General features: G+C 39.4%; 1 protein-coding gene across 1 annotated transcript; it reads right to left on the bottom strand.

Moving 5' to 3' along the window:
• Positions 1-40,027: 40,027 nt before the first annotated feature.
• Positions 40,028-61,707, bottom strand: ICOS (inducible T cell costimulator). Its single transcript, XM_045480899.1, has 5 exons — positions 61,564-61,707; positions 45,431-45,769; positions 44,265-44,371; positions 43,214-43,298; positions 40,028-40,758 (listed from the first exon to the last, which is right to left on the bottom strand). The coding sequence occupies exons 1-5, from the start codon at positions 61,619-61,621 to the stop codon at positions 40,718-40,720; spliced, it is 630 nt and encodes a 209-aa protein (XP_045336855.1). The 5' UTR covers positions 61,622-61,707; the 3' UTR covers positions 40,028-40,717.
• Between the last annotated feature and the right edge of the window lie 10,382 nt (positions 61,708-72,089).

Below are 72,089 nucleotides of genomic sequence, written 5' to 3'. Positions count from 1 at the left end.
TCAACTCCTGTAGTTCCACATTGTGGGGTTTGTCATTGGCAATGCCCTCCTTCTAGGTACCAGCTTCTGTGTTGGCCAAACCCCTTTTGCTTGCAAATGACAGAAATCTAATGCAAACTACCTTTTAAAAAGCAGGTGTGGTGGTGGGGGGAGGCAATTTGTTAGCTCAGATAACATGGGTCAAGGAATCAGATCTGGGAACAGTGAAGTTCTCACATCTCCACCTCTCAGCTCTGCTTCCCTTTGAGAGTTGGTCTCGTTCCCTCCTGGAAGAGGGCCTCCCCCTGTGTGATGGGGACACCAAACCTTGGAAACCCAAACCTACAGTGTTCAGGAGCAGGTATCTCAGCAGAATGAGAATCACCTTTCTCACAGTATCCAGTTATCTGTCCCATGAAAGGTCTCTGGTTGACCCTGACTGGTCATCTACCCAACTCATAAACTCATAACTGTTTCCAGATGAGTTTCCAATAAGATGGAAAGCCTGAGTTACAAACCCTCCCTATGGCTGGCTGTTGGGTGAAAGGACAGGAGTTTGTGACTGGAAGCCTCCTACCACTGCACGGAATGGGGTGGAACAGTCCTCCACCTCTCCCATCACTAGAGTAAGTAGGGAGGGAATATAGGGAAGACAAGAATGACACTGACTCCACTATATTGACTTCCCTGCCTCCCCGGGTCTGAGATCCTAAACTCACACATAAACTGCCTTGATGGAGAACCTGAAGGATCCAAAAAGTATACCAGTTAATTTGGTTAAAAACCACCAAAATAAAAAGTGGCTATGTTATTCACAAAGATATCTAATGCAGATATTTACACTTGCAGCCTGCAGCGAGAGTGACACCTCAGGACACCAGAGCAGGACCTGAGAGTGTCTGGACATACTTCCACCGTGCCTCTTGTGCTTTTCAGAGGTGGCCCTCTCTCTTCATGCCATGTTGGCTAAACACAGGGACTACATGTTGAGCCTTGCACCCCAGCTTGCTTTTGGAGTACCCTCGGAACTATGATGTCTAGGGTCTGATGTTCTGGTTATGTTTGAGGGGCCAAAGTTCAGGAGACTTGGCCAGGTTAGTTTCTGTGGGAAAGACTGCATTGAGCAGAATATCACACTAGAGGCCAGAGGGATAGATTTTATTACAGCAGAAGACACTCAAAGGTTGTAGCAGGGAACATGGCACTGACTACCAGATCCAGAAGGGAGCTGGGAGGTGACAAGAGGTGGATCAGGACAAGTGGTTCAGGACTAAGGATGTGAATGACACTACAGTCTTGAGACTTGCTTTCATGAGATTGTTGAAAACTCCTGGGGAGGTTAGGCTTGAAGCTAAAAGGATCTGGAGGTAAAAGTAGGACAATGGATTATGCATTAAAGCCATTTTCTAAGTGCCCAGTTGTTTTACACTATAAGGTTTATTTTATGCATATTTTATAGATTGTGACCTTCAAATGAAGAAAATGTATCTTGCATAATGGTCTAGGATATTTTTGCCTCAAGGCTATTATATTTCTTATTTTTATATTATTGACTTTCTAAATTTCACAGCTGTAATTGTTTTTAGAACACAGGGAGCTTTATAAAGCACTTAATTCAGTAGTTTTTACACTAATTTGTTGGGGTTTTTTAATCACTCTTTTTTGTCCTCCAAATAAAATCTCACAAGAAATTCCAATCAGTAAGTTGGTGTCATTCGTTCAACAAATATTTATGTTCCTGACACTGGGCTAAATGCTGAAAAAGGGGCAGGAATCAAACTCTGCTCCCAGTGGAGCCTGGAGGCTCTTAGGAGCCCCTCCCAATTTCTCTTCTGAGGCTGTCACCTTCTGTCACAGCCTTGGGGTACCCCTGAGGGTCTGGACATAATTCACAGATCCCTAGCTAGGCTCACTCCCTCACTCAGAATGAGGACACTGAGGTCAGAGGGTAAACCATTCATTTTACATTTTATATCTTAAATACTAGCATCTTATAACTTAAGTATCAAAAAGTTTAATTTCATCTGTTACTTTTGTCTTACTTTAGATCAGAAAGAACATCACCAGTTGCCTACCTTCCCCTTTAAAAACAAAAACAAAACATTTCCTCTTACATCTGCCTTCAGAGTTTTTTGAGTGGAGGAGCACGACTTTTTTTTTCTTATTTGGTACTCACTTTATACTGTCATTTTGCTTTTTAAAGGATATCTTATATAGGAGGATGAGAGTAGAGTTAAGTTGACAGAATTAAAGCAAATAATGGTCCCAGTGGTAAAGCAGAAGGCTTGGTGTGGAAGAGTAGGAGGCGCAGAAATGTGATTATGATAAAATTATCAGGAAAGAAAGCCTCTAAGTGGAAGGTCAAAAGAAGAAAAGGCCACTCACTGAGGATTCTACATGGATAACTGGACTGTCCTCTATGGAAGAACGCTATAAATGAGGGTAAGTTGTATCATAAAGACATTTTCATAGGAGCCCATTTTCTTCATGGACAGTCTCTTGTCTTTGTTACCTTTGTGATCAAAGAACCACAATCACTGGTCAAACTTGAAGAATCCATGACATTGAAATGGAATATGATGTAATTCAAAACACGGTGTCTGAGCACATACCATGTGGCAGGTACCATGACACGCTCTCAGGGCCTAAAGGACTAAGAGTTCTACCCCAGGAGCACTCTATCCAGAGACGGAGAAAGACGCATAAGCAAATAAATAGAACGTTGATTCATTCATTGATCAGTGTGTACTCCGTGCTTACTCTGAGCCAGGCGCTGGGCTGGGCAACTGAAAATTCAGGCCAACAGCAATAGAAACATTTGTTCAACTCTGGGCATGTGTGGTATGCAGGGGAGGCGGACAATCAAATAATCACAGAAGCAGTTGTAGAATTGTGTCTTTTACAGGGCTATGAAGGTGAGGCCCAGGGAGCTCAAGAGCCTGAAATGGCACATGTGATCTAGTAAGAGAACTCAGGGAAGTCTCACTCCAACTGAGATCTGAAAGAAGACCAGAGACTGACTAGGCCAAGTGAAGAGTCTTCCAAGATCCCCACTCTAGGTCAGGGAGCCATGGAAGGGAGCTGGGTGCAAAATTGGTGAGGTGGGTTGGAATCTAGGCAGGAGCTTATAAGCCACACAGAAGGGTTTTAAGAGTAATGGGGAGCCATAAATCCTTTATAAAAGTTCTATGTAAGAAGTGTTATGGGTAGAAAGAGGAAGTAATTAATTCTTCCTGAGAAGTGGGAAAGTCTGAAAATGAAAGACATTTGGGCTGGGCCTTGTCAGATGAGTAGATATTTTTCTAGGTGGTAAACTGGGTAAAGCCACCCCAGATGATGCCAATGGTACAATTGGGAAACATGGGGCAGGACAGGTGACAATCTGGTTGAGTCAGCAAGTGGTTCGGGAGGCTTGGGGGTTGCTGAAGGAAGAGTTAGAAATAATGTCAATAAACCAAACTTGTAAAGTTGAGGCATATAGCAAAAATGTGGAAGAAAGAAGGAGGAATGCATAATGACAGGAAAGACAGAGCCAGCTGGCCCAAAGAAGCATTGAACTGGAGTCCTATTGTTTTCTTTATTCCTGCTAAGAATTGTCTTCTCTCCCCTCTCTAAGAAGCCAGGTAGACACAATTGCCAGTACTATCAGAATTAGGCTGTGGCTCTGGGCCAAGGGGTCCTCAGAATGCCAACTTCCCAGCAAGCTACATTCTCCTTTCTGTACCCCACAGCCATTTTTCAGACCCTTTGCCTTGATCCCAATATTTGGCTGCCCATATTCCTTACCTAGGGTTTTCTTGATCCCATGTCATATGGTCTCTGCCTTTTTACTTTCACTTTTAAGTTTCCCATTCTGTTTTTGTTTGTTTGTTTGTTTGTTTGTTTGTTTTAACTTCCTCTGGCTTGACTTCCCAAGCTCCTTGCCTATCATTTTCTCACTGCCAAATCTGACTTCTTTAGACCGTTGGGGCCTGTGAGTACTTATGGATCCTTTCAATGCCCTCTCCACTACTTCCCCTGCCAATTTCCCAACTTGGTTCATTCTAGTCAATTTTCTCTTTTGCCACAAGGACCCTGCCATCTGCTGCCACGCTAGAACCCACCTAAAATAAAAACCACCTCAGATTCTTATGACTTTCCAGAAATTCCACTGCTACCCCATTCAACTCTGCACTTTGAACAACCCAAGGGAATGTAGCACCTGAAATATTTCGAAAATGAATTGCCACCATACAGCAGTCTCCCCAGCACCCACTTAATGACTAAATCAAACAGAAAGGTGATGCTGGCATATATTTCTCTGCATCAGCTTCATGATTCTCAGAAACTGAGTTAAGTTGAATACTTTCTTTTTAAACTAAAATGGGGCCCTGTTAGGGTTTACTGAAGTAAAGTAAGTAACGTGCTTAGTTCAATGACTAACATACAGCCAATTCTCGTTGAAGGATTGCTACTACTAAATATTTTGGCAGTAAAGATATATACTCACATAACTTTTACTTCATATTTTCATGGAATTAGATTGCACAGCAACTGGCTAGTACACTGAACAAGACATAGAAGACTGGGATCACAGGTCAGCAAACTTTTTTTTTTTCAAGGGCCAGATGGTATCTTAGGCTGTGCAGACAACATGCTTTCTGTCACAACTACTCAATGTTGCCTTTGTAGAGTGAAATCAGCCATAGGAAATAGTAAACAAATGGGTGTGGCTGTGTTCCAATAAAACATGATAAACAAAAGCAGGTGACAGGACAGTGAACCACAGTGTGACCTCTGATGTACATGGTTGTCCGTGATACAATAGACTAAGGAATTAATGAATTTATTAATTACAAATGGCCACTGACAATCTACTAAGCTGGATGCTGGGCATACAGTGGTAAGACAAAGAAATACGGTTTCTGCTCCACAGAGGTAAGTGGAGGAGATGGGCATTAATCAAATTAGCACACATATAAATAAAAGTTACAAATGGATTAGAGCTTTGAAGTAAAGGTATGGTGTTCTTAGACTATTTGACAAAGAGACCTTTGTTGTTTGTTCGTATGTTGGTGGGGATTAGTTAGAAAACTTTCTGTGAGAAAATGTTGCTTGAGCTGAGATCTGAAATATGAGAATAAGCTAACAGGCTGAGGAAGTTTGGGAAGGTTTACCAGGCAGAAGACCCAATGAGTGCAAAGCCCTCTGATGGGAGGAAACCTAGAATATCCAAAGGATCGAGATAAGACTGGGATAGCCAAAGTACATGTGACATAGAAATACATGGTGTAAGACATGACTAGGGAGCTTTGATGAGGATTATGGTCTTTAGTCTGAAAGCAAGGGCAAGCCCACGACCAGCTCTAAAGTGTGATTGAATTTGCATACTGAAAAGAAATATCCCTTCAGCTAAGATATGGAGAATGGAGTGGAGGGAGACATACAACACTGTAATGTGAGAAATTTCCATTTAGGGCTAGGTTATTCTTTTGAAAGAGGGAGCATGGGTGGTTTGATGATTTGCAAGTAAGAATTGCTTTTTTGCATCATGGAAAAGTCATTTGAACTCTTTCTGGTCTGTGGAAAATGAAGAAGAAAAAAATGAGTGTGTGTATTTCATCAAATACTTTTTATCTTAATGTTTCTCTTTCAGCAGCAAAATGCAGATGAATTTGCATAAAAGTTTACTCAAACACAGTTCTGGTGACCTACTGACTCAACTTGTTTTTCAGCTTGAGATATTTTCCACACATGAAACATTTTAGCTCAGATAACAGACAGGTTGTAATAAAACATCTTGTCTGAACAAGATATAATATCATTAGTCAAACGTGTTGGAAGTAAATTGTTTTCAAAGATTAAAAACTGATAATCTAGTTGTTGGTTCAGTTACCCATAAATTGAGCTTAAAAATAATAATTAAAAATAATAACAATAACTTTTTAGGCTCCTTAGATTACCCATCTTCCATCTAATGGTACCAAGAACTTACAAGGTTTAAAATAGTTCTCATCCAGGAAGATTTGCCCCCCAGGGGAAATTTGACAATGTCTGAAGTCATTTTTGGTTGTCACAGATAGGAAGGGGGGGGGGGAGGTTGCTACTGGCATCTAGTGTGGAGGGGCCAGGGATGCTGTTAACATCCTACCATAACACAACAGACTTACCCCCAGCAAAGAATTATCCAAACCACAATGTTAATAGTATTAATGGGGTGTAGAAACCCTGGTCTGGAACAATGTTAACCCACAAATTTCCTTCAGCTCTGTTCCAGGTGATGCTATGAAGTCCTTCTTTCTTTTCTGTGATGGTGGTGATGGTGGTGGTATTTATTTTCTTTTTACTTTTTTTACTTTCTTTTTCTCCCCCCCCCCCACCTTTCTTCTTTCCTTCCTCTCCTTCTCCCCCTTCTTCCTCTTCCTCCTCCTCCTTTGTCTTTGCTGACTCACCTAGTTTCTAAAATCTGAAATGAGATTCTTCAGTTTTTGCAGAAGACTTGAAATATCTCATGGACACAGGTCACTTCCACCCTGGTATATCTTGAAGTCTAAATGATTGACTCATCCAGTGACATCATCTCTCACTAGGACTCGCTCATCTCCCTGCATTCTGTCCCTTCTCCTCCACCAACTAGCCTTTTAAACATGCAGCTTAATCTTGTCAATCTCCTGTTTATACAATATATATATAAACCTTCAATGACTTCCCAAGAGAAATTTTCAATTTTTTAAATGTCATCTTGTGGCACTCCTACTCTTCACTCTGCCATGCTGGATTCTTAGTCTTGAGTATGCTGTGCTCCAGTCTGTTTCACAGACCCTTCCCTCTGTCTGGAATGCTGTTCCCTTTATTTCCTTACCTATCGCCTACTTATTTTCAAGTCGCACCTTAATCATAATTTCTCAAAGAAACATTCCCTGACTCCAAGACTAGGTATGCAGCATCAGAACACTTGAGAATATTTAATTATTTTTTACCTTTGCTTAATGTTAATGTTGGCCTCCACCAGACTATAAAGCAAACCATGAGTGGGTGTTCAAAAAGAACCTTGCATTTTAGCCTGTTCCAAAGACTTTTGATCTTTTTTTTTTTGTAACCACTTGTCATGGAGCTAATGCTCTCTCTAAGAAAATAGTGGACTTGGGCAAAATTTGCAAACAATCCTGGCATCTTAACTGTAGCATCACACAATAAGCCACATTTGTACATTCCAGTACAAAGTCCTTCTGCCTCTAATATTAGCCTGGCTAACTGTACTAGACAACTTTCATAACCCATCTTGTGTTCTTCTGGACCACTTTAGCCATTGTGGCAGCAACCAGTTGGTGTAACCTTACCGTAGTTATTCCTATAACTCTAGCTTTTAGCCCTGGGACCATTGTATCATGGTACACCTGGGGAAACCTGCCTGGACTCATGTATGTGCAGCTTTAAGGTACAAAGGATTTAGCACTCTGTAGGGCAATTCTTGGTTAATGGTTGATATTGCTAGTGTTCTACCAGTCCCACTGTCTTAAGCAGACTATTCTGGAAATACATTCTAAGTCATCTTTAGAAGGTCCTGGCTGGATCAAACTTTAGCTGTTTACGGTGATGGGCCAGCCAATAGTGTATCCCTGAATAGGTTTTCCCTTTCATCCTCTTAATCCATCACTAATGCTCTCTGGGACCACTTCCAAAATAAACTACATGTACGTAAACCCTTGTCTTGTGCTCTCATCCTGTGGGGAGCTCAGTCTAAGACAATTACATTGTATTTTGAGGGAGTCATGTGGGGGAAGCTATTTAATCGCACAGAAAATGAATCCACTTTGCTCCAGAAATTCTGGACCCATCTGTGATATAAACTAAATAATGGTCCCTCAAATCTATCCTAGTCTCCAGAACCTGTGAATATGTTACCTTAACACTACCAAAGGAACTTTGCAGATGTGACTAAAATAAGGATCTTGAACTAGGGAAATTATCTGGGACTATCCAGGTGGCTACTAAATGTAATCACAAGTCCTTCTAAAAGAGAGGCAGGAGAGTCCGAGTTGGAAGAGGTCCTGTGCTGTTGGAAACAGAGATTAGAGTAAGGCACTTTGAAGATGGAGAAAGGCACCACAAGCCAAGGAATACAAGTAGCCACCAGAAATTGGAAAAAGCAAGGAAATGGATTCTCCCCTATAGTCTACAGAAGGAAGTGTGATTTTAGCTGAGTAAAACTGGCTTCAGACTTCTGACTGCCATAAACCTGAGAGAATAAATTTATATTAAGCCACTAACTTTCTGGTATTTTCCTCTTATTACTATAACAAACAGTCTACCTCTTTGACCATGATACAGTTGAACACCTGTTAATAAAAATAATAGTAGCTGCTAATATTTATTAAGCCCAGTGCTTACTGTGAGTCAGGTTCTGTGCTAGCCACTTATTCTCCATTCTTACCTAATTTTTACAACAACCTTAAAAGGTTAGTACCTCTACTATCTATTCATCAGGGTCAATACCATCCTATGGCACTCCAGACCCATCTCCTTCCTTCTCTGCCCTAGGAGGCGGGTCCATACTGACTGCCTCAACTGGCTTCCTTGGTCTCTTGCTTCTAGTTAAGTTTGGCCAGTTGGAGGCAAAAGCAGGAGATATGGAGGGTGGGTGGGCAGTGAGGTCTCCAGCTCTCTTTCTCCAAGGTTATTATAGTTAACTGCATCACTCTCCTAAGATCACCGATCAGGTCAGATAACTTCTGCATACAGCTTGCTTGCAGGGTCTTGCTCCTACTACTTCTAGGAATTTTCCCATTACTTGTTGCATTTCCTGAATCCTGCCCATACTTCCGTGGATAACCTTTGACTAAACATTCCTTAAATCAGTCAGTTCACATGTCCTGATTTCTTCCAGGACCTTGCCCAATATTCTCCATTTTACAGCTAAAGAAACTGAGGTTCAGAGTGGTAAAGTAGTTTATACATTTCATCCAAATATAACACAACCAAAACATCAGATGACTAGCAGAGGGTTCATCTGCTTTTGCTGTGGTAGGGAGCATTGCTGATGTCCTCCCAAGCTTAAAATGAAACAAAATCATTGTTAATGATGGGTCTGTTGATCACATGAACATTTAATCTGTCTGCATTTTTATCAGGCTATCTCCTTTAACTATTGTGTTCTCATTTTGTTGGTGCACCATTGGGTATTTTTTAATATATGTAAATTTTGTGAAAATGATTTTCTATCTTGTTTTGATCATCTTGACACCACATTTTCCTGTTACACAAACATTTTAGAGTGTGGTTTGTCCTCAAAGACCATGCCAACTGAGAGGAAATGTTTCTGTGAGTTTCTGTGAGTTATATGTAGCCATTTTTTGATGAAGTCTGCAATTTTAACAGCTGTGTCCTAAATTAAGAAGAAGATGGGCATTTCTCCAGAGATGAACTAATTCATAAAGAACCCATCTTGCACATAACATAAAACTTTAATAATTCGGCCCTACTGAGGGGCTGGCCAATCTGAAACATGTTGTTTAAAGAAATGCAGTTTGATGGCTTTGAAATACAAACAAGAACTCGAACTAGGTAAATAGAATGTAGCAAAGCACAGTTCTTAGGAAATCTGCTTGAATGAATAGCTAAGAAAGATTTATAATTGGTGTATCAATTATTTCTATGGGAGTGGATGTTTTTATGATGCTTGAGGGTACTTAAAAAGTTTGTTCTCATAAGTAATTTAAACATTCCTCTTGAAATACTGTTTGCACTATTAATTTATTTAGCGAATTAATCACAGAATCATAACATTTTAGAGCTGGAAGAGGCTTCAGAGAAAATCCAGTGCAACTTCCCTTTTGCAAACAGTTTCTTGGATCATTCTTAGCTCCGTGCTTACAGTACAAGGGCCAGACCTCTACACCCAGTCCCAGTCCAGCTCTGACTCCTGAGGCATTGGCCTAAAGCCAAGGTCCAGCATAACCAGCTGTTTCTTGCTTGCAAAGGGAGAACAAAACATGTCGTAACTAAGGTTACACAAACATAGCCTTTGTTCTACTCTGGTCTTTGCTATCCTTTTTGCGAGTCACATACCTTCCCAGTCATTTGCATTATGGAAGGCTGAGAGAAGGATGAACTTCTGTGTCTTGCTTTACTAATCTTCCAATCCCTCTCTAGCCCCCTGGAATCCCATCCTCCAAAATGGCTATTGTCAAGGTCATTAATAACAGAGCTCAAGACTCTGTGACTTGACCATTCTTTGGTAGCATTTGGAATGGTCAATGCCTCCTTTCTTGAAACTCTTTCTTCCTTTAGTTTCTATTATAGTTGCTCCCTCCTGATTCACCCCTACCATTCTGAACTTCCCTTCCTAGTACCTCATGTTGGAGTTTGTTATCACCTTCTCTTCTCGTTCTATAGTTCTTCATGGGAAATCCTACCACTTTCTTGATTATCTCTGGGTTATTTACACTCAGATTTACGTCCCTGGCCCAGATATTTGACCCAAGCTCCTAATTTCCTACTGGACACCTTCTGAATTTCCACAAGTTATCCAAATTCATCATATCCAAAACAGAGCTATTATTCCTCCCAAATGTGTTCCATATTTTGGTTTTCTTCTCTGTGCATAACAGTATTATTCATATAAGTGCCTAAGCCAGAAATATGGAAGTTACTAGATCAGTCCATCAATGTTTCCTGTTCCCAAGATAAAATTCAAACTTCTTAGTGTAACATGTAGGATGGCCGGTGAGATCTGGTCACTACTTGCTGCAGCACCTTCGTCTTTTATAAATCCCCATCAGTCCCCACATCCGCTCTAGATAGACTACCCTTCTCATCACCCTCTGACAAACACTCATAGTCCAAGACTCAGTTCAAGCATTATCTCCTCTATAAAGCTTTTTCTCACCAATTTCTCCACCTCTGGAACACTCAATCATTCCCTGTGCACCCGTCTATGACACTTAGCTATGTGTAGTCCTAAAATAAGTTTCTGACCAAGGCTGTCATACAAAGAAAGTTCCAAGTCACAGAGAAGAAGCAGTAATGTTGAGGAGATTAAAATTGTCTCAAATAGGATACACTAACCAGTTTTAAAACTAGGAGATGTTTCAGAATTTTTCCTTCCCTGATAATTTTTTTTAAGAGAGAGAGTGGGGGGGGAGGAGCAGGGGGAGAGAGAGAGAGAGTGACGGAGAGAATCTTAAACAGGCTCTACATTTAACACAGCCCAATGGGCTCAATCCCATGACCCTGGGATCATGACCTAAGCCAAAATCGAGAGTCAAACTCAACAGACTGAGCCACCCAGGCATAACCTCCTTCCTTGATACTTCTTTGTGCAAGATGCTTTCCTGAAAGTGAAATGGCTCTATGGTTCTGTTTACATAATTTTGTGGGTTGTGTTTTTCCTTTGGCTGCTGAATTCTGGAGACCTTTATCGTTGAGTGCTGCTAATCACTACTCTGTTAGTAGGGAAGCGAAAGGGGAAGAACGTAGATAGGTAAACCCACCCTGAAAGTTTATTTTTCCTCTGTCTGATGTCTTTAATCTTTTAAAGCTAGACACAGAAGAAAAACCAAGCTGGATGACAGGAGAGCCAAGAAATCACAGGTAAAAAAAAAAAAAAATCTGGGGGATTTCACAGAATCCAGAGCTTAGTTGAAAGATGAAGGCTGGTGTGGTAAGATGGGGGAAAACATTTGTCTCTGTTCATTTTAGAGCTAGGATAGAGCTGTTTGTGACTCTTGTGACCATGCTGTCCAGCCAAATATCCATGAATCAATAAAATATCCAAAGATTCTGCAAGTTACACCAGTCTTTGCTTGGTCTCTTTCAAATTCCCTCCAAGAGTTTTGGCAACAATAACAAATAAGTGTTCACATGTCAGTCTCCATACCCTCCCATGTATATATATTTATTTTATATTCTATAATTGAGTGTTTAAATGTCATATGTTTTTATCTAACTTGTCTGAACTCGCATGTAAAAATTTATGAAAGCAGGTCTCTTGCACTTAAAGGTATTTAATTCACGGTTTCTGAGTTAGAAATGTAAATGTAAAATAATTCTGAAATCTAAACTTGAGAAGCAAAAGTCTTAACTACCATGTTTCCCAGATGAGGTCTTTTGTAGCTTTCTTCCACTAAGTGGCAGAATGAGTAATCTATAATAGAATCAACAAAAATTGGTGGCTTTTTTGGGATTTTACTGAGGAAAAAGGAGAAGCCCTGCACATGATTATCTCTGTCTGATTGAGTTGAGAGTTTCTGAATGATTAAGAAACTAGAACTTGACTAAGTCAGAAACCATGTGGTCTATAACAGAACACCTTCTAAAGAAAAACAACATAAATTTCCAGATGAAGCAAACAGATGATTTCTGTAACTTCATAACCAGGACAAGCACTCCATTTGTCTTCTGTTCTGGGTAAAGTCCCCGAATTGCAGCCACACCAGGAAAAGGGGGCAAGTGATTTCTTGGAATCAGAAAAATTCTCTACTGAAACTGAGCCCTCTGATATATTTTAATAATGTCTCCATTTCAGATAGGTGAATGGAGGTGAGTGGAGTGAGTTTTGAATTGCCTGCTTTGCTAGTATAAATGGTTTCCACTTACTATATTTTTCTAAGGAAAAGAACACAATTCTCGCTAGTGGAAAGAGTGCTAGACACTCAATTTTATTGAGTGTGTCATGGGCTAGACACAGAGGTTCTTTTATATACCTTCTCACTTTCAGAAATAGTAACGATAATGATAGAATTCTATTGGCATAGCCACCACTGACTGAGAACTTCCCTGTGTCCATGAATGCTAAGTATTTTACACAGATCACCTCATTCTCAAGGTTTTCAAGTTCATCCATGTTGTAGCTTATGTTAGTACACTATCCCTTTTTGTATTATCTTAAGATAAAACTACTCAAACTTGTGAAAGGTAACTTTTGCATCCATTGAACATCCTCTCCTATTGTAGTCTTATTAGCTCCTCTGTAGATAATGATTTCCACACAATCTCAGCAGCCCCCAAGTGAAGGCAACCAATATTGTATTTTTGAAGAGACATGTAGAATTGTGCATCCCCCGTTGACTTTTTTTTTTTTTTTTTTGAGTTCTCAGGCCAGTTGACTTAGGAATATACCACCCATTTATAAATCAAAGGCAAAAGGACCCAAAGATCCCAGGCTTATCCCAGCTCATATGGGAATATAGAGCAGATGAGGACAAATTAGATTCTTTAAAGTCTGCTAGCCCTTGTATGTTTATTACCAAGCTAATTATCTGTTTTACTGCTCCAGGATTTGGGCTTCCTATGAATTCCCTCTTCTGATTCTTTTGTGCCTATTATCTGATCTTAATAGTACAAAGATATAGGTTCAGTGACCAGAATGGGATTGGACACACCATTTCTACCTAGCATTTGAATTTTCCCATTCCTCCATTAGATAATATAATGAGAGAATCACAGTACTGGAAACAACCTTGGTCATCATCTTCTGTATAAGAGGCTTACCAAAATCATACAGCCCGTTATTGGCAGAGCTGAGGTTAGAGCCCAAGGAGAACAAAATATAACATGGAGGTACTTCAAAAGATCTCCACTCTGTGAATCTCCACTCTGCCCCCTCTTAGCTGAAGGACCTTACAGAAGTTACTTATCCTCCCCAAGCCATTTCCTCACAGATGTGTAAACACTAAATGAGATAACATGTTAAGTACCAAACTTTGTATGTAGTCTATTATTAATAAATGTCAATTGCCATCCTTTCCAGGTCAGGGCTCTTTGGTTTTAGGCTTTGAGAGGTCCTTCCCAGGTAGGTAAGCAAAGTTCACAGTTTTCAATGGCCTCTTCCACTTTCAGGGCAAGGAGACTGTTTGGTCATCTGGCTACCTAGGGCAGTACCCTTTGGTGAGATTGCTAGGAAGTATTCTGGATAGAAAGAAAAATTTATTGTTCCAACTTTATAGTTTTCAAGGGTGAGCATGAACCCAGAATGTAGTCTGAACTCCCTGTTAGGCCCTAAAAACATTATACCATCAAATACAAACCATTAGTCATAACTGACTTTTGTTACTTAGTCGTAGTTTTCCCCCTACAAAATAGTGTCTTGGTTTTAAGGAGAATCCTCACTCCTCCTCAAAATCTAACTGAAAACTTTCCATGCTACCCAAATGTTCTAACTAAACAAACATATAAGTTCTGTCTTGCAGTAATGCTTGTCCCAAACTTCCTCCTTTTTCATGGATTATTGACCCAGTGTATTTTTACATTTTACTACTTTCCCAGATATGGATCTGATTCTGAAACATATTTTTCTCATCTTGTAACTTTCTACTTCTCACTGGCAGGCCTACTATTCTATTCCTAACTCCCCCTAAATCTCTTCAAACCTTTTCTGGAGCCCACCCCAAAACAATGCACCTTCTCAACACTTTTGCTTTGGCCACTTGGGAAAAAAACAGGACATATTCCCTGACAATTACTCAACTTTGGGAGAGCCTACTATGTGTAAAAACGAAACATAATTCTGTCACTATAAGTGACCTAATGCAAACCACTCAACAATCAAAGCTTTGGTTTCCCCATCTGAAGAAGGGAGACAGTAATAGAATTCTTCACACAGGGTGATTTTGGTAATAAGCGATAACGAATATAAAGGGCTTAGTGTAGTGTCTGGCGTATACAATTAACCAACTAATGTTGGCTAGTGTTGTTATCATTAGACAATAGGGAACATAAAGATACGTAAGACCTATTCCCCACCCTCAAGGAGTTTACAAGCAACTTGGGATAACAAGACGTAAAGGTGTGACAACAGCATTAGAGATATCCTAATAAAGTATGCAATGCTACTATTTGTTAGATGAGTGAAGGGCAGAGTAGTGTGGGCTAGAATAAAACCTGGAAAGACTTCAGGTTGATGGAGGAAAAATGATCTGGACCTTGATGGATGAAGTGCATTTAGGTGGGTAGTGAGGGCGGAATAGCATTCTAAGTAGGAGAAGCCCTACTAAGCAATATTCAAAATTAGGAACGTGCAGATGGTTAGAAGACCATGAACGACAACTTAAGTGGAGAATCATGCCAATGTAGGTTGGAGCCAGATTAAGTTAAGCACTGAGTATAACCGTACACTATGGGCATTTGAGGTTTAAGGCACAAAGCTGTGGAAGCTTAATACGGTGGTGGTATATAGGGTGAGTTTGGGAAGGACATACAGCAACAGAAAGTGTACACGTTGCTAAAATCACCTAAGTTTAAAGTGAAGTGCAGAGATGTGGGTGACTGTCTGGAGGTGGGAAGGGAAGCTAGATCTGAAAGACATTTAGAGGAAAAAGCTGTTTTCTGACTTAATGCGCAAGGGAAGAGTAGAGTGGAGGGTGGGACACATGGAGCACTCTAAGGTTTTAATCGCGGGAGGCAGTAAGACTGGGGCATAGTATCATTAATAAAAGATGAAGGTCATTGATTCAGTCATGTGTTCAAAAATACGAATCCCTCACAGTCTACAGCAGACCCTGGGCCAGGTCACTGGGATCCAAAGATGAACACAGCAGTCCCTGCCTTCCAGGAAGTCACAGTCTTGTCAGAAATGGAACCTAGCCTGGGGAAGAAAGATGAATATTTACTCGCAAGCTGATAGATCTGAAAAAACTTAAATGTCATCTAGAGTACTCCTCACCTGAAACAAACTATAAAGAAAACTGAAGTCCAAAGAGAGTAAAATTCACACCTCTAGTTACTGTCAGACCTAGCCCAGAATGTGAGGCCAGAATTCTTTTGGTGTTTTCTTTTTCTTTTTTTTTTTTTGAAGGGGAGGTAATTGGTGAAAGGAAGTGGGAAGGTGGAGGAATAATCTAGCAGGTGACCTTCATGCACATGTGATTCTGAAGGACAGCTGGGCTTCAGCTTGGACTTGAGATGGACCTGTGGAAGTGTCAAACTTTGAATGGAATATTTGGGGGTCAAAGGGGTGGTACATGGGATCCTTTTCGCCAGCTCCACTCTCCCAGAAACTTCCTCATAATAAGTCAGGCTCTGGAGAAAGGTGTTTGCAGACTTGTTGTGAGGCTTCCCCAGTGACTTCCTCTAACTTTCTCACCCTAAGCAGCTGTGAGAGCTAGGGGAGGGTTACAACCATCTGAGGAATAAAGAGCCAGTTTAGATGCACCAGTAGGTGCAGAGTTTATCTGGAAAAGAGTAATGCAAATAGATGGCTGAGCCCAGAGGAATGAGAGATCTTAGCAGATTTGCCCCTATCACTCAGATGAGCCAGGACTAGGAATCTTTAACCCTCAGCCCAGAGTTAGAAACCTCCCCACCAGTAAGAGCACAGGCCTCTGCAGGCAGCTTTGAGGCTGCTAAAAGTATGCTTCAAATGTGAAGCCAGGAAATGTAGAGTTTGGCCTTGGCTCTCCCACTCACCAGCAGAGTGCGTGGGGACCACTGACTTTATCAGCTGGGCTTCAGCTTACCTTCTATAAAATGGCAACTCCAATGTTGGCCCCTTCCAGTAATTTTTTGAAAGACTTTGGAACCAGAGGGAGGTCTACAAGTCATTTGATTTGATCCTTATAGTCAGTGCGCTGGCATTCAGGCCTACAGAAGCAGGAAGGAATGGTAGGATTTCTTTCCTTTTTCTAGATGAATAATATGCTAGTGTATGTATTTGTGTGTATGTGTCATTTATCAGTGGACATTTAAGATGTTTCCACATCTTGGCTATTGAAAATAATGCTGCAACAAACATAGGGGTGCAGAAGTCTTTTCAAAATAAAGATATTGTTTCCTCCAGATAAATACCCAGAAGTGGAATTGCTGGATCATCAGGTAGTTCTAATTTTAATTTTTTGTGGAACCTCCATGCTGTTTTTCATAGTAGCTGCCCCAATTTATATTCCTACCAGTAGTACACAAGGGTTCCCTTTTCTCTACATCCTCTCCAACACTTATTTCTTATCTTTTGATAATCGCCATTTTAACAAATGTGAGGTGATTTCATTACGGTTTTGATTCTCCTGTTATTTTCCTAATGTTGAGTAGCTTTTCATGCACCTGTTGGCCATCTGTATGTCTTCTTGGAAAAAAATATCTGTTCAGACTCTTTGCCCCTCTGAATCAGATTTTCTTCTTTTCTTTCTTTCTTTCTTTCTTTCTTTCTTTCTTTCTTTCTTTCTCTTTCTTTCTGCTACTGAGTTGTATGAGTTCTTACTTATTTTGGATATTAACCTCTTACCAGATACATGATTTTCAAATATTTTCTCCCATCCCATAGGCTGCCATTTCATTTTATTGATGGTTTTCTTTGTTGTACAGACTGTTTACAGTTTGAAGTGGTCCCACTTGTTTACTTTTGCTTTTTTGTTGGCTTTGTTTTTGGTGTCAAATACCAAAACTCATTGTCAAGACCAATGTCAAGGAGCTTATCCTCTATGCTTCCTTCAAGGAATTTTATGATTCCCAGTCTTACATTGGAGTCTTTAGCCCATTTTGAGATGATTTTTGTGTATGGTGCAAGATAGTGGTCCATCCTTTTGTATATGGCTGTCCAGTGTTTCCAATGCCCTTTACTGAAAAGATCTTTCCCCATTCTATGTTCTTGGCTACTTTGTCATAAATGAATTGACCTTATACTGTGAGTTTATTTCTGGGCTAGCTTTCTGTTACACTCATCTATGTGGGCTGTTTTTATGCCAATACCATACTGTATTATTATTATTATTATCATTAAACTTCTTGTAATAGAGTTTGAAATCAGAAAGAGTGGTCCTCTTTGTTCTTTCTCAAGATAGCTTTGGTTATCCAAGGTCTTTAGCAGTTCCATATAAATTTTAGGAGTCTTCTATTTTTGTTTTGTTTTGTTTTTTGTTTTTACTTTTAAATTATAGTTAGTTAACATACAGTGTAGTATTAATTTCAGGTGCACAATTTAGTGATTCAACATTTACATACAACACCTGGTGCTCATCACAAGTGGCCTCCTTAATCGTCAAAACCTATTTAACCCATTCCCCCACTCACCTACCCTTTCATAACCATCATCTTGTTCTTTATAGCTAAGAGTCTGTTTCTTGATTTCTCTCTCTCTCTCTCTCTCTCTCTCTCTTTCTCACCTATGAATATTTTTTTCCTTAAATTCCACACATGAGTGCAATCATGGTATTTGTCTTTGACTGTCCCATTTCTATGAAAAAATGTCTTTGAAAGTTTTACAGGCATTAAATTGTAGATTGCTCTGGGTAGGATGGACATTTTAACAATATTAATTCTTCCAGTCCATGAGCATGGAACATCTTTCCATTTATTTGTGTCTTCTTCAATTTCTTTCATCAGTGTTTTACAGTTTTCAGTGCACAAGTCTTTCATCTCCTTGGTTAAATACATTCCTTAGCATTTTATTCTTTTTGATGCAATTATAAATGGGATTTTTAATGGGATTATTTCTTAATTTCTCTTTGATTATTAGTGTATAGAAATGCATCCCACTTCTATATATTGATGCTGTATCCTTCAACTTTACTGAATTAACTTATTCTACCAGATTTTTGGTGGAGTCTTTAAGGTTTTCTATATGTAATATCATGTCATCTGCAAATAAAGACATTTTCTTTTCTTCCTTTCTGATGTGTATGCCTTTTATTTCTTGCTTAATTACTGGCTAGGACTTCTAGTACTGTGTCGAATAAAAGTGGTGAAAGTAGGCATTCTTATCATGTTCCTGATTTACAGGAAAAGTTTTCAGCTTTTAACCATTGATGTTTGCTATGAGCAAATGTGTCACATATGGCCTTGTTATGTTGAGGTATATTCCCCCTATACTCACAAAAAGAGTTTTTATCATGAATGGATGTTGAATCTTGTCAAATTCTTTTTCTACATCTATTGAGATCATATGATTTTTATTTTTCATTTTGTTAATGCAGTATATCACATTGATTTACTGGTGGATGTTGAACCATCCTTGCATCCCTGGATTAAATCCCACTTGATCATGATGTATGATTTTTTTAATGTGTTGTTGAATTTGGTTTGCTAATATTTTGTTGAGGACTTTTGCTTCTGTGCTCATCAGGGACATTGGCCTATAATTTTCTTGTAGTGTCCTTGTCTGGTTTTGGTATCAGACTAATGCTGGCCTCATAAAATGAGTTCAGTAGTGTTCTCTCCTCTTTTCTGGAAGAGTTGAGAAAGACTATTATTTATTCTTCTTTATATGTTGAGTAGAATTACCAATGAAACCATTTGGTCCTGGGCTGTTTTATGTTCTGAAGTTTTCCATTACTAATTTAATCTTGCTAGTAATCAGTCTGTTCAGATTTTCTATTTCTTCATGGTTCACTCTTGGAAGATTATGTTTCTACAAATTCATCCATTTTTCTAGGTTGTCCAATTTTTTTTCTTTGTACATTTGTTTATAGTAGTCTCATGATCCTCTATTTCTATAGAAATATCAGTTGTAACATCATTTCTGATTTTCTTTGAGTCCTTTTTTTTCTTGGTGAGTCTAGCTAAAGTTTTGTCTATTTTGTTTTTCAAAGTTCAGCTCTTAGCTTCCTTGATCTTTCCTATTGTCTTTTTAGTTTCTATTTCATTTATTTCACTCTGATCTTTGTTATTTCCTTCCTTTCATTAACTTTGAGCTTAGGTTTTTTTTTAGTTTTTTTGAGGTGTATAGGTAGGTTATTTGTTTGAGATCTTTCTTGTTTCCTTATGTCAGCATCTATCATTATGAAGTTTCCTCTTGAACTACTTTTGCTATATCCTGTAAGTTTTGGTATGTTATTTCCACTTTCATTTGTCTGAATATATTTATTTCTTTTGATTTCTTCTTTGACCCATTGGTTGTTCAGTGGTATATTGTTCAAACACGTATTTGAATTTTCCCAGTTTTTTTTTTTGTAGTTGATTGTTTTAGTTTCATACCATTGGTGATCAGAAATGACGTTTGATATTATGTCAATCTTCTTAAGGTTGTTAAAACTTGTTTTGTGGCATAACACATGATCTCTACTGGAGAATGTTTCATACGCATTTGAGAAGAATGTGTATTCTGCTTTTGGATGGAATGTTCTGCAAATGTCTAAGTCCATCTGGTCTAACACGTCCTTTTAAGTCTAGGGTTTCCTTACTGATTTTCTGTCTGGATGATCTATATGATGATGAAAGTGAAGTATTGAAGTCCCTTACCTACTATTATTGTATTACTATCTATTTCTACATTTAGGTCTGTTAATATTTGCTTTACGTATTTCAGTGCTTGCATGTTGGGTGAATAAATATTTGTAAATATTTGTCCTCCTATTGGATAGCTCCGATTTCTTTGTCCTATCATGCCACCATTTCTCCACACATCTCCCTCACTGTTGAAACCATATTTTTGACACTCAATCATGCATTGCCTTGAGACCTTGTTCACAGGTTGTCAAACAAGGGAATGGAAGGCTATCACAAACTGCAAACTGTGAGAAAAGGCAAACTACTGCTAACTCACTTCTCATGTGTGGATGCCTTCTTGTCCCCAAAAGATTCTAAGTTACTTCAAAAAACCATGTAATCATTGTCTGTGAGAATAAGGACCTCATCTGCCATCCATGAAAACCTGCCTCTCCTCTCCCTCACTGGCTATACCCAAACATCCCTGAAGTCTTATCACTCTGTTCCTTCAATATTGCTCAAATTGGTCATTTCATTCATACCGCCCCTGCTATTGCTTTAGTCCAGGCCTTCACTTCAGTTATCTCTTAAGGTTTTGCCTCCCTCATTCCAACCCACCTTTTTTACTCTGCCACCACAGAGCCAAGCATGTCCCTCCTCTCCTTTGAAACCATTTGTTTCTTCATTGTCTGTAAGATAAGAGCCAATCTCCTTATAACCAGTAACCAGTGGTTATAGTAACCACTCCTTATAACAGTGTAACTAGTTCTTTTTCTTCCAGAAATTCCTTGCCATTTCTTTCCAGGTATTCTATGATCCCACAAAAAAAAACCACCCACCATTATCTGAACACCTCTTCTGAACACCTCAAGATTTTCATCTCCCCATGCTTTGGCATATACTGTATATTCTGCCTCTTCTTCTCCTTCCTGCCACCTGAACTCCATATTTCAGTGCTCACCTCAAAAATCATCTTCCTTGAATACAGACTTCTATGAATGTTAATTATTTATAGCATACACCATGACATAAAATAAGATATAATGTCACAAAGAAACACACTATATAGCAAGTTGAAATAGATTCTAAAACTTAGCAAATGATAGAAAAGTAAGATAAAGATAGGAGTGATATTAGGCCATGAAGTGCTTCTCAAACAATTATACACATTTTCTAGAGCTTCATAGTATTCATGTAAGTCTCTGAGGCTCCCTAAGTGTTTACATGTCTTACTCCTCCTCTAGACGGAGTTAATGACAAGAAACTCATCTTAATCATTTCTCTGCCACTAGTGTCTCAAATAATGTCTAGCATTTGCTAAAGACTTAATAAACGGTTACTGGATAAATGAGTAAATGAATGTTTCAATGGATATCATCGTCGTCTTTATACCCCTCTCCCAGTACTGAACAACTTACATGTAATGTATGAAGTGATGGACAGAAATTCAGAGAGAAATATCCAAATACTTGGAAATGTATTCATATTCTTTGGGGAAAACAGATTAATCTTTGGGAATACATTAAATACCAAGAAAGAAAACTTGGAAATAAAACAAATGGACAAAGGAGCCAGTGAAAGAGAATAAAGAGAGTGTTGGATGGAAAGGAATAGTAAGGAGGAGGTAGGGAAAACAGGGAGAGTAGTGAGTCAATATTATGAACATTCAAGAGACACAAGTTCTTCTTGATATGATCTGTTTTCTATTCCCTATGCCCTTCATATAATAAGTGCTAAATAAAAATATTCATGTCAGAAGTTGGGCAGAAAAACTTTAAAGCTCCAAGTCAGGAGCACAGCAGGGTAAAGAACTTTCTTGTCTTCAGATTTAGTTTGGCCTCCAGGCAAACACCTCTTCATACTATTTGATATATTTATGTTTCTGTTGGCTTTAATTCATTTCTGGCCACCTGTTCCTCCAGACTCAAGAGCTCTCAGAAACAACTTTTTTTAAATCTACATTTACCCACCCTGATTGTTCACTCTTTGGAGAATACACATTCCTTCCAGATCCCATTTGATTTCTGCATCTGCCTAGCCCTTCCTGACTTACTCATATCCCAGGATGTCACCTGTGAGTCTGTCTATACAGTCCTAGGTAGCCTCACCTTGCTCTTCTAATGTGCTCTTCTAATTCCCTGGACAGTCACATGGTTCAGAAACTCTCCCCTCTCCCTATTTCCAGCCCTAATCTCTTTGTCTCTGACAGAGTCAGAGATTAAAATGCTCTTTGTTTCTTAAACTAAGTTTTTGAATTTTCTCAAAAGGAAGCCTATGTTGCTTTGGTTTTTCTTTTTTTTTTTTCCCCAGTGAGGCTTAACTTAAAATCACTAAAAAATTCTCAAAAGACTGACAGCTGGTGACAAAAGACAGTGATTACATTGAAATACTCTTTATAAAATCTCTACTATGTTTTGTGAGAAATCTCATCCAAATGTTTCTGATTTTGAAACTGCTCACTTGTAATTGCTATTTAAGTCCAGGAAGCATTTTAACTATCATCTGTAACATTTTAAAAGATTCTTTCTCCTTTGAAATCACTTTTTCAAAGCTGGTATCACATATATTCTTACTCTATAAACCTAAGAATTAGGAGGTTGCTAATTCAAACATTTCCCATGTAGGTTGGCCACAAATAATATTGCTTATTTAATTTGCAAAGTCCTTCCCTTCTATGTATTCTCTTTGGGATAACCCCCTTCTAGCCATCTAACTTTCAGGCGGGGGGGGGGGGAGGGACCCATAAAAGTCACAATATAAAAATACTAAAAATGGGAAAATGGGAGCTTCCGGAATCAAGTAAAATCTGAACAGACTGCCTTTTTCCTAAGCAAGTCAACGAAGGGTAGAAGATGGAAGTAGAAAATATCTTATGATCTGGGTGATTTCCTCAGTGACTTTTTGGGAGCCTTAGGACTTTCCAGAAATTAAAGAAGTAAATTGTAAAAAGCCTGACTGTGCAACTTCAAGAAGTATAAAACCTTATAAAGAATATTTTTTAATTGGAATTCATCTTGCCAATGTAATTTGTGGTTCTTTTGCATACAAAGAGCTCCTTGGGAGGACAATTTTGTGGCCCTGAACTAAAATAACACAGATTGATACCCCCCAAAATGGTCACCAGGAAAGATTTTAAGAAATCCTGAAATTCAGGGTGCCTTGGTGGCTCACTTCGTTAAGCATCCAACTCTTGATTTCAGCTCAAGTCATGATCTCACAGTTCATGAGATTGAGTCCCATGTCAGACTCTGCGCTAACAGTGTAGAGCCTGCTTGGGATTCTCTCTCTCTCTCTCTCTCTCTCTCTCTCTCAAATAAACAAATAAATAAAGACATAAACATTGAAATTCAAGTCCTGGGGATGGAGTTAAAGATTTTTAAATGCTAGAATAGTAAAATTGTAGAGATAGAAGAGATTTGAGAAACTATTTGGTAAATGAGGAAAATGAGCCCTCAAGTGTATCTGATTTGCTGAGTGTGCACAAGCAAAAGGCAACATGCTTCAAATAATAGGAAAATGATGTGCAAAGGTTAGCACTAAAGGGGATTGTGTGTAATCCTATTTCTATGGGAGGCAATGGTCTCATCCACAAACACCTCAAGCTTCAGTCCAGGCTTCCCCATGGTACACTCCTGGCTTCCTCTCCCCAAGTACAGAAAAGTAGTTGACAGTGAAGGTGGTAATATGAAGAAACTTGAAAATTCACAGCTAGTGATAACTTGGGGGAAATGAAGAGATGTAAGGTACAAAAGCCAAAAAGCTCATGATAATTATGAGAACAGAAAATTGACTAATTTTAGAAAAATTATTAGTGAAAATTGTATAACCACTTTATAAACTTTCTTTCAAGTATGTAATTTAAAATGTGTCTTAATCTATTTTTGTCATTTTTTAATTCAAGTTTGTCATTTTTAAAGATTCATATGTTAATTTGATCTACAGCAACACTAAGGAACACTTCTTTAGAAAAGCACATTATACAATGGAAAAGAATACGTAGCAAAAACTTCTGTTTTATTCCTTGTGTGGTGGCAGAGTTTCTAGATTATAGGCACCAGAACCCAGTCTCCTCTATGTCAAAATACCTCTATGTCAAAATGGCTACCAAGTGGTCCCATACCCAAATGTGATTCATGAGCACAGCAGGCTTGAGTTTGAGCTAGGCAGAGTGCTTGCACTGGTAATACTTAGTGCCTCTAGGTACCAGAGTTTGCTGTTGATAAAGAAGGTAATAAAAGGAGGGGAAAACCCAAATGACTTCAAATAAGCCTAAACTTCAAAAGTTTCAAAACTCAGAGGCTGGTAATTTGAGTTAAGGATCTTTTGTGGGCTGAACTTGACTTAATGCCCCACCCCTGTCTTTATCAGTAATGTATTCAAAAAAAGAGAAATAGAAATGATCTTTTGGATATCAAGTAAAGGAAAAAACTAGGTCCATTTGGCCTAAAGAAGGGAACTGGAGAAGAGTTTTACACACTGTCTTCAAGGATATATCATGGTATCATATAACAAGGATATAACAGGTATCCATGGTATCATGAGGGGTGGTAGACTTGACCTAGCAGGAATTCAGTAATAGTGTGCATTATCTTCATTAGTGGCAGGAAGAAATTGGCTTAAATTTCAAAAAATAAGCACAGTCTCGTGATAGTTACTGAAAAACACCTATATAGGAAGATCCTTCTCTGAATACTTTTAGAGTGGAAGGCAAGAGAATAATGTTTTTCTATGGCATGTCCTATTTGAACACATCAAAGTTAATCTCACATAAAATCACTTTTGTGATATCTCTGGGATTATTTGAAAGAAAAATTATTGTATTTGCCTCTGTGTTCCCAAATTCCTAATATATTTTATAGAAGGAAGACAGAGAAACTTGTTCTGGCTATAAGCGTCTTTTGCTGAGCCCGCAAGCAGCGTAGGATGGTGGAGGTGGGATGAGAAGCCCTTGAGAGATGAAAATGCTCAGAATCAGCGCCATCCCAAACCCAAGGGAAAACATGCCTACCGAGTCAAAGCAGATATCAGGGACTCCACTTCCTCTAGAGCCCAAATTGATCAATCAGAGGGATAAGAACTTCTAGGAACACCAATTCTAAAAGAAAGATGGTAACTATTGACTCTAACTGTCCTATTCCATGATATCTGAGCCTAAGTTTATAGAACTCCCACCATCTCTCCACCCCAAGAGAGATTTGCATTCTCCCTTGCAAAATCCCAAGTCAAGACAGAAAATGTGGGACTTTTTGATTGATTCTTTATTATATTAGGCAAAACATATTTTCCAAACTTTTCCTCTTTCCCTGAAGCAACCAGGCTTTCTAAAACTTGGGAATGATAATGACATCTGATGAAAATTTTCAGCTATCAATTCTCCAGAAGACCTGGAAAAACCTGTTAATCAAACAAAGCTAAGCTTGTTAAACTTACTGAAATAAGGGAAGATATTACCTTGACTTTCTCAAAATAGAAAACTGAAAGAAGTTATCTATGGAGTTTTAGGGCTCAGGCTGGATGACTTTAAGGTAAGCGTCCCAAGGCAGGAAACCGGTTGAGACTGGGCAGAATTTATGACAAAATAACTTGATTTGATGGGTACAGTAGGGCATAGAAGTTAAAGCAAGTCCTGAAGTAAGCTGTTTGGCATTATGGGTTGGGTTTTCTGTGAAGCAGACTTTGGGGCATAGTTTGATATTCAGGATGGTTACTAGGGAGTATCCTTAAAATCAACACCTGTGCAGTAAAGGGAGAAGAAGCCAGATTGGCTAGGGGGAGAAGTCAAGTTTGTGATCTCTAGTCTCCGTCAATCCCCATAGGAAGCTCTATGTGTTTAAAATGATGCATCAGGAATGTCCCCCATTGGGCCGCATCACTGGTCAAGGGCTACCTCTGGAAGGAAGTAATGGGCAAGGCAGCTTTCTGCAGCTGAGGCAAACTCTGAAGGGAATGACAGATAAAGGCTTTCTGCCAACAGCATTCCTCGGCAGCCAGAGCAGAGGGATCTGGACAGGGTGGTCCACAGTCTCCTCATCCATGAACACGTATTCCCTAAACAAGCAGCCTCAGTTATTGCTTGGTCTGGGCACTGTTTAGCATAGGAATAGGAAAATGTGTCTGGTCCCATTATTTAACACAGGAACAAGGAATTAGGACACTGTCCATTTTCAAAAACAAGTTCAGCTTCTTTCCTCCTGATAGGAAATGTATCTTAATGTCCGAGAAGGAGATTACTTATGTTTGGGCCAGATACATTTCCTATCAGTTGGGTTCTCTATGCCACCTATCCTCTCACACCTTTCTCCATATATTTGTATCCCACGTATTTATTATTCCCTTACTATGCATATCCCACTACCTCTCATCACCAATAACGTCTCTACATAAAAACTTCAAGTTTTCCTAGTTTAATTACTCGATTGATCAATTAATTTTGATTTATTTAGGCTTGTAGATCTCTATATAATAGCCCATCTTCCTTTCATCATCAAATGTCTTCACTTAAAGTTCTTTCTATTCTAACTTGGCTGTTCTATTGAAACTACCCTTGGAAAGTCTCCAGTAATCTCCCTTGATATTTATATGATTTACCTCTATTTGCAACCTTTCTCTTAAAACTCACTCTTCTTGTCTTGTATTCTGGAGGTTTCTCTTCTGCCTCCAGAGCAATTATTTATTTGTCATGTTCATTGTCTTTCCTTCCTCTCCATTTCTCTCAAAAAGGAAGAGGTTTCCCTTTTCTATCTTTTCCACTCTACCTATACTTTCCTAGTTGTTGATGTCACTCATAGAAACAGCACCTTCATATGAATAATACATCCATGTCTTTTTTCAATATCCAATTACCAGCTAGAAATTTAGAAGTGATTTACTTGTCAATACTTCAAGCTCATTGTTTCTACAAGTAGGCTCAACATATACCCCTTCAAGGCTACATCTCTCCTATTTCCTATCTATGTCCCTATGTACATTCCTATGTTATACAGAATGTATTTCTGTATTGATCAGCATGCCATCAGAGTTATATAACCATACCAGTTATTCCAATAGAAAGGATTTAATGCAAGAAATAAGTTAAACAGGCATTGGGAAATTTCAAAGAGAAGGCAAAAGGCAATTCTCAGGTAACACAAAAATAGAAACTGTAGGAAGCATCTACCACTCCTAGTGCTGGTGGGACAGAGGGAAGAGGTTAGGGTTGTTAGGACCTAGAATCTTGGATCTGGGGAGAGAGCTCTGCAAGGCCGGTACTGATGCCTTAGGAGCTCAGAAGAGGTGCCTCATAATGCCAGACTCAAACTCCTGTGGAGGGGCTGCTGGGAGGCTGGTGCGGAGGCAGCTCTATTATAGTCTGGTTCTAGGAGTATGGGAACAAACTGGAAATTAGAACCAACTGCAGCTGCCAAGGTGAAGAACCATTGTGATGATGACCTGACAGGAAACAGCAAGCCAAACAGGAAGAGTGTATCCCTTCTCCCTGCTGCAGACTTCATAGGGAGCAGCTGGAAAAATAGAAATGTGCTCTGCAGAGTCCCCAGCCCCAGCATCCCAGGGCAGGGAACAGAGGGTGAGTTTAGAGCTCAAAGGTGATTGTTTAACAACCAGCACTGATGTTATATCCTTGTAAATCAGGGATCAGTAAACCAGGGCTTGTGGGCTGGAGGTTTTAGTAATAAAGTTTTATTGGAACACGGCCTTGCTCATTCATTTATGTATTGGCTATGCTTTCATGCTGCAGTGGCAGAGTTGAATGGTTGCCATGGAGACTGTGTGGTTCACAAAGCCTACAACATGTTTCTAGCCCTTTACAGAAAAAGTTTGCCAACCCCTGCTCTAAACTTCCAAAGCTGAACAACTCCACTATTTTGACAACTGCACTCCCTTCACCCTCAACAGAGAGTTACCTGCCAAGTTACACCTCTATAAAACTACCATTCCTTCTTGCCTGTTTCCTCAGCCATAACCTCTCCTCTTGGTCATCTCCTTTCACCTGTCTTCAGTCTACTTACAAACTGTCACCAAATTAATCTTTGGAAAACACATTGCTGGAATATTTCTGCTCTGCTGGAATACCTTCAATGCTTCCCACATTTGCTTAAAAAAAAAGAAAAAGAAAAAATTAAACCCATTATCCATGTTTGGGCAGATATATTTCCTATTTCCCACTACTGTCATGCAAACTCAGATCACTGACTTGTCTCTAGCAAACCCTACTCTTTACCATCTTTGCGATTTTGCACTGATGCTTCTAGTTTGAGAGAACCCCGAAAAAATAACACCTCTACTCCCCACCTGCCTTGAAAACCAGTTGAGAAATAGACTCTCAGTTGCAGTCAGAAAAACTGGAGATCAAAATGTTAAACATTATTATGAAAGCTGGAGTGGAGTGTGTGGTTAATTTACATAATAGAAAAGTTGTACTGATACTCTCTACTACACTACCTCCAAATCATACCCCAGTTAGACCTTAAGAAAGCTCACCCAAGGGAAAAACTTGGATCTGCTAAAGAAAACACTGTCTAGGATCTCTGCCTCATACTGAGCCAGGTTGGGGAGAAAATAACATAACTTAGCAACCAGTTTTTGGAATTTTGTAATAAATCAGTTCTGTCAAATGGAAAAATGTGGACTAACAGATGTCTCTTACCATCAGAAGGGGTGGAATAAGAAATAAGATGGGTAAAAGACATGGATGTTAGTTAAAGACCCTCATATATAAAAAAAAAAAAAAAGATTGAGGAAGGGGGAGTTCCCCGCATCATTTTCTTTATTTTTTTTCTCTTAGTCTTTGAGATTCACCATGAATTATAACAACCAAGGGAGTGGCAATCCTCTGAAAGAGAGGAGATCATCCATTCATCAAGGCAATCTTGTTTCCACCTTCATGGGAAAGGTGCTTCCTCAATACCACCTACTGTTCCTATGTTATCCTCCTGTGACTATTAGTGAGAAGCATAAAAATGATCTCAACAGACAGTACATTCTTTAGATTATCTCCAAATCTACACTGAATCCAAGGCTGAGAATTTGCTCCCTCTTCAATTTCCCATCCCAAATTATACCCAACTACACTGCCCAATATAGCTCACCAGAGGTTAGACAATATGATTAAAATGGCAACACTAACATATTCCACTAATAAATTTACAGCAACCTAAAGGTGCCTGAAATTTGCATATAAACTCTCTCCCATTGTGAAATTCCCAGAAGAAATTGAAGTCCAAAGATTAAATTCTCTTGAAAATTAGAGTCCAAATAATTTAACGTGTGAAAAGATTAACATCCTTAATTCTTTCTCCTCAAGTCCTTATTTTACTTAGGCTCAGCAAAAGGACTTAGGCTCAGATATCTGGTAGAGTCTGGGTTTTTTGAACTACTGCTGCCTCGGTTTTTAATCACTAAAATTAGCATACTTCTTGTGTTCCCTAACATTTAAAGAGCCAAAGACACACATAGATTATCACAGCAGCAGCACTACACTCACAAAATTTAAAATAAGACAAAACCCGGCCCCTAGAAAGCTCATCTCAGGTGAAACTGTCTTCTGAATACAACTTTAGTCTAGATCCACATTAATGTGTCCAAAGATCATGGCAGCAAATCAGTGGTACTGGAGAAATTCTCAGTTTTAGATTTTCCACGATGCCAGTCAGCTGACGTCAGTTATCTAAAATTCGTAACTATAAATTTAAACCCAATTGGGAGATATTTCTCATAAGAGGTTAATTTCTCCCAAGAGGTTAATCTCCTATCTGAGGGGAAAATCTAAGAGCATCCAAGAGCTTTTCTCGGAGAGAGGTGTTGAAGACATTGCAGCCTTCTTAGAAAGTGTAGAAATTTACAGTGGTTACTGTACCTGTCACAAGATCTTACTTCCTTTTCCCCTTCAAGTCTTTTGTTTCTGGGGCTGTGGTGCCATACCTAGCATGGTATCTATTTAGACCATCATTTCCACACCCATTTCCGAGCAAGAATGTTCAGTCCTATGATATAATGGCTGCTACCCCTATCTCTTGAAGTAGAATTGCTTGAGCCTATGAAACCCATTTCCTAGAAAAGATATTACCCTACTCTTTACATTTTGTTTTGACTACCAGAGTCTTAGCCTCAGTAGACCTCTAAACTGAAGCTCCTATGAATGTTTCAGAATATTTTCTTCCTATGAATCTAGTGAAAGCTTATTTCTCTGCCTTATATCCTCAAAGACTACTGTCTTCGCTCAGCTTTTGGATGTTCCAGGCTTTGAGTAGAATTTCATTCTCCATTTTTTTTTTAATTCAATCCTGAGGTATGTCTAGAGGAGTTCATTTTTCTTTTCTGTAAATTCTTTCTGAAAGTCTCAGTTGAGATCCTAACAATTAAATCTAATGCCTAAATGGATCATTTCCTTATTTATCACAAGTGTAAAGCTACCATGATTTTTGGACCCGAATACCACCAGTTAACAGATATTTTGGTTGTTTTCAACTTTCACCTATTATGAATAAATGCTGCTATGAACACTTTCATACCGGTTTTTGTGAAGACATGTATTTTCATTTCTTTGGGGAAGATTCCTACTACTGGAAGGTGGATCATACAGTAAGGGTATGCTTAACTTTATACAAAATTGACAAACTTTTTTAAAGTGGTTTTACCAGTTTGCACTCCCACTAGCCATGAATAAGAGTTCCAGTTGTTCCATATCTATCTCCATACTTTAATTTTAGCCATATCAAGGTGTGGGTAGTATTATCATATTTTTAATTTGCATTAGCCTGGTAAATGTGTTGCTGAACATCTTTTCAATCATTCTTATTATATGTATTCCATATATCCAAACCAGTGGCCGGCCCAGAGCCTGAAGGTTAGTAGTTAGGTAAGTGGATTACACAGGTGGGAGTTGGGGTACCAGAGTAAACTATAGATTCTGATAAGGTTAGGGCTCCGAAAGTTTAATGACTGACAGGAACCACTTCCCTTACTCAGAATGCTCAGAGACCAAGGGTAGTGCTGGCAAGTTACTTCTTGCTGAAGTGAAGATGAAGTAATTGCATAACTCTCAAGTTTTAGCAAAGATGGTGAGCAGCAGAGATGCCAATAAACTGAAAGGATTTACCGGGGGATGAAAGGGATAGGGTCTGAGTCCCAGAAATTGGGGATCTAGCCCTCATCTTCACTGATCCTTTCATTCAAAACCAATTTTTGGCCAGAGCTTCTCATGTGTGGTTAGAACTTGGATGAGGAAGGAAGTTACACCAGTGTCTCTTGTGTCAGGGACACAGTGGGGTGTTGGGAGAACACTGGCCCTGCAGGGCAGACAGGGGGCTTGGAGATGGCGACTAGTCTTGAAGAGGAAGAGGACTGAAAAGGAAACTGGAATTGACCCATCTTTGTTCATAGAGGCTTTCCTCCATTTGCTGCCCACCCATCTTCCTTCTTTAACCTCTTCAGTCTTGTCTTGGTGGGTGACAGCAAACAGGAGCTAAGAGGGGAGAATGAATGTTTAGGGAAAGGAAAATGGGTATGGAAAGTTGAGTTAGGTGAGATAAAGCAAGTGGAAAATGAGATAAGCAATGTGTCAGAAATAAAATGTACAGTTTCTAGTCTGCTTCTGATACCCACTGAGAATGTGACCATGAGAAATCATTTTACTTCTTTGGACCATCTATGAAGTTGGACTGTGGATCCTTGGAAATTCTATCATTAGACTGCCTATGGAGATTCTGTGGTTGTTCCACTGAGCTTTATAAATGCTTTTCCTTTGTGATCAGATTTGAAATCTCAGACCTTGCTTTCATTCATATAAAACTGGTTTTTCTAGACATTTGGAAATGTAGGCAGTTGATTTCTGTAACATTTGCATGAAATCCAGAATTTAACATAAAGTAATTGTTTCTTTAAGGTAAGAGAGTGGGATTAGGCAGGGAAGAGGGGATAGAGAAGCACTTTGATTATTTTAAGTCACTCCTTGGGTCCTCACATACTGATAGGATTTATTCTCAAAGCACTGTTTGAGAAATGTTAGACTGGATCCAAGCTTCAACTGGAAGGCTGACAATGGTTCCCAAATTTCTCATGTTCACTCACTTGGGCTTCTTTATATTACAAGAGGAGTGTTTCCCAGAAATAACCATCTTTCTTGACTGTTGCTAGGAAATAAATTCAAACCCCACAGAATTTAGTAGATACTATGGAATGGAGGCAAATAGAGGATCCCAATCCTGGTTTCCATTAGAGGGGAAACTCTGACCCAAAATAATTTCATTAAGTCTAGCCCATTTCCCAATAATAAAGTGAACAGCCATTAAAAGCTAATTTCAATTTCTTTTAGGACTCTGGAAGGCCCTGCCCAATAAAGCAAGAAAAAAAAATTTATTTTACAGTGATTTGGACCCAATGACATAAAGGATAGGGTGGGCTCTTGCTCACGTGGGACTATTGAGTCCTTTCTTAACATGGATTCAGACTGTAGTTTGTTCTTCAGGGATGTGCTTACTATAATGGACCAACTAGCAAAAAAAAAAAAAAAAAAAAAAAAAAAAACAATGGTTCTCAGCTCCTTTTGGTGGGTGTAATGGAAAGGAAACTAGAATTGACAAAGCTGAGTTTACCATTGGCTAAAGGACTAAAGTCCATACTGGCCTGTCCCCTCTCCATCCCAGCACTTACTCTTTTAAGAGTAGTGAGCATCAGCCATCCATTGGGTTGAAGTCTAAAACTAGTTACAACCACAGGACTCAGAGTTGGAACATGGCCCGCTGTATAAAGAGAGTCTAAAGGAAGTGATCTCTGGTGCTTTGACAAGGAAGGGTATGGAGTTTCCAAAAGAGAATATAGAGGAAGAATGGGGAGCCCTAAGTACAGAGACCCGCGTTGGGAGTGGAAAGAAAGGTTCATAGGGGATTCCCACCCCAAAAAACCCTGGTGGTTAGGGGACTTGAGTCAGCTAAATAAGTCTATGAACGATATCCTAGTCCTAATCCCTGGAACCAGTGAATTACCTGATATGGCAAAAAGGACTTTGTAGATGGGATTAGTTAAGGATCTTGAGGTGGAGAATTATCCCATATTATCTACGTGGGACCTAAATGCAATCACAAGTGTTCTTATAAGAGATAGGCAGAGGGAGATACACAACAGAAATGGCAAGGTCGGTGTGACTACAGAAGCAGAGATTGGAGTGATGGCAAGCCAAAAAATGCTGGCAGCCACGAGAAGCTTTGGAAAAGAAAAGGAAAAAAAAAAAATTATCCCCTTGAGTCTCCAAAAGAACTAGTCCTGCCAACAGGTTGACTTTAGGCTGGTGAAACTGATTTTAGACGTCTGGCCTTCAGAACCATAAGAGAATAAATTTGTGTTGTTTTAAGCCGCTGAGTTTGTGGTACTTGGTTACAGCAGCCCTAGGAAACCTATACAAGATCAACGTGAATTAGAGCTATTTTATCAGGTGCTTTGAAAGGGACAGTGTGGGGAGGGGATGGAAGAGTTGTATTGGTGGCTGGTGGAAGACTTCATTCAGGAGAAGAAAAGGAGGGAGGAGCTGCTTTAGGAGCTGCCTGCAGGCATGTAAGTGGCACTGAGAATGGGGAAAAGCATTTTTGTTAATGAAGTTTTGCTGTGCTTTGAGAATGACACTCTCAAATTTGAGAGAATTTTGGTATATTCTCAAAAGACTGGGAAGAGCTATATTTTCAGTTAAAATTTATTTGTGGTGAAGTGTCATTTCTTCCAGAGTAACCGTGAGTTGGCCCAGAGGTATCTTGCTTTTATACCAGGGGTTTCAGGGGAGCTTGCCTGATGTTTTAGATACAAGAAAAGGGGTATTTGGTTGCATTTTGAATTCAAGTTGAATTCAGCTTGAATTCAAGGAGAACATTTCATCATGACTTCCAAATTATTGGAATACTGATGGAAGAGTGCCATGTCCATGAGACAAGCTGCAGGCATTTTGAACTGTCACCATCAAGCCAGAAGAAAAGAGTAGAGAGAGACCATACAAAGGAGAAGTCACGTGTAGAATTCAGTATTTTTGTCAAAGAACCATACTGAGATGCCATTATACTGTTCATTAACATGAAGACTAAAAACTCTGTGAAACCAGAGATTCATTTTTAATCCCGCCTCAATGGACACCCTTTCTTTTTTTTCTCTTTTTTAAATTTTTTTATTTTGTAATTTACATCCAAGTTAGCACTAATGAAATAATGATTTCAGGAGTAGATTCCAGTGATTCATCCCCTATGTACAAAACCCTATGTACAAAAATCCTATGTACTCAGGGGTGCCTGGGTGGCTCAGTTGGTTAAGCGTCCAACTTTGCTCAGGTCATGATCTCACAGTTCGTGGGTTCAAGCCACACGTCCGGCTCTGCACTGACAGCTCAGAGCCTGGAGCCTGCTTCAGATTCTGTGTGTGCGCACACGTGTGTGTGTGTGTGTGTGTGTGTGTGTGTGTGTGTGTCTGCCCCTCCCCAGCTTGCTCTCTCAAAAAATAAATAAAAAACAAATTAAAAAAAAACCCAACAAGTGTCTTTCTTAATGCCTCTTATCCATTTAGCCTGTCCCCCCCACAATCCCTCCAGCAACCCTCAGTTTGTTCTCTATATTTAAGAGGCTCTTAGGTTTTGATCCCCTCCCTGTTTTTATATTACTTTTGCTTCCCTTCCCTTATGTTCATTTGTTTTGTATCTTAAATTCCATACATGAGTGAAGTCACATGATACTTGTCTTTCTCTGACTGACTTATTTTGCTTAGCGTAATACCTTCTAGTTCCAGTCATGTTGTTGCAAATGGCAAGATTTCATTCTTTTTGATTGCTGAGTAATACTCCATTGTATATATTCAGTGGATGCCTTTTCTTAAGGAGAGGGGTCAGTGGTGGATGCCCATAGTTTAGTTGGAGGCTTTTGTCTGACTCTACCTGCAGAGATCATATTCCTGGTGAACCTGCCTAACCATCTCTATTAGCTTCTTGAAAATGGAAAAATTCATAAGCACTATGCTATGAAAACTAAGGGAGAAGTTATGATTTTTTAGTGATGGTCAGAGCATGTCACTGAAATGTTAGACTTGGAAGACCAAGAAAATAAGAATTTACAAGGGTTGGTATTAGGGATTAATTCTATATTTGATGACAGGCTGTCTCACTGCCTTAGATGGGTTATATGGCAAGGTGGAGAATAGCTAAGATTCATATTTTGAATTCATAAACACTAATCAACAAGATAGAAAATAAAGTGGTATAGAGTGAAAGACATCCAAGGGGTAGCTTGCCTTCACGTAGGAGGGAGTTGGTGAATTCACCATCTTCATTTTACTGGAACACAGACCCTGGAGGAGGTTAAATGTTGAGACTGATGCATTCGCTCTCCTGGAAACTTTCAAATTCCCCAGTTCCTCACTGCCATAAAACCAAGTCGACGAACAACTAGCCTGAGCACAACCTATCCCCCATGGCACCATAGGAAATCTTACTCACCCAGTACAGAAGAAAAGCAAAATGGAATGTGTTGAAAGTAGGAAGAGGACTTGGATCACACCCAGAAAAAGTGGTCCCCTCTTGTGAATTTAATAAAGAAAAACATGTGACAAGGTGGAGAATTTTGTTCCTCAGAATTCAAACTGATATTCCTAAACAAGGAGGCCAGACCCTAGGAAAACTGTGTGTCCTTGGGCACTGGCCACAGACAGGGGATACAGCAGGAGGTGCAAGCCCTATTTGGGTGTGGTTCAGTCAGTCTCCACAGAACAGGTGATAACTTAAAGGTTAAAGGAAGAGAGCAATGAGTGGATTGTTTCCAAAAGGTTAGATGGGATCAATGAACAAATAAGGAAGGATGAAGCATCTGGGACTAGTGTCAGTGGAAAACCACTGTTTCCCCTAGGCGTGGAGGGGCAAAGAAGTGTCTGAGTTAGAATTCTCCCAGAAGCAGAGGCTGAGATAAGAATTCCAGAGGAAGCAGTTTATGTGAGAAGTAAAGGAAACACAAATAGGGATGTAAGGATGTAAGACAGGGGAGGAATTGATGCCAATAAAGATCAACCAGCATTCACTGTGGGTAATTGGAACTTAACACGATGGGTAAATTCTGCCAGCCAGGGTAAAACACAGGCCATTAGGGGAGTCACCCCAGTGCAAGGGAGCCACCATGGCCCCAGGCTGAGGTCGGAGGAATGACCCACTTTGGAATGGTAGAACCCCAAAAGGTAAGAAGGACAACCATGAAGTGGGAGAACCCAGTTCAAGGAGTCAGAACCCAAACTGGCTGATTCTAGGCTTGTGCAACCTGGAATGAGGAGTCAGAGTCCAGGCAGAGGGAGAAAGCTACTATGTTGGGCAGGGGGCACAGCTGAAATGGGAGATTAGTTTCATGCTGTGAGACTGAACAAATAAGTAAAATACTGAAAGATGATAAAAGTCAGGTTTCTCAGTGTACTCAGAGGGCCAAAAAATAGAAAAGAATAAATCTGGAATAAATGCTATACTGTTATATTGGAATTAAAGGCACGGGTATGAACCCATGTGTTTCAACATATAGAGATTGTTAAAGAAATACAGATATAAATGAGTATATGTATGTGCAGATGTATATATACATACACTTCTTTCTGTATATTATATGTATTGTATGTACAGTTACATCTATGTTTAAAATATATATTATAAAATACAGAGAACAACTGATGGTTGCCAGAGGGGAGTGGGGGGAGGCAAAATGGGTGAAGGAGAATAGGAAATATAGGCTTCCAGCTATGGAATGAATAAGTCATGGGAATAAAAGGCACAGCATAAGGAGTACAGTCAATGATCTTGTCATTGCGACGTTTGGATACAGATTGTAGCTACACTTGTAGTGAGCATAGCATAATGTATAAACTTGTTGAATCACTATGTTGTACACCTGAAACTAATGTAACATTGTCAACTATACTCAAATAATCAAGGTAAATATATACGCATACACATTTACATTTATATTTGCGTGTGTATCATGGTTCTGTCCACTGCAGGGCCTGGGAGCAGTGAAATCCCAATAGACATGAGCATTTACTAATGCCTAGATCTTGGCTTCAAATAACCATTGCCTACTCAAAGAAACAAGGGCTCTTTGGAGACACAGCTGATGCTAGCCCTGGGATGGGAAAACACTAGCTGGGCCTGGAGTATCTTGTTCTGCCCCAAAGCACAAAAGTGCTAAGAATGATGAGGATGTGGTAGAAAGACACAAGAGGCGTTTAAATAGGCTTTTTCTGGCCAAGAATGGGACGGTTTAAGCATCAAAATAAAATGATGGTAACAAATGTTTACCCATTGAATACAACAAGAAACCATACAGATAAAAAAAAATGAATGAATAAATAGAAAATTTGACAAGAAAAGGAAGATTTATAAGCTTTCAAAGCACCTCCCCATAAACTACTTATTAACTTACAAAGAAGAAAAGAGTATCTTACAGTCGAGTCGCTTGACAGGCACCACCTTAATTAAGGGATCAAAATGAACATTATCAGTAATGTAACAAATCAAGATTGTAAGCCACCTGACCGGATGCAGTTAAAAGAAACACAGTAACTCTTTGGGGTTATTTTTTGCCAAAGGTCGATAATCCGATTTTAATTATCAAGAAACATCGGGGGCACCTGGGTGGCTCAGTCGGTTGGGTATCTAACTTTGGCTCAGGTCATGATCTCACAACTCGTGGGTTTGAGCCCCGCATAGGACTCTATGCTGACAGCACAGAGCCTGGAGCCTGCTTTGGATTCTGTGTCTCCCTTTTGCTCTCTGCCCCTCCCCCGTCATGCGCCCGCCCTCCCTCTCTCTCCCTCCCTCTCTATCTCTCAAAACTAAATAAACATTAAAAAAAATTTTTAATTAAAAAGAAAGAAACATCAGACTGACCCAAAGCAAGGGGCATTCTATAAAATAACTGCTTGTAATATTCAAAAGAGCCAGGGCCATGAAAGTCTAGACTGAGAAACTGCCTAGACTCAAAGACACTGCAAAGACATGACAACCAAATACAAAAAGGGATTGTGAACATAATCTTTTGCTATAAAATACATTAGGAGGATCCGTGAACAAACCCGAATACAGCTTGAGGGTGAGATGGCCGCCATGTATCAGTGTTAATTTTCCGATGTTGATGGTTGCATTGTGGTTCTGGATAAAAGAGTGTTCTTGTTTGTAGAAAATACTTATGTCCAGAGGTGATAGGGCATCAGGCTAGAAACTTAATGAGGAAAAGAAGAGTTCTTCTGCTGTACTTCCAACTTTTTTTATGTAAGTTTGTGGTTGTTCCAATATTTAAAAAAAAAAAAAAAAAAAAAAATGATGAGCGACTGTTCCGAGCCGTGTAACCACCTTCAAGGATAGGGTCAAATTTGCAAGTGCTAGCTACACCTAAGGGAACCGTTTCCTTCCCCCAAGAAAACACTCTGAGTATTTTCAGTTGCTGAATATCAAATGTTTATTCCTTAATTTCCTACTACTGCTAAAATCTATTTCATGAGTAGCTCCTCTTAAAACAAGTCTTTATTTCATAGAAATTGTATCATTTGATAATCCACTTCGAAATGTCCAGTGCTGAGGACGAGGATGCTTTAGAGCACAGTATGGAAACCAGGCCAGGTGGACCCCAATGAAGGCTATACTCCCCACGCCAACCCCCCACCCCCAAATCTGCAAACAACTCAGGGAACAGCTCTGCAGAGCCAACAAGGTTGTCCAAGTCAGCTGGAAAAACACCACCAAACTTGATTCAAATTACAAATGCAGTACTGTACTGTACGTATCCATCATTACGCACGCTTACAAGAATATAAGTATGCGTAATGACATATCTGGTCTCACTTTTAAAGTAAACTAGACACAGGCACCTACCAATTTTAAAACTACTGAATAGCCCAACTTTACCTAAGGTTAAAAATGTTGTTGCACATACATTGGCTGCTTCAGAAGCATTGGGCATGCAAACAGGAAGCAGAGAAAATATTCCAGCTAAGACCAATCACATATTATAGGTATTTAAGAACCTTTCCAGCCAAACTGCATTCAAAGGAAGACTATCTATAAGAGCCAGGGCCAGTTTCTAGGAGAAGGAATCCTGCTGATGTTCCCTGGCACATCTGTGCCTCCTCCAAGACCCTGGAGGTACAAATGCAGGCAGATTCATCATGGTCCCCAGGGTGACGTCAGCTTCTGGGGGCAAGAGCAGCTGGTTGTCCTTGGCTCACAGGAGTCTCTCGAGCCTTGCAATTTCACCCAGGTCTGGATGGCTGCTCCAGGCTGATGGGGCCATTTCAACCTGTCAAGCCAGGAGGTCATCTGGGTTATAGTCTGTCAGTGACCTCCAGGAACTACAGCTTTCCACTAAATGGATCATTGGCTCTACCCCCCGGGACAATGTTGGGCAGTGAAAGACGGTTTTGTGGGTTTGTTTGTTCGTTTGTTTGCAATTTTAAGATGACCTATAGAAACAGCCTCGCTTGGAATTAATAGCACCATGAAAACATAGATAATGATAGAAAACAGACTCATACAATAAAGTCACTTCTGATTCTAGGCAATGTTTTCTACCACTAATGTAGTAGAAACAGGTCAACAAAGTAAATCATTTTAACTGAATTTGGGAAGATAAGAGGTCTTTCTGGAACAAAAATATTCTTGTAGGGAAAATATAGGCAAATTATATTCATTGGGTTACAATTAAATATATATACTATGTGTTTTATTGAGCAGCAGAGGGGGGAAATGTAGATAAAGCTCCCTACTCAAGAATGTCTGTCGGAGCACCTGGATGGCTCAGTCAGTTAAGCGCTAACTTCGGCTCAGGTCATGATCTCACGGTCTGTGAGTTCCAGCCCTGTGTAGGGCTCTGTGCTGACAACACAGAGCTTAGCGCCTGCTTCAGATTCTGTGTCTCCCTCTCTCTCTGCCCCTCCACGCTCATGCTCTTTCTCTGTCAAGAGTGAATAAACATTAAAAAAAATTGTTTTTTAACAGAATGCCTGTCAAGTAGTCATGTAGAGTATTTTCAAAAGGCAAACTGAAGGCAGAAGAAGGCATCTAAACTCTTGGGAATAGAGGACTGGGGTTCCGATGTTGGAAAAGAGTACTGTGTACTAACCTATTATAATAGTACAATTACATGTTGATACCTCAGAAATAAAATAGCTATAATTTTGAAGCACCTTCCCCTACTGTGTGGCTAAAAAGGAATGCTCAGCCCTAGAGGAAGAAGAGGTAGTCTATAGGTGAAGTGCAGAGAGATACTGGCCGTTGGCGGCCCATTTGCTTTGCAGATTCGGTACCCATGGCATCTGTTAAAAATATCTGGAGATGTGTTTGTTCTCCTGGCTGGTGCATTGCTAGAAGCAGATATGAAGATAGGAATTCCATCCCAGTGAGGTCTATTTGTTGAGCACACACGAGCTGGGCTTTCTGTAAAACTAGTTGCAAGAGGGTGTTTTTGATAACCCAACAGTACCGAAGCAGCCTTTTAAAACCCCTGTTGACCGATAGTCACTAGTCCAGATTGAACAGAACACCAGCAGAAGATGCATGTACTCAAATCAAGTCTGACTCTCTGTGGTCCAGGGGACGTGGGAATCTTGCGCTTCAAGTCAGAGGGGACCTGGCCCACGTGGTTCATGCCTGGGTGCCACAAAGTTCCAAGTTATGAGTCACACCTATAACAAAATGTAGCACAACATTTTTAAAGGCACTCTGTTCCAATTCCCTTCAACAAGTTTGTCCCTTTCATCTGACTCTTGTACGCACGCACACACACACACACACACACACACACACACACCCCATCCAAACTCTATGCTTCAAGACTCAGCACCAGCTCCATATTTGCAGTGAAGTTTTACCCAGCCTCCTCTTAACTCCTGTAATAAACATGACCTGAACTCTCGACTTCACAACCGAGGACTTTTGACACTATCGTATGATTCTACCCTCTATGTAAACACATTAGCTCTCCCAATGACATTACAGACTGAAGACCAGGATTTGCTTGAGTCTCCCCTCTCTCTACCCAACACAGATCACTTGGCCTGGTACTACTTACATAATCATGCAATAAATACTTGACAGAGGTGCTGAGACATGCTCTGCTTGAACTTGTGTATGCATATTGTTTTCAGAATACAGAGGAGAGACCCACCTACCTTCAAGAAGCTTACACTATGGCCGTTTTCAGTGATTACAGTTCGTAGGTGGGATGTGAAATAGCCCGACTCTGATCCCAGCCACAGCTGGGGTAGACACTTCTGTACATGCTGTCCATTCTAGCACCAGAGTCCCACCATGCATTACTCTGCTTTCTGTCTCAGGGATTTCTCTGTAGACTTGGGAGCCAAGCATAGAGCATGGCTCCAGGATGGATGGATGAGGGAAAGTTCGTGGACCCTACAGGCAACTCCAACCCAGTGGGGATGGGATCCACTGGATAAATACCCCACTTGCCATCCTTCAGAAGAACAATTCTTGGAGACACCTGTACACTCCTCAGAGGTTCTGTGGCCTCCAGCTGAGATCTCAGTAATGCAATCTCCATTTGCTTTTCCTTCTTGCCTGTCTTACTCTCCCTGCTCCCTCACCCGTTTCCCCTGGGGTCACCTTCTAAATAAACTACTTCTACCCAAGTCTCTGTCTCGGGGTCTGCTTTTTCAGGGATCCAAACTAAAACAGACACATTATAACACGCACAGGGATTAAAAGAAAAGATTTTTTTTCATAGGCAAGTAATGAAATGCATGCTCTTTGTTAGTGACAAAGCTATGGTGGGAAATCTCTAGGGAACCAAAAGAGTCACTGAACATCCTGGGCATCAGCTTCTCTCATCCAAAAAATGAGGAGATAGACTGAGGGAGCATTTAGATCCCTTCCCAAGCTTTAATTCCATGATTACAGGGGCTGTTTTCATCCTTTTTATACAAGTCCTTTACCACTGAATGGTGGCAGAACTTCGGGGCCTTCTGTCTCATCACATATGTCCTCTCATCGCAACCTCAAAGGCATAAGACTTACAAATTTTCCACAAGGGATGCTTCAAACTTTCTAGATGCTCCTCAGCTTGATGAACCTCAAACTGACAGTGTTCGCTCTGAATGGGAAAAGTCAAAGGTCGCACCTAACTGGCCTTGTGCAGCCATCCGGGCCCTCTCGCCCTCCACCTTCTTTTCACCAGAATAGCAAGAGCCTCACCGGCTCCTCCTCCTTCCCCTGGTAGCACCAGCCCAGATCTCTCTTCCAAATCTCTGTCCAAAACCCTTCATATACCCCTGCATCTCCCACAGCTCCTTACTCAGCAATTTGTACCTCACTGATCTCCAATAACTGCTTATCAGGTGAATTAGAGAACTTTTTACCAAGGAAGACTTAGAATCATGCTAGCTTTTGAAATACCAATTAGAAAACTGTGGTGATACAATAGTGGTTTTATGGATCCTTTGCTCGTTTATTTTTTAATAGTCGTTTACAAATACATTGTTTGGGGGCGCCTGGGTGGCGCAGTCGGTTAAGCGTCCGACTTCAGCCAGGTCACGATCTCACGGTCCGTGAGTTCGAGCCCCGCGTCCGGCTCTGGGCTGATGGCTCAGAGCCTGGAGCCTGTTTCCGATTCTGTGTCTCCCTCTCTCTCTGCCCCTCCCCCGTTCATGCTCTGTCTCTCTCTGTCCCAAAAATAAATAAACGTTGAAAAAAAAAAAAAAAAACAAATACATTGTTTGTCTGCAGTGTACTGCAGAAAAGGATAAACTTGAAGTGAAAAATTCAAATTTCCACAGAAAAGACTAAAATGAGGCCAGAGAGACATTTGGCCTTCCTTTAAAATAAGAAATTAAGGGCACATGGGTGGCTCAGTCAGTTGAGCATCTGACTCTTGGATTTCAGCTCAGGTCATGATCTCCTAGTTCTATGGGATGGAGCCCCGCGTCAGGCTCTGAGCTGACAGTGCAGAGCCTGCTTGGGATTCACTCTGCCCCTCCCCTATTTGTGCTCATACACATGCTCACTTGCTCTCTCTCTCTGTCTCTGTCAAAATAAACTTTAAAAATACATAAAATAAAAAATTAAAATTCCAAGCATAATGTGAAGAACACTCTGCTCTACCCAAACCCCCCGATGGAGCCATACCTGTGAGTCCAGGTTTCTTGGCTGTGTTCACTGCTGCCATAAACATGTATTCACTGTTAGGGTCATGCCCACTGGATCGATACTTCTGAAAGAGAAGTCAGAAACATGGTTGGTCAGCTGCTTTTCCTCATCTCCATCCCTGGTCTTTTTTCACTGTTTTCTATTCTTGGTTGAAGTGATAATGCGACAAAAACGTTAGCATGTGGTGTAGGCTCCTGACTTCCAGCTAAGTAGGAGACCAATATGAAAAGGGCTTTAAATAAAAAGACCCTTCTGCTGAATTTCCTCCCTCATTTTTGTTTTTATTGTTCCCTTCTTTTGTAGATTTAGATAGCGAGCCCTATCTCACTCTATTCTTTATCTCTCTTTTTGAATTCCATTCTGGCACAGATACACCCATGGTCTATCCACTGATACCTGCGTAAAATGTAGAATGGTGTAAGTTCTCTCATTGAGAACCTATATTATGAAAGACTGGAAATAATACCCCCCAGCACAGAGAGATTGTTTTGTCATTGTTGAATTCTCTTCCTAGTGTTTCTACGGTCTTCTTCAAAAACAGTCCTGACAACTTAGCCATGGAAAGAAGTTAGCCATTTACTTCTCAGCTAAGACTGACACCTTATAAGACTTTCTCACTGATCGTTTAACTGACAAGTTGAGTGAAATGAAACTGTTTCATCTTTGTCCTGACTCTGGAAACTTAGAATCAAATTTGCAGCCCATATTTAATGATTCTCAGAAGTCAGAAGCATCTATTTTTATGTTTCAATCTTCGTCCTGACTTTTTATGTTTTCTTGGCCCCAATTCCCTTATCTTTTTGGAATAATAATAATAACAGCTCTTTCCATAAGCCCTCAAATCCTTTTTTAGAATGAAGCAGCTATAGAATAAGCTTCTGTTCCAAGTTAGTAGTTAGTAGACCTATCTTATGGAAAAGAAAATGTCTGTTAATCAAATCACTCTGGCAAGAGCAGTAGGTGCTTTGAGTAAATAACTACTGATATTCTTCAGGAAAGCACAGGCGAGAAAAATAGAGACATTGCTCACCTTTTTCGTAAGCCAACAAAGAAATACGCATCCAAAAATGTAGACTACAACAAAAGCTGAACACCCTATGGGTAACCAGAACTTCAGTTGGCAGCAAATCTGTGATTCTGGATTGGAAAGGAGACATGTTAAGGAAAAACTGTGAGAAACAAATCTCCTTTTTGGGTGCCGAATCACAAGTTCTTTTACCAAATTCAAAAAAGTGATTTAATCAAATGCAGTTTGCCTTCATTACAATCATGGAATCCAATGCACAGTATATAACACCATCTCAGTATTATAGCAAGCATTTAAAAACTAAAACCTGAAAGATTCTGTGCACATAAATGATTACAAATGTGGTTACTAGGAAGGACTTTTTCTGTCTATATTTTTGTAGAAGGCTAAGTAGGAAAAGTAATGGTATAAAACTATGGCTTTCAATCCCCTCACTTGATTCCACCAAACCAACACTAACCAAAACCTTAAGTTTTACATGACTAGAGCCAATGGCCATTAGGCCACAGATTTGGGTAATTGTCTTAAATTTTTTCCTGATTTTTAATGGCCTATGCGTTTTAAAGACAACATGACCTATTTTTTTCTTTTCTTTTTTGTTTTTTGGAGAGGGAGAAAGAGAGTGCGAGGAGGAGGAGAAGAGGGAGAGAGAGAATCTCTAGAAGGTGGACTATGAGATCATGACCTGAGCCGAAATCAAGAGTCAAACACTTAACCAACTGAGCCATCCAGGCACCCCAACGTAACCTATTTCTAACTCAATAGTCTACGTGATCAAATTGCATATTACTGATTAATACTAATTAATAATAATAATAAATTATCCCTTGCATATTTTTATGATAAATTATTGCCATCAATTGCACCAAAATGAACTCCACAAACGATACTTATTTGCTTAGGGGCACCTGAGTGGCTCAGTGGGTTGAACATCCAACTCTTGGTTTTGGCTCACTCAGGTCATGATCTCACAGTTTGTGAGTTCGAGCCCCATGTCAGGCTCTGCACTGACAGTGTGGAGCCTCCTTAGGATTCTCTCTTTCTCTCTCTCTCAAAATAAAATAAATAAACTTTAAAAAATAGTCATTTGCTTAGTTGTTTTCATTAGTGAGAAAAGCTGTTAAATGGGAACGTTCTCTTAAGTCTGAAAGATGAAAACCATGTCTTACCATAAATATTCAAATATTCTTTGCTAATATTCTTCTTCTGAAAAGGAGGAGGATCAAAAATTGACAGTTCGCAGGTGTAATAGCTGGCATAAGAATTGTCCAAATTATACAGGAAAAAGGAGACACTGTCATTGAATAACTGAGTTTGACAGAATTTCAGATTCTTAATGGACACCGTGTTACCACTCTCTTTTGTCTTAGTGAGATCACAGAGTACTTCCGTCCCTTTTAGCAACTTCATTTTAAATTGCAAGGCAATCTCACTGAATTTGCATGAAATTTGTATGCCTCCATCGTGAAAGGTAAACATCTCGGACTTGGCAGAATCATTGATTTCTCCTGGATAAAAAGGAAGAAAACAAAGCAAAAGTGACATTTTATGAAGATGTTACTCTATTAGTTGTATTTGAGCACAAAATTTATCTCTTCGCTTCATGAAGTCACCTCTATTGCACCAAAATGAAAGAATTTCACAACCAAAAGAAGAACAGGACAACAAATAAAACTCTGCCCTCGAAAATAACCTGACCAGAAATTTGCTTGTTACATATGAACATATAATATGTAATATATTAAATAATATATTTACACAGGGCAGGCACCATATTATCTGATTATGCTTTTATATTGGAGACAGATGATAAACAGATATGTAGTAAAACATCTGAATTAATGCTAGGAAGGGAGTACTGTTCAAATAAGGTGGGGGGTTGGGTTCTAATTTTGTTTATAGAATCAAATAATGCCCTTTTGATTTTTAAAATTGAGATTGAAGGAGGATTAGCACTTTGTCAAACAAAGGAAGATTTGGGATGAAATTTGGGGAATGATGTAACTTACAAAAAAACTTTAAAAAGTGAAAAATAGCTTAAACTAAAAAATGAACAATTATATATAAATATATATTTACACTATACCCTCTGGTCAGAGAGTAAAACAACAGATGAATCATTTTCAAATGATAGAAATGTGTCTTCTCTGAACCTGATCCATTGAGAATTGAATCAAGGTCTGATGACAATGGTAAGGCACCAGATTTTTGTCAATTTCTTTTTCTTTTTTTTTTTCCCAATACATTTTAAGCTTTCTAGGAAGCCAAGGGTATTTTTGAAAGCTACACAGAGGTCACACAAGGAAGGAGCCAAAATGGTTTTAGTCTGGTTGCAGATTCTGAGTTACTGGGTTATAAGTAACTGTTCTCTTCGGTTCCTTTTTCCTTTTTTTTTATACGAAAGTTTCTCACTGAAATTGGGAAAATTATTAGCATGAAAGTTTTTTGCTTAAGTTTTGAAATCTGTCTTTATTCTTAAAGAGAATATAACGAGTAAAAAAAAGAATGTTGAAGGAAAAAAAGTTGTCCAGCCCTATTGTGAAATAGACATACTATCTGTGTATATTTCCCCTCTATCTTCCAGATATACACTTGTTTTATAGACATATTTCTTTGTGTTCTGCTACTGTCATTTAATGATATATCGTAAAAGTTCCATTTCTTACATAGTTGTCACAGTCATCTTTTTTAATGACTGTATGTATATTAGGACATAATGTTAATATATAACTTGTTAAAGCATTCCAGTGTTGAATATTAGGGCGATTTTTAGCACTTTGCTTTTATGACCTAGTCAAACTGTTTAAACATGTTATGGCGCTACGTATTGCCATGTTGCTTTCTAAAAGAACTTTAATTTATGATATGACTAAACATGATGCAGGTGGATTCACCTGCCACAACTCTGCTTGCACTAATTGTCCTAATTTTATTTAAGACTTAGCACAGTTACTTATTTTTCTTAATATCTACAGGCTTTCATTTAGATCTCTTTAATTTAGATTCCATATTACAAGGGGATAGATTTTCAACTTGGAGATTTGACTGTGAAAATATGCCTAAGTGTTCTAGTTTTTTTGGTTATGACCGCCCAGATTCCAACAAATTCCCACACCCAAGCAACCAAAATTGCTGAACAAAAGGTCTAAAAAATATTATTAAAAGGCTTAACAAGGTTTAGCAAAGAGAAGAAATTGGTGGGTTAAATCTGAAGAACCAGAACTCAGAGAGATGAGCAGAATTTAGAAGTTGCTTTTACTCTGAGTGTTTGCTGTTCTCCCAGGTTCAAATTTTTGTTTTCATGCCTCAACTCCCAGAGTCTTCAAAGTGAGAAACCTAGAAGGCCATCCTCTCCTCAGTAAGTTGGGATCTCAAACGGTTCCTTTCTTGGACTACGGTTAAACCAGAAGGAAACCAGCTCAAATCACTTCAATGGTCCAGAAAACCTAAATCCTTGAATTTTGTTCAGGGTCATTTTGGATCATTATTACCCTTAGGCTATTGAGAGTAAATATGCAACTATTCTAAGAAGAAAGATTTACATCGTAGGTCTCAAATCCTATCCACAAATAATATTTAAAAACAATGACAAGCACACCAAAAAAATTAATCAGACATGCAAGGAAACAAAACAAACAACGGACTACAGAAACAAAACCCCCTTAAAGTCCTATATTGGAATTGTCAGATCCCAAAACAAACAACGGGGCTTACTGCATTTAAGGCAGTAAAAGACAAACTTCTAATAACCCCTGCAAAGCAAAGGAAACTAAAAGAAACAAACAAAAAACCTAATTTGAAAAAGAATCAAATAAAACTGGCAAAATCCGGACTATGATTAAAAATTCCATGGATATTTTCAAGGCATATTAGAGCTAAAGAGAGAATTGATGAACTAGAAAATTAGGTTAGAAAAATTATTTGAAGTGCAGTCATCATCCAGATTCAAGAATCCCAACAAATCACTAGCAGATTTTTTTTAAAGGTGCACGTCTAGATACATCGTAATGGAAATCCTAAAAGCAGCCATAGAAAAGAGACGCTTTACCTTCAGAGAAGGAACTATTAGACTGGCAGGTGATGTCTCAACATCAACAATAAAAAACAGTGAAATAGTAAAGGTATGTATAATGAGAAACTTTGGTAAGTGAAGTATGCATGTTGTGATTTCTTGCCTAATGACTAAGAAAATCGAAACGGGGGGCCAGGGTGACTCAGTCAGTTAAGTGTTCAACTTCTGCTCAGATCATAATCTCCTGGTTTGTGAGTTCGAGCCCCGTGTAGGGCTCTGTGCTGACAACTCAGAGCCTGGAGCCTGCTTCGGATTCTGTGTCTCCCTCTCTCTCTGACCCTCCCCTGCTCATGCTCTGTTTCCGTCTCTGTCTCTCTCTCTCAAAAATAAACAAACACTAAGAAAATTTTAAATAGAAAATATAACCTAAATGGATATCACAAAGTTCAGTCTAATGGTTTTACATAAAGGGAAGGAAATGTTGGATCAGGAAGCAAAACCCAGGGGGTAGAAAGGCTTCTGTGTGTTGACAGTGTTTTATTTCTTGAGATGTGGTGATTATGCAGGCAAGGTAGTATGCTTTATAATTATTTACTGTGCACTGATGTTCAGTCTTCTGTATAGATGTCTTGTTCTAGAACAAAAATTTGTAACTATACAGAAGGAAAATAATACTTGTCTTCATTTTAAAAATAGAGGAAACAATGTAAGCAAAAGGCAAAAGGAAATAACTGATAGCATGGATATATATGCAGTCTACATTAGATTAAAATGAAAGACATTTTCTTGGGGACTTATTTATGTGAAAATAAATTATGCTGCATGACTATTGCTCTGATGTTTAGGACTCTGTATTCTCCTGCAGAGAATAAAATCAGTGGGCTGGTTCTCAGTTTCTTTAGAAATGTCCAGGGCACCGGCGGGGGGAAGGGGGAGGGGGGTGGCTCAGTTATTTAAGCATCCAACTTTGGCTCAGATCATGATCTCACGGTTTGCAAGTTTGAGCCCCATGTCGGGCTCTGTTCTGACAGCTTGGAGCCTGGGACCTACTTTGGATTCTGTGTCTCCCTCTCTCTGCCCCTCGCCTGCTCATTCATTCTCTCTCTCTCTCTCTCTCTCTTTCCCTCCCTCCCTCCCCTCTCCCTTCTCCCCTCTCCCCTCTCCCTCTCTCTCTCAAAACTAAATATTTAAAAATTTTTAAAAAAATGTCCAGAGCAAATTTTCCCAGGACTTTAGAATGGCAGCAAGTAAACCACAGAGATCTTGGGGCCAAAGTGTCTGTGGCCACCATGTAAACACATAGACATAGATGCCCTATCTTGTATTTCTGAAGATGTTTTGTCAGCAGCTTTTCTTCTCTGCCCCATGCCCACACTATGACCCACAATCCAACACAAGATGAAAGGTAATGATCAGCAGTGCAGAGTAGTGGAAGATGCAACGCAGTGATTCCCAAGGAAATGAGAGGAAAATTCTGGCCTTGCCATAGCAAGTCTGTGACTCTGGTACCCCTCTGACTTTGGTCTTTTCATCTGTGAAATAAGGAAGTACCAAAACATCTTCAAGTTCTTTCCAACACTTACTCACTAGGGATCCAGGATCAAAACCTATCCAGAGAAGACTGCAAGATAAGCTATTACTTTGTTGTTGTTCCAATAGTCTTCTCTGTTCCAGAATCTTACTGGGATATTCCAGGGAGGTCAGGAGAAATAAATTGAATGACACTATCTTCCTTGCCTGTGAAAGTGTTTAGGTAGGGCTAAGAAGACTACCTAAGTTTTTCTTGAGTGATAATGCCAAGGATGTGTGCCATTGACATCAGAGGAGTAGCTGGGGATTCCAAAGTGTCATTTCTGCTGGGCACTCTGACTTGTTCACTTAATCATATTTAATCTAGGTGGGCTTTTTATTATTAAAGATAGTGATAAGAAGCCTGACTTATGTTTCTACGTAACCAATGCTTAAGCTTTTCATCTGGAAAACCATTTGACAACTCTAAGTCTGCAATTTGAATGTTTTCAATTAAAAGAAGCAGGTATGACATTTAATCAAGTGCTTCATAATTACTTTGGCACTTGTAGAACAGATATGCTTCAGTACCTGATTAAAAATTCTCCTTAGCCTTTGGAGACATGTGAAAAAACACTATCAAAAGGAGATCATTCCTATAACCATGGCTAAAGCATTTAGCGGGTAGGCAGATAATTTAAGGAAAATCAGAATGTATTGGTTTCTTATAACTGCAGAAACAACTAGAATCTTTTCTTCACCCTTCCTGGACTTTCTCATCTCCAGATCTAATATTCAACTGGGAGTGCTGGTGTCATAACACCAATTTTCATAGCCAGTGTTCATTTTGGTTGAGTGTCAGATCTGTTTGATCAGTTCCTCTGCTGTACCAGAAGTTAAAAATTGTGAGAGTTCCCCTCACCAATCTTTCTTCTGTTCTTTCTTCCTTTATCTCAGCTTACTTTTTTTTTACATACCACTTCTTATAAAATCATCTTCCAAAATCTCCCCTCCCACAGTCTTTGATAAGTTCCTCACCTTCCTCCCTAACATATCATCTCCATCTAAGTTCTCATAGACACTGTCTGTCCGTGTTTCAGACTCCCCAAAACACCTTCTCCTTCACATTTGTGTTTCTTGTAACACGGTTCAACCCCCACTCAGCATCATAAACAATTAGACCTGGTAAACTTAGAAATTATACAAGTCCAATTCTTTCTGAAGACCCAGACAGGTTAGATTATTTGTCCACAGGGAATACAACTTCTTGGGTGCAGAAAAGATTCTGGGTTTAATCTACGGTTGAAGTGCCACAAGCAACAACCAAGGGACGGGTAATGGAAGCAGGCAACCACATGAAGCGAGAGTGATCACTACAGGCTGAGCTTACAGGATCATGTTAAAGTCTGTCTACGGGAAGAAGGCCTAACTTCCTGTACTTCTGTTTTATGTCTGGTTGAGTCTATCCACGGCTCCTGCATCTAAACTTCAACTGGGCCAAACCATATCATCTCTCTTTAGGACTGCAAGAGTCTCCTAACTTGCTGCTCTCACTTCTGCCCTTTGACCATCTATTCTCTTCAGGGAAGCCAGAATGATCTTCTAACATTCACAGGTTGTGTCATTGCCCTGCTTCTGAAACATAAATCTCACTTAGAATTAAATTCAACTCCTCAGCCTAGTTTCCATGACCTGCATGACCTACGTAGCTCTCCAACACCATTTTATACCAGTCACTCACTACGCTGCAGTCATACTGCTCTTCTTTCTATTCCTCAAATATAAGAAGCTGGTCCCCTGGGCTTCGAATTTGTTGGTTTTTCATCTAGAATGTTCTCTCCAGTCTTCACATAACTACTACTTCTTTAGCGACCACTGACCACTCAATCCAAAGTACACCCCCAAGTCATTTTCTGTCCTATTACCTGAGAGAAAATATTTATCATTGCCTGAAATAATCTGGTTAATTTATTTACTTGTTTATTGTCTGGCTACCCCACTGTTACATCAGGTTTACCCCACTATTTAAAATCAGGTACCTTGTTGATCTCCTTCACCAATCCATCCCAACTATCTACAATAGCATCTGTCGTATGTAGTAAGTCATAATAAATATTTATTAGACACAGAGACAAACTAATGAATATGTAGATTTCAGTGATGTTATAAATCTGGGGCGATGAATAGAATATACAATGTAAGAACCAAAAGGGCTCTCAGAAATGATCCAGTTAAGCCTTTCATTTTATATTTACATTTATCAAGCTAGACTTGGGGCAGAAAAGTGAGTGTCTTGCCCAGGATTCCATAGCTCATTGCTGGAACATGACCTCATGATTAGCTATGCCATGTTGTCTTTCTTCTAGAAGCAAGTACATGCAAATGTATAATCAAGCATGAAGGGTATCTCCTGAAATGGAATGTCAGATTCTAAAGAAAATTCTCTCTGAGCTCTAAAGAAACAGATTCTTTCTCTTTAAATATCTACTAGGTTCATAAAGACTTGTTTAGATGATTGATGATTCTCTTTCTCTACAGAGGAGAGGACAAGTTTAAACCTGGTTGATTATTTAGATCCTCCAGAGTGCACAGTCTTTAAAATTGCCCAATGTATGGCCAAGACAGGGGCCCCTGGACCAATGATTCTTCTAATACACTCAGATGTTTCATAACTACAGCATGTTAGTGACTTAGGATAAAACACCATGCTATATCTTTCAGCACTTAATACATTATTTAAAACACGATAGAAATATGTCCTCTTGACTCCGAGTAATGGGTCTTAAAATCTAAATATTAAGTATTAGTTTTTGTTTTGCTACCATATCTGTTTACTTGTTAGTACTCCTGGATTATAAGTACTCTGGAGAACAGGTATTGTGTCTTCTTAATCACATAGACTACCATGTCTAAAGGGTACAACCTTCCCAATAGAGGTTCAAACCTGTTAACTGCTGCTAACTATGATTGTTATAACTTTACTCTTGACATCAGAGGACTAATGTTTCCAAGAGTAAAATCACGGTCCTTATATTAGGTGATTTCTTTAGGTTTTCAAGTTATTTAAGGGATAAGAACATTGGTATCCCCTGGGCGTGGGAACTGTGGAGGTTGTTAAAAAAAAAACAAATCAGAAGAAAAGATCATTCTCCTGAGAATTGTACTGTGGCTCAGAAGAGTTTATTTGTACGTTTTTTTTTTTTTTTAAATATCTAAACCATTCCATTTCTATAGTGTAAGATGGCCTTACTGGAACCCATCCTGCCCGGACTCCTTGTAAGCAGTTGTATTATCCCCTGTTGAAATCTTTTGGCAAAAACACTTTAGAAAACCCACACAACTGCAGGGGGTGTGAGACAAAACAGTAATTTTATTTCATTCTCCTTAACTCAGACTTCTAACCACAAACCTCCACAAAGGTCTCAGAGCGATAGAAAGATAAGATCTCCTGAGTATGCAATTATTGATAGTGCTTATTAAACATGTTTTCTGTAATCAAACAATAAACTTTAGCTTAGCACGGCACATGAGTGTGACATAAGAGGTGAAGTCCTAAAAATTGCAATGTTTATTTAGGGTTTGTTACATTTTATCTTTTACTAAGAAATGTTGGCATTTAAAAAAATGTGCATTTACCACTTTTTTTGACCTTTAATTAAAGTATTGTCATTTTTTACGAGTCTACTGGCTAAAACTTTCAGAATCCTGATCACATATTTTTATACACGCATCATTTCTATACTTACATTACTATTCAAAGGCATCCATACTCCAAAGAAGTGATTGTAGTGAGTAGGGAGGATAAACAAAATAAACCCAATCTGATCTAACTTCCTAACAAAGACAAAAGATGTGAAGAAGTGAGGAGAAAATCAAAAAGCCAAAAGAGGGCGTGCGCGTGTGTGTGTGGTGCGCGTGTGTGTGTGCGTGTGTGTGTGTGTGTGTGCACGCACACACACACACGCGCACCACACACATATGTGTATTGTTTTTACTCTCCAAGGAAATTTGTTGGGGGGATAAAACAACCCTCGGTCCTCTAAAGTGTGTATCCTATTACAGAATAAGAAAAATATGGAAAAATGATTTTCTTCTAGTAAAAACTTTCTTCATAAAAACAGAAGAATATCAAATATGCTATAAAGCTTTGTTGCAATATTCATGAAGTAACAGTTAAGTTGCAAACAAGTTACTTTCCTAGTTAATTCATTGTCAGTGATTTAAAATTGCCCCACCAGGGAAATTACATGAGATTAAATGAGCCCAAGTGTCTTACACAGAAGGGGAGGGAGAAAGAATTTTATTGGCACCCAAGAATATCCACATTACTTCCCATCCCTCCTTTGGGCACGTAGACAAGGCATTGGCTGGGTGAGCTTGTTAGACTGAAGGCTCCAGCTCTCCTCTCTACTCTAGTAACACTCACCTTTATCTCAGCCACCCCTTCCCTTGGCTCCAGTCCTTTATCACCAGTTTCCTTTCAACATCTCTATCTGGTTTCCTCTGATAGATCAAGAATAACATTTCCAACCTGAACTCAATATTCACTCCCAAACCCAAACCTTGTCATTTAAGGGAGTCACTAGTCTGACCCCCTTCCTCATACCTCCCTCTCTCTGGTTCTCCTGATCCAATTGGCCACTAAGTCCCGTTGACTTTAGCTCAAGGATATCTCTTGAATTCAGTTGCTTTTCTCTATTTCTGTTGTCAATCCAAGGCATTTTTGTGTCTTCCCTCCTCTGTGGAAGCTTCTTGACTGGCCTCAGCAACAGTCTCTCCGTTTCCAAATCCATCCTCCATGCTGCTTCCAAAATTGTGTTCCTAAAAAGCATTTCACTCCCCAGCCTAAAGTCTCTATTATATTGTTACTTATGAGGTAAAAAATCAATTTTATTAGCATGACACCAGCTCTTTTCACAATCTGTGGACCACATATGGTCCACCTATACTAAATTTTTGGCCATTCTTCTCACATCCTTAAACTATTCCCATAAACTGGAATATCCTGGTACTTCTTTGTCTTCTTAGAAACCCCCATGCATTCTTTAAGAACCATTTTAAATTGGTCCCTGAGACCCCAGACAAAGACACCTATCTCTATGCTCTCAATAATACTTTGTTTACACCAACGTATTTACAATGCATATCATCTTAGATCATAATTATTTTGTCTGTCTTCCTCATTTAACCATGAGCTTCACAAGGATAAGAACTGTAGTATGGTCACCTAAACCATCCAAGGAGCTAGAACATTTTATAAGCTCAATAAAATAAATGAATGCATAGAAAAACATGGAGGCTGAGCATGTTTGGCAAATGTCCTGCGATGGACTGAGGAGAAGAACGAGAAAAGCAGAGCAAGAGATTCTGTTTACTGGAGAATACTTGTTTCCCAGTCCAAAGACAAAGACTCAAACGGAATGCTACCTGGCCAATTCTCTGAAGCCTAATAGGTCTGGAAGTTAAATAAATATTTCAGCTTTCAAAAGTTTCCAAATAATAATACAACAACAATTTATAAGCAATGAGAGTTTCTTGAATACTGGTAAATGCATTACATGCAATACATAATTTGATGTTCATAACAGTTTTTTATGTTGGATTTTCTATTTTAAGGAAACTTTCGTATTTTGAGGAAACAGAGGCTTGAATCACTGGCCCTAAGTTATTGAGCCAATATGTGGTGGAACCATAATATGAACCTAGACAATCTGAGACCAGAGCCCGCATTCTTAAGGAGCCTCTTAGTCCAGTAATCTAGTCCAACCCCCTAATGCTACAGAACCTGAAGCCCAGAAGCTAAAGAGACTTGCTGAAAAAAAAAAAAAAGAAACAAAAAAAAGAAGCTTTTAACATTAAACTTGATTGGGAAGTTATGTTTGGATATTTCTTTTCCTTCCAGATGTATTGGGTATATTATCCCAAGTACTTCAAGTACTATTTACATTGAGGCCACATATGTATTCTGTGACTTAAAAAGTTATCATATACCAAAAATACATAAAATAATTTCTTAGATATAAAATTACTTTGTGCTGAACGCATTTCTTTAGATATGCTCATTCAACAACCATGTGTTAAGCTATGAGCTACCCTGTGTATTTGAATCTGCAACAAAGTCTAGCTCTTTGCTCTGACAAAATTCTTTTATTCTGTAACTTCTCTGCCTGTAGACATGTAAAAGCATGGATTCACATATACAAACTTTCGTTATCATTCAACAGGTACAAACAGGAAATAATGTGAGATTTTTGTTTTAGACATAGTACAACATAAACATAACTTTTCTTGTGAGTGAACTAGAGGATTTGTTTGTTTGTTGTTGTTTTCCATGAATGGACATTTTGGTGATGAGTCCTAGGAAAATATAAACGTTGGCTGTAAAAAGTTTGATTTCTCAAATTCAAAACAGCTATATTAAAATGATCTCTAATTGCTTGTTGAAAGTGCCATGCCTATGTCAACACAGCTCCGACAAACAAAAGCTACTATCAGAACTAGTGTTTGACAGAACCAAAATTCGTGAGTCTGTCACTGTCCCTATAGTCAACTCGATTTTTCTTAGCGTTGCCTCACGCAAAGTAGAAACAGGCATCAATACGTTATACGTGACCCAGAGGAGGACCATATCCCCAACATCTGACTCTCTTTAAACTTGGAAATCTTGGTCTGTTCTGATCAACCTTACAGGCTAAAAAGCAATGAAAAAAATCATGTTTTGACTAACAGTTTTCATTTGTGTTGTATACTTTCTAAATACTTAAGTTCTACTTTCCAAAATATAGTTTTGAATTTTTTTTAGTTTTTTAATGTTCAGATTTTGAGAGAGAGAACAGGGGAGAGGCAAAGAGAGAGGGAGACAAAGAAGCAGGCTCCAGGCTCAGAGGGCTCTGAACTGGCAACACAGAGCCCAATGTGGGGCTTGAACTCACGAACTGCAAGATCATGACCTGAGCCAAAGTCAGATGCTTAACCGCCTGAGCCACCCAGGTGCCCCTAGTTTTGAATTTTCATAAGAAGTCTTCAAATGCCAAAGGTCCTATTTTGCTTAGGATGACCAAAAAGTGCCATTTGAAGGATTCAATTTATTAGAATAGCAATAGCACAGATGAGCCTTTAATGAGTAAATGTGGCCCTTTCCTTGGGTATTAAAAGGCTACAGATGATTTTTATTTACAAAGTTTAATAAATCCTTTTGCATAGAAATTTCCTATCCTTAAGCTAGGAAGGTAACATAAGTTGTGGGTTTTGCTCAGTTTACAACTGCGAATATTGAGGCCATTTTTTTTAAGTCAAACAAGTTTATACACCTTACAGTGAGCAAAACCAAAATGAGAATCAGGCCCTGTCTACACACCTACATTCTGTTTCTACCAAGAAATGGGAATATGCTGTTACCAATTTAAAAACTATGCTATTCCACTTCATCTGAGGGGGTTGCCAATAACAATGAGAAATTAGGAAAGCCACTGTGTTCACTATGGCTGAAAAAACACGGCACTCAAGATCGTACATGAGAATAATAGATATTCCTAGAAAGAAGAGAAAAAGACAAAGAAAAAGATATGATTAAACTATGGGGAGAAAAATAGCCCTGAAAATTAAAAAAAAAAAAAAAAACAAAAAACCAAAACAAAACCCTCAAGTCTACAGATTGAAAAGACTCACTCAGTCCCAAGCGATATTAATGAAAATACTCAGAGCTAGGCATGCCCTGGCAAAATTCCTGAATTCCAATATTGAAATAAATAGCATACAAGATCCTAGAGATTTTTTTAAAGTTACTTACAAATGAGCGAGAATCAGAGTAGCATGGAACTGTTCACCTGTAACCCTAGAAGCCAGCGGACAGTGGATGGGGATCCACAGAGAATTCAGAGAAAAGACTTCAGTCCAGGAATCCTATTCCCAGAAAAGATATTGGTCACCCATCAGAGTTAAAGAAAGACTTCTTTACCCGTGCTGGAATTCAGAGTTCGAGGTATCTGCAGAACATGATAGAAGTCTTCTAATCACTGTATCAAAACAGAGATCACAAGACAGGAGCAGATGGCAAGAGGGGTGCTGGCACTGAAAATAGGTGAAGGAAGTGTGAAGAAGAGATCCTTAAAACAGACAAATACTGTAAGAGGAAACCTGGCAATGATCTGCAATTATTATTTCAAAGCCCAAGATTGGGGCGGGGTTGTGCTAACTGGACAGCGTGAGAGTGGGATGGGAAGAACCTTCAGGAGTTCTCAGATCAATGGGGAGTGTGGAGTCAGCACATCAGGCAAGGCCATTGTCATTATTTATTTTAATCCAGTAATAGGCACTCGAGATGCTCTAAACATAATGACTACTCAGTTAAGAACTGTAGTGAACCTTCCAAATTACAGAAGCAAAGAAGGAAGTTAAAAGAAACTTAGTTAAAAGGATACAACAGCAAAGGAAAAGAAACAGAAATAAACACGACAATGAAGGGATAAAATCAAGTGTATCAGATTTTCAGGCTCATCACACTGACTGGGAATGGCCTGAATTCATCAACGGGGGAAAAAAGTCAACAATCTGGGTTTTTAACACTCCAACATGACTACTTGAGGGGGTTGTGGGAGGGGCTGAAGGTCAGCTCGGATCAGCAGGCTTCTCTCTAATCTCAGTGGGGAGCCTGTCTGCAGGCAGCAAAGGGCTGTTTTTCCTGAGGTGATGGAATTCAGGGGTCACAGATTGGATGCCTTGGAATCAACAGCAAGGCTCAACTTGCACCTGAGGGTTATCCTCCCAGCCACTTCCCAGAACACATCGTGAGACATGCACATTTATTAGGCACCATCTCACGTCCATCATTCCCACTCAGGTACAGCATCCATGCTGCTTTCAGAGCGGTCTTTCTGAAATCAGAATTCATAAGCTCACCCACATGGTTCTCACTGCCCATAAGGTGTAGAAAGAGGGTCTTCCAAACCCAGGTAGAGGTTCACGTTTTTTCCAGACCCTTTCACAACGAGGAGCTTCCTATTACTCCGGAGTCACAAGATGATGACTTTGTTAAATTTTACACTGAGATCAATGGTTAAGACTAGAAATCACTGGGGCACCTGGGTGGTTCCGTCGGTGGAGCGTCCAACTTTGGCCCAGGTCATGATCTTGCGGTTCATGGGTTCGAGCCCCACCTCAGGCTCTGTGCTGACAGCTCGGAGCCTGGAGTCTGTTTGGAATTCTGTGTCGTCTTCTCTTTCTGCCCCTCCCCGGCTCGTATTCTGTCTCTCTCTCTGTCTCTTTCTCTCTCTCTCAAAAATAAATACTAAAAAAATATTTTTTTAAAGACTAGAAATCACCAAGGTTTCCAACCTATTAACTCATCAACCAAATGCAAACCTGAGAATTTCTCTCCTTTTAAAATTTGTTATAGCTCTTGCTACTTCAACACAATGAGGAAAGAATGTGAAATCTGGAGTCAGGTATATTTTGTGTTGTAATCTTGGTTCTGCCACTAATTACTATGTAACAAATCACTCAGCCCTTCCTGGTCTGAGATTCTTCAAACATCACCTGAAAGTAAGAATGCTCCCCTTTTTGTGGGATGAGAGAGCCTACTTAGTTGGGAGGATTAAAAATATGCCAAAAGAAAAGACCTGCGAGTGCTTGGCATACTTCTTTTAGGCTCTTAAGAACCGTTCGGTGCTAGATATATGCATCGTGATGGTATTTTGAACATGGAGACTGTTAGCAACTTAGAATCTCCATTTAGTCATTCACGCCTGTTTTGCCGCCTGTCAAACCAAAAAATGGCTTGTCACATGGCATAGTGTTCTGTGTGGTAAGAGTGAATTCTGGTATTATTCCACTAGAGCTTAAGATGAACATCGTTCTAGAAGCACAATTTCTTTACCAGCTTAGTCTAACAACTCGAAATAACTCTACCTAGGTTGGATTCATCCTTCCATAGAAATCACACGATTATTAATTCAAGTATCAGACTGATGATAAGCACATTATCAACAACTCTAAGTGCCCAAGTGGGTTTAACATACTGGGGTTCGTTTGGGCAGTACAACCCTTTCAATGACTTGAGCCAATGTTCTTGGAAAAAACCCAAAATTCTTTAAATGGCCCATATAGTCTCAATGGTCTGCTCTCTGCTCTCCTTTCCAGCATCATCTTCTACCTTCCCAAACCCCTCTCCTTCGGGCACATCTACCTTATTCCAGTTTCCTGACCTTAATTCATTTCCTCTTGCTACTGTTCCTTTGCACTTCCTCTTTTCCTGGTATGGAATCTTCTTCCTCACTCTCATACGATCCTCCCCATTTATTCTTATCCTTCCAATCTTAATTCAAGTGCCACGTCCACAGAAAAGACTTGAATATCGCTTCCAAACCCCACCTCCGTATCTACTCAGTCTAGAGAGGATTCTTTGTGACATCCTCTGAATTCTGGCTATAGTGATCACTAACTCACGGGATTACTGGATTAACGTCTCAGTCGTTCAGTTAGCGTCACGAGAGCAGGGGCTGATAAGGGTTTGCTCATCATTGTTCACACAGCAGCTTGCACAGTACCTCCTGCCTGGCAAGTGCTTGATGCTGCATGAATGAATAGATGAGTGAATGAATGAATGGATAAATATCCATTCCAAAGCTATTCATTTGTTGTTCAATAAAAGATTTCACTGGGTTGTGGAAAAGGCCTTAAAAACAAGCAAGTAGTCCCAAGCTGGCTTTGGAACTTGTAAGTAGACTCTGATTGTTCACTCCTCAGTCCTCGTTACTTAAGAGCATTTGGGCCACCTTGAACTACCACAGGATGAAACATTTGACCAATCCGCTTTTGCTTTTTAGTTTTTTGGAGAGAAAAGTAAAATCTATTTCTTTGTACAACTGCAAAATTTATGTCTAGCTAGATAAGATTATACCTACTAAATTTCTGCCTTCACTTTCAGTGTTAATAGAACTTTCCAACTTAATGTAATTTCACTTTGCTTTTGCCAACCTCAAGAACATGGATCAGAGTGAAGGATAAAAGTATTACAAAAATGTACCAAGTTAAAAGCAGCAGAAACCCGTTTATTAATTTAGTTGTAGGTAGCATTATTTAAATCGTTCAAACAGTCTGACATATGCCATCTAAGAGAGAGAATTGAGGACTTTAGAATGGTCGCTTGTTTTTCCTTAATGTCTCCAGAGGCTAGGGAGTCTTTTTACATCATCCACCACTCCTTGGCCTTTTCGAGGGACCCTGACACTTAGCGTCAAATAAAACCTCTGTGGCAGCCTGTGGCATATCTGACACAAGATCACCCAGATAAGATGAAAATCAAAATCCTTTTTTTTTTTTCAAAGCCCTTCCATTTTATTTTCTCCTTCAAAAAGAATTCCCAGTCCAAATGCCAAGACTATTTTATTTTCATTCAGTTGACACAAGTCATTTTGCCTTTCATCTTTCTCTGAGAACAGTAAGCCACTCTTCGACTTGATCCACTCACAGGTAACTCCAAGCAGGTAATTTAAAATTTTAATGGTCGGATGAAACCTTTTTCTTCATCTTAAAACACAATATCAAAGGAAGCGGTACAAACTCCACGCTCTCAGCAGCTGCACCGCCACAGACACCCTGAGCCCAAGTGCTTGGGGCTCTTCTGTAATTGTTGCTGCTTTCAAAACAAAAACAACACAACACAAAAACACAAAAAACAAACAGAAACCCCTTCTATTTGGCGCCTGACTTTTCCTACCTTTGATTTCTCTTCATGTTCATTTGAATTATAACTTAATGAGAAATATTAAATGGGCCACTTACCTGTTAGGACTTCAACTTGAAAGCAGAAGAGAAGGAAATAGCAGAGGTCTAACTTCATGTTTGCCAGAAACAGATACAATCCTCCCCGGTGTTCAAAGCTGACAGTGAATTCATGTTCTCAACTGTTTTCTATTTGCTGGAAAGGAAGTGGGTTTTGTGAGGGTTTATGTAGTGTCACACTTACCATCAAGGCAAGGAGGTGTCTGTCTCGATTGATGTCAATGGCTATTTGAGAGGCACTGCTGCTTATGGGGTTCAGCTTAATCCATGGATTGCTGATAATTTTGAGAACAGACTTTCCCCTCATCCTGGCTCCAATAAAACCAGAGACAGAGACCATGCTTATTCTCAGAACCACCCTACTCCACTGATCAATAGTTATTAGGCGGGGCTCCTGGGTGGCTCGGTCGGTTAAGCGTCCCACTTCGGCTCAGGTCGTGATCTCGCGGTCCGGGAGTTCGAGCCCCGCGTCGGGCTCTGTGCTGACTGCTCAGAGCCTGGAGCCTGTTTCGGATTCTGTGTCTCCCTCTCTCTCTGCCCCTCCCCTGTTCATGCTCTGTCTCTCTCTGTCTCAAAAATAAATAAACGTTAAAAAAAAAATTTAAAAAAATAGTTATTAGGGATAACAGGATGTGAAAATAGCCACATGATAAATAGCCTATTTTTTGACACCTTTCTGTCTTGTGTTATTTGCTCCAGAGATAGAAAGCCTTTGAAACACGACAAACAATAAAGGAAATTATTACAGAAATTGAAATAGAAGATATATCTGGAAGAGGAGCGACAGAAGGGTCTGACAAATACTTATATCACATTCACTGTAGATTGTAATTCCCCAAATGATGGATCACATGTTAATCCAACTTAAACCCTGCTCTGCATATTACAGCAGTCTGTAGAAACCAGAAATTCTGTATCGATAGCCCCAAATGAAAGCAAGAAAGTTGAAAAGCCTACCCGTAGTCTCTCCATCCCTGTGGGGAGATAGAACAGACAATAACAACAACAATAATAATTATTGTATAAATAAGGAGATTTTTATGTATGTAAGTGTTTATATGGAATACTCAACACAAAACATGTACAAAACTAAATGTAAAATAATACAGATGTAATATGTATAAAACATAGAACATAGCTAACATTACATTAATCTGGATTATTTATGTATGTGTGTTTATATTATGTGTTTTTAATGTTTGTTTATTTTGAGAGAGAGAGAAAGCACAAGCAGGGGGAAGGGGCAGAGGGAGAAAGAGACTATCCCAACAGTGCAGAGCCTGATGCAGGGCTTGATTTCACGAACCATGAGATCAAGACCTGAGCTGAAATCAAGAGTTAGGTGCTTAACTAACTGAGCCACCCAGGCGCCCCTATATTATGTTTTATACGTGTATTAGTTCATTTGATCCTCCTAATCCTTCTGTGAGATGGGGACTACTAATCTGCCATTTTACAGATGAGAAAAACTGAGGCACAGAGTTATAAAGTACTGACACAAGTCGGATAGGAAGTGGCAGTGCTAGGATTCGGAGAGTCTGGCTCCAGACTCGTCACTCTTAACCAGTGCAAGTAGAGCCATCCAGGCCACAGCCTGCTGAACCATCCAGAAGTCTGAACCAGCTTCCAAGATGCTGGATCCAGGCTGGGTTTCTGGGGAGTAATGGGGCAGGAGCCACTCTCAGCCTGCAGAGGTGACAGCCAGGTGAGAGGCTGAAGTCAGTAGGTCAGGGCAACCAAGATTTCAGTCCAATGTCCAGGCTTTGAAGCAGAACCCAGGTTTGGTGCTACAGAGGAGCAACTAGGGATACCCGGCCAGACCCAAGGGATTCCAAGGGTAAGGTACGAGGCTGATCCTACAGTGACACACCTAAATCTCTGATTTCCCAAGAGACTTTTTTCTAGGGCTCCTCAGCTTCAGTAGTGGGTGTGAAAGAAGCTATTTGAAGTGTTGAGCCAGCCTGAGCAGGAAACACTGGGCAACTGGGGACCCGTTACCCTGATTTCCTTCCTTTCCCTTCCACACGCTCCCTGACGCATCAAGTGGAAATGCCTCCAGACCCACCGTCATTGTACTGGCGTCCTTTTCCAGCAAAGAGGAGGCAGTGGAGAATAATTGACTTTTCCTAACCTTGTTGTGGCCTAGCTCTGGAACTGACTTTGGAAAGCTCTTACTTCATCTGATGAAAGCTATCACAAATTCTAGCACTCAGCTGCAGTTACACAGAGGGAAACAGGGCAGAAATCTAATAATGAACCTTAACTGAGTACCTACCCATGTGCCAGACATTGCACTTCACAGGAGTGATCTCCTTCAGTGCTCACAGCCTCTTTGTGACGTAGATCTCATTATTATTCCCATTTCTCAGATGAGGAAACTGAGGGTTAGAGAGTAAGTAATTAGTGCAGGCTCCCACAGCCAGTAAGTAATGGAGTCCAATCAAACCCAGCCAATGAAACTGAATCCCACACTCTTAATTACCACATCCTAATCACATGCCAGTCTTCATTTATCTGCCCATAAATCACTGATAACATGATTTGGGGGCCTCATAATTTGGCGGGAGTAGGGTGCTTAGGTCCCAGATGAAGTTCGAAAATAGTTTAACGCAAAAGAGATTTATTTCCTAAAAAAAAAAAAAATCAGGTGCCATGTTTCTATAGCTCAAGGGGAGAAAAGTTAACACACGTCATGGTATGGCTCAGCTCATTTCAACTGGATATGCACACTTTTATTCTAAATCTGCTTTTTCCCAACAACACAATCTCTGTTTGTAAGACACTTGGAGATAACTGACGTTAAAGGTGAGCAGGCCTTGCCTCGATGTAAATGTGCCTTATGTCAGAGACCGCTGTGAGAGATCCTGTCCGTGCTGCCTCTTCTCAAAAATCTCAGTTAAGAATACAATTACTTGTGGTTTTAAATATACAGAACTACTTTTCATGTGCCTGGAAATAAACTGGGCAAAAATTTCCCTTCACCCCACAGGAAGCACTTTTTGTTTGCTTTTTTTTTTCTTTTTTTTTCTTTTTTTATTCCATGACTTAAGACGGTTTTGATTTGTGTGTGCAGATGCCAGCAGTGAGGGTGGGGAGTGGAAAGTCTGTTGCATTAAAAGTGGAATGTTTATTATTACTCGACTTGTGGGCACCAGGGTTGGTAATGCTGTCTGTGTGCTTACTTTTTTGAAGTTCCACAGGTGAATGTCTTTCTTTTGCTTTGCTTGAAACTTACTGAAGGCAATATTTGCATGTGCACAGGAGCCCACACACCAGAACCTTTGAGTTCAAACAACGGGGTTAAAAAGCACCTGCAAGGTTATCTGTGCTACACCTAAACTGGGTGTGCCAATCTAAAGTAGAAAAGCAGTGAAAGAGAAGTGTCCCTAATCAAGATGGTTTCTCCTCCAAGTGGCACCACCATCCTGGCACTTAATTAGCCAGAAGCCTGTGTGTCAGCCCCCTCTGCTCCTCATGAATTCACCAATGAGCCCCATGTTCTAGTTCCTGGCTGTCTGCCGTGTTGTTTTTCTTCTTTTCTTGCCAGGGTCACTGCCTTCTGTCAGGCCTCCAGCATCTCTCTCTGCACCTTCCTGTCCCCACACTGGCCCCATATCAATCTGTCTCCACATTACAAGCGCTAAATAATCTTTGTAAAATGTAAATCTTTTTTTTTTTTTAATTTTTTTTTCAACGTTTATTTATTTTTAGGACAGAGAGAGACAGAGCATGAACGGGGGAGGGGCAGAGAGAGAGGGAGACACAGAATCGGAAACAGGCTCCAGGCTCTGAGCCATCAGCCCAGAGCCTGACGCGGGGCTCGAACTCACGGACCGCGAGATCATGACCTGGCTGAAGTCGGACGCTTAACCGACTGCGCCACCCAGGCGCCCCTGTAAAATGTAAATCTAATTCATCTTGCTCCTCTGCTTGGCACTCTCCACTGGCTTCCTGTTAGTCTGAGATCCGGCCCAAACTCCTTACAAGACCCGTTGCAATAGGGCACCAGTTCAGCCTCCTCTCGTGCCATATTTGCTCTTTCTTCCTTCTGCATTGAACACTTCAGCCTTATTGAATAACGTGGTGTTTCTCAAATTTCTCAAGCTACTCTTCCTTCAACTGCCAGGAGCTCTTTTCACGTCTCTACTTCCCCTCCCCACCACCCCAGCCTCCCTTCTCCTGAAGAAATCATCCTACCATTCTTCAGGCCTTTGCTTCCACACTCATCAGTTCATCAAAGAAGGCTTTCCTGGTCCATTCGCTACCAACCACTTCCATAACTAGATTCCAAAGAAGATACCTTCTTTGCATCCATATCTGCAATGTTGAACAGGTTGCCTGGGGCATACTAGAAGCTCCATTACTATTTGTTGAATGAATGAGTGAATAGTTCTGGACTTTTGAAGGGATAATATGACCTCAGGAAGAATCACCAATTAACACTTTGCTCCTTGAGTCATAATTTGAGGGCAGAAAAGTATCAAGATGTTTGTATTTCACACTGAAATTGATTCAATACATATAATAATTATCCTGATATATCTCTCATCCAATCATTTGTCCATCTCTAACTAGCAAACAAAAGAACATTCCATTTTAACAGCCAAATAATTTCTCATTTGAGAGTTACTAATTCATGAAGCCCAGCAAACTAATTGCACATTTCCAGGAAGGGTGAAAACAGTCAGTGTGAGATGTGACTATAAAGTGTTATTATTGATATTTTTAACAAAAATACCCCAACTTAGTCACCTTGGCAAACAAGGCCTTCACTCTGATGATGGTGTAATTGCTCAAAACATCATAAAGCACCTCCCTGCATCTCCTTCCTTTCAGTCTTTCCAGGGTTCCAGTCCCCAGTCCCATCCTTTGCCCCTGGACCACCTTCCCATGGCTCCTATGGTTTATAAACATGCTAGGATCTCTTCATTCACGAATACAAACACATTTCCTCAGACCCTGTAACCTCTGCCATCTCTTACTCTCTTGCTTAGGAAGGAGATGTCCACACTTAGTCTCTACCCTTCACTACTTTCCAGATCTTCTTGAATCTACTGTAGGTTGATTTCTGTCTTTATCATTCCATTGAAACTGTTTTTCCCACCTATGAGCTCCACAATGCCAACTCCAACCAACATGCTCTATCCTTCCCTTCTGTGACCTCTCTGAATCATTTGGTGCTACAGTATTTTATGTTGATATTATACATACGTTATCTTGAAACAGTACCACCCATTCCTGATTAAGTTATCGGAACCAAGGGCCATTATGTTCTTTTAGGCTACAACTTTGTATACCTTTACTCTGATCTATTCTGTCTTGAATAAAGTCTAACTCTCAGAAGGAAACATTTAGCCTCCTAATTCAAACATTTCATCAAGGCCCCTCTACGGTCCCCATATATGGTCAGAAACAATGCTATCTTCCTCTTAACACCCATCTCTCAGACCCCTTCCAGCTTGGGCTTCTTTGCCAGTTCTTCTCATGTCTCTCTCCTCCTAAATGTTGATGTTGATACTCCCCAGAATTGAAGCTTCAGTCTCTTGCTTCCCTCATTCTATCCACTCTACTACCCAAATGATAAAGCAGATAATGCCCAGTCAATTAAAATATTCTGTGGGTTGAAATACTCACCCCAATTTCTCTTATGTGACTCTTAACCTGATTGTGAAAGCTGTCAAAACAAATGTTCGAAGCATAATAGCACTGCTGTAATGAGTACATAATCTTTCCCAAAAGACTGAAACTCAAAAGACTCTCAAGTTCATATGCATACAGGGGCCCGGCAGATGGAACAAATGAATGAAGCGGACCTGGTATAAGGCAATAGGGAGTCGTGGAAACTGGGACAAACTGGAGAGCACACAGGAGAAGCAGCTGACTAGATCCAGCTGCACAGTGCTACAATGGAATAGGAGTCCAATTGAACAATATCTTCTGAATTTCTCCAGATAGATTTAAAGCTCCATCTGGATGAAAAATATTCCAATTTTAAAATTTTTCAACTTATTTTAAAAACTTAAGTTTTTTCATCCTGTACTATAGGAGGCAGACAAAACACTTAAAGATCTGGTTTGGCCCAGGGGCTATCAATTTTTAACCTCTGCTTTAAAGAACAACTTTCACTTGGCAATAAATACATATAAATATCCATATAAAGTCAGAAGATTCTTGTTCTAGACCTCACTTCATTGTTTACCAGCTGTGTGGCCCTAAGCAAGATGTTTACCTTCTCTGAACAGAAGTTTACTTATTTATAACCTCAGAGGACTTGTGTGAGGACCAAAATCTAATGGATACGAAAGCGCTTAAAAATTATTACATGTTGCCAAAAAATCTAGTAATTATAATGTTTAAATTTCACAACATTTTCCATAAATTTCTGATATTTTAAAAATAGTTCATTATATTTGACACATCTCAAATTTTACACACGGGATCAAGATTGGTGACCCTCTTTCAGAAAAACATGACAATATCATTGGCCTTTTTTGGGCGGCTACTCAGAGTAAGGTTTTAATCCCGTCTCCCAGTAATTGATATATTTTTTAGGATGTAAAATAACTTCAAGCTTATGAAATTTATTCCATTTTAAAACTGTTCTTTCTTTCCTTCTTTCCTTTTCTGCAAGCACCCTAAGGGCAAAGGTAGCATCTTCTCCAGTTTCTATTTAGAACCTAATGCCTTTCATGCAAAAGGCTCAGATAAGCTAAAACACAACACTGGAATTTGCTAGAAATTATGGAGGTTAAGTCAGATTATATTAGGTTTCTTGGGTTGTGCTTTGTGTGAACGGATGACACCTACTGGCATAAAACAAAAATCTGCGTTTTGTTTTTAAGAAGAAAAATAAATGTTCATCTTTTAAGCCAAAAAAAAAAAAAAAAAAAAAACACTTTTAGTAGAGCCTGGCACTATCAAAGTGCAATTGCTAGAGGTACAAGTCAAAGATTCTATGGAATCATGAGAAAATGTTTAGGATATAATTAGTGCAAAAAGCAAGTTATATGTATTACACGTATATGAGATTAATGTTTAAATATTTATATAAAAATGTATAAGGGGCACCTGGGTGACTCAGTCAGTTAAGCACCCAACTTCAGGTCAGGTCATGATATCACAGTTGGTGGGTTTGAGCCCCTCATGGGGCTCTGTGCTGACAGCTCAGAGCCTGGAGCCCGCTTTGGATTCTCTCTCTCTCTCTCTCTCTCTCTCTCTCTCTCTCTCTCAAAAATAAATAAACATAAAAAATTTTTTAATGTATAAATAAAAAATATATAGAAACTTCAGGGCCACCGGGTGGCTCAGTCAGTTAAGCGCCCAACTCTTGATCTCTGCTCAGATCATGATCTCACAGTTTGTGGGTTCAAGCCCTGCACTGGGCTCTGCGCTGACAAGTGCGGAGCCTGCTTGGGATTCTCTCTCCCCTATCTCTCTGTTCCTACCCCGATCACCCTCTCCCTCTCTTGAAATAAATATATATATATATATATAACTATATCTAAAAAATTAAAAGGATGCATTGTTTTTCCTTTGTCTTTTTCTGCACTTTTGAAGTCTCTTCCTATGACCATGTATCATTCTCCTCACTGGAATAACTAAATACTGTGTGTGTGTGTGTGTGTGTGTGTGCGCGCGCGCGCGCGCACATGTAAAATACATTTTTTCTTTAGCAAAGGTTTTATGAAATTATCTTATGCATGACGAAGCAAAATACCTAACGCACAAAGGACAAAAGTGATTAAATAGTTTAATAATAAACTTGAAATTTTGGCCAGGCAAGGCTTCTGATTTGTTTTTCTTTTTAAAAAATATCCATTGGTACCTAATTGTTTTTCCAAATGAACCTGAGAATCATTGTCAAATTTTCACAAGTTCTTTCTGTTCAACATCCCCATGCCTCAAATTCCACTGGGATTTGGAGTCAATACAGTATTGAGTGCCCAGACCTCTGTTACTACTTCTAATCCCAGGAGCATTTGACAGCCTGGTAATTCATAGCTTTCATTAACCATTTTATTTTAAAAGTCCAGTGAAAGTTTAAGACATATAAAATTAATCTCATATTTTTTAATCAATGTCCATTTTTATTTCTTAATCACTATGTTGTATCCTGAGGAGACTTTAATGGCTATAGAAAATTTACATATAACAAGAGTTTTCCCCAGTCTTGAGTGCTGAACCACTTAAGAAAAGAAGGGCAATGATCTTGCAAAGGTTAGTGGTGTTCACCAGGAAATTAAATGAGTGATGATAACTAAGGCAAACGAGTGACTGTTTTAGATTCATGATAGGTCAAGAAAAATCAGAGATGGCTGAAAAGTTAGATGAAGAAGACAGAGCAGAAGGTCTTGATAACTAAGGTAGGTAAAAGACAGATAATGTGTTAATTCGCATTTGTACGGCATGGTACAGGTTAGACGATGCCTATGCCTACATGGTAGGTTGAAAACCAATGATTTGCCCAGAAGAGTTATCATTCCCATATTTTAGGGATGGAAACCTAAGTATAAGTCCCAGAGAAGTGGAGTATTTTGTTCAAAGTAGCTATGCCAGAGTCAAAATCAGAACTCATATATGCTTCTAGATTAGTGCTCTTATAAGTGTCTAGAAAGAAACAAACGAACAAAGGCTTGTAGAAAATTATCTTGGAGGCTTTGTTTTATGTCATTCTCTGAGAGTTTACATTTTCCTATGCCTAAAGATTGCAATTACAAAGAATCTTAGACCCAGCCTCTCCTCACATAATCTTTGATCATTTTCCGGATTATAGATGTTTTGAAGTGTCGAGACTTTTTTTTTTTTTTAAGTTTATTTATTTTGAGAGAGAGAGAGAACCAGTGGGAGAGGGGCAGAAAGAGAGGGGTGAACAGAGGATCTGAAGCGGGCTATTCGCTGACAGCACACAGCCCAATGTGAGGCTCGAACTCACAGAACTGCGAGATCATGACCTGAGCTGAAGTTGGACACTTAACTAACTGAGCCACCCAGGTGCCCCCATAACTCTTTGATGTTAGCTTTTCATAAGTTATTTGATATAAAAATATAAACAAAGTTTTGTTGGGTGCAGTTATAAAGTAATGAAAATTAATGCCCCCCCCAAAAGAAAATTAAGTTCCACTTTATTATCAAAATCTTCACCTTAAATCTTAGAATTATTTTGTAACCATTATAGTAGAGTTATCAAGAAACTGTGAACCCAGCCCGGAACCTCAGACCAGAAGATGAGCAGTTTCTTCAAACGGCTTATTGAATCAATATCCCCAAGGAACAGGGCTGAGGACTATGAGGAAATTGTCAGTGATAGAAAAGTTCATCCAGAAGAATAAATATTTTTTATACTAGTCCTGCCATATATTAAAACATATTATAAGGTTAAAATAATTAGATCATTTTATACCAGTCCAAAGATAAAAAATTCAGTGGAAAGGAATATGTATCTAGAATGAGGCCCTTGGATATATAAAAATTTAATGTTTGATAAAATCAATATACTAGGTAGGGTTCAGCTGCAGATAACAGAAACCATTCTCTCTAGTTTGACCAGAAAATGATTTGTCACCAGATATTACAAAATCTTTAGAAGGGTTGGAGAAGCAGATTTTGACTTCTAAAAACAATTCCCTGACCCTACCTTACACAGTTCCAATCATGATCATAAAAGCTTCCATGGAGACTGTTGGAGGCTATCAGCTCGGGAATCTACTCACTTAAGACTATCCTGCCTCTGCCATAATTTGTGCTAGCAAAACAGATGTCTTTCTATTGATGCAATTCCACAAGTCCTGTGATGGCACATCTGAACCTTAGCTGCAAGAAAGCCCAGAAAGCCCAAGAAAGCCCAGATTTCCCACTTCTGCATTATAGGAAAGCACACTTGGAGGTCGGACTGGAATTTGAGCAAGCCAATCCTTAGTATTCACCAAAAACAGCATTTCATATCAGCTCAAAGGAAACAGTTATTTAATAAATGATGCCACCAAAATATTTAGATACCTAGTTGGAAAAAATATGTTTAGATCTATAGCTTAGCATACATCAAAATAAACTGCATATAAATTGCAAAGTTATAAAATTTACATAAAAAACAAAAACCATGGAGAAGTATATTCTAAGTATAAAAGCAACAAAAGAAATCGCATAAACACTAATAGATTGGATTCAAAAAGAATTCTCCACATAGAAATTAAGGATTATAATTCAAACAGATTAGAAACAATATTTATAAGAAAGAGGCAAAGAATTAATATTTTTCATATGTAAAATGCTCACACAAATTGGCAGGAAAACACTAAGCCGCCACAGTTAGGTTAGGCAAAGCACTTGAATATAAAATTGACAAATGAGGGAAAATGTAAAAATATGTGTCTAAGTATGATAAACAGTAACAAATAAAAAGTGGAGTCAAAATATCATCAAAGAAAAACTCAGGACAAAGAAGTTATTTTATATTTATTAAAAAGTAAAATCACAATAAAGCTTTAGTACTCTTATACAAATATAAAGACTTATCATTGAAATATAGA

The sequence above is a fragment of the Leopardus geoffroyi genome, chromosome C1, assembly GCF_018350155.1.
Source record: "Leopardus geoffroyi isolate Oge1 chromosome C1, O.geoffroyi_Oge1_pat1.0, whole genome shotgun sequence".
Classification (NCBI taxonomy): Eukaryota; Metazoa; Chordata; class Mammalia; order Carnivora; family Felidae; genus Leopardus; species Leopardus geoffroyi.
The sequence above is the reverse complement of the archived record's forward strand: the minus strand, read 5'-3'. Positions and strand labels throughout refer to the sequence as shown.

What these genes read in the sequence shown, in the direction of transcription:
- ICOS (XM_045480899.1), bottom strand. Translation starts at nt 61,621, where the DNA reads ATGAAGTTAGACCTCTGCTATTTCCTTCTCTTCTGCTTTCAAGTTGAA. An exon ending in TCAAGTTGAAGTCCTAACAG is followed by an intron (nt 45,770 to 61,563) that starts GTAAGTGGCCCA and finishes CTTTTTATCCAG; the next exon opens with GAGAAATCAATGATTCTGCC. An exon ending in TTTGTTGGCTTACGAAAAAG is followed by an intron (nt 43,299 to 44,264) that starts GTGAGCAATGTC and finishes CTTCTCTTTCAG; the next exon opens with AAGTATCGATCCAGTGGGCA.